General features: G+C 44.7%; 1 pseudogene; it reads left to right on the plus strand.

Annotated features, from left to right (window-relative positions):
* Window positions 1-18,825: 18,825 nt before the first annotated feature.
* Window positions 18,826-20,035, plus strand: LOC141078223 (transcription elongation regulator 1 pseudogene; annotated as a pseudogene).
* The last annotated feature ends 52,054 nt before the right edge of the window (window positions 20,036-72,089 follow it).

A 72,089-nucleotide genomic window follows, 5' to 3' on the forward strand; every position in this document is an offset into this window, starting at 1 on the left:
CATCCATTTTTGTGAGGATCCGCCATAATGTTGGTGTCCGTTAACATCCTCAAAGATTTCCAAACGGAGCTTGCAACGTTTTTTTGGCCGGCGGATCCTCCAGACACTAATTTAACCCGAAATTCTGTCTGGGTGCCGGACAAAAAAAATTCTCTCTCTCATTTTTTTATCATTAATGTACACTATGCACCCCTTCTTGACTGAAGAAAACTAGAAATGTTGAAATTTTTGCAAATTTATTAAAAATGAAAAACTGAAATATCACAACTTCACAAGGTCATACGTATTCAGAACCTTTCCTCAGTATTCTGTAGAAGCACCCTTGTGAGCTAGTACATCCATGAGTCTTCTTAGGAATGATGCAACAAGTATTCACACCTGGATTTGGGGATCCTCTGCCATTCTTTCTTGCAGATCTTCTCCAGTTCCGTCAGGTTGAATGGTGAACGTTGGTAGACAGCCTCTGGCTGGGTCAGTTAAGAATGGTCACAGAGCTGTTTTGAAGCCACTCCTTTGTTATTTTAGCTGTGTGCGTAGAGTCACTGTCTTGTTGGAAGGTGAACCTTTGGCCAATTCTGAGGTCCAGAGCACTCTGCAAGAGGTTTTCATCCAGGCTATCTCTGTTCTTGGCTGCATTCATGTTTCCTTCAATTGCAATCAGTCGCTGTTGTGAGTTCATTTTTCCCTTCACCATTGAGGTCTGATGAACTCCCTCCTCTGGTGAAGGAAGGTAGTGAGGCTGATTACCAAACACCTGGGCAGCTAGATGATGACTGGGTGGCTGGAATTGAGGACTGGATATAAGGCTGCCGACGCCCTTCTTCCTGGCTGGTGATTTTCCTGCTGGATTCTTGGAGACCAGTCTGATTCCTGCATCTCAAAGCTAAGTTTTTCTGCTCTGCTTTGTACTCTTCAGTTTTGTTTTTGTTTTGCCTTGTTTTTTAGGAGTTCTGCCATCCCCGGCCAGGGGTGAGCTGAATTCCATTTTTGTCTCTGGTCTGTTGATCTTTTGCTCTGTCTTCAGAATATACCTAAGGGCTGATATAGTCTTTTGAAGCCTAGTGACATCAGGGCCTGTTTTTCCTATCAGTCGGTTGGCTCATTTTGATAGGGTTTTTGCGGATGGCAGACAGCAGCTTTCCTATCCTGTCCTATGTAGTTAGCTTGGGCCCCATCATTTGCTCAACCTATCTTTCTATCTGTGTTAGTGTTTTCATCTTGCTTCACCGTCATTATATGTTGGGGGCTGCCTATTGCTTTGGGGTCTGCTCTGGGGCAGTTTAGTTTTTCCCCTTTCTGTCTTTAGGCTATGTAGTTCTCTGGCTGTGATCGAGGGGTCTAGGGCACCGTAGGAACCCCCCACGGCTACTGCTAGTTGTTGTGGACAGGTCCAGGGGTCTGCAATCCGATAGCTGCCAACCTCTCTGCTTTTTCTGGACTTAGCTGGTATTTTGTTTTTTCCTCCTTCGGTGACTCATCATAACAGAATCACCAGCCATACCGCAGATCCTAGGGTACTCAATAGCAGGAGAGAATTGTAAAAAGGAGAAAAAAAAGGGGAAAAAAAGGCGTTAAAAAAAGAAAAGTGTCAGAATTTTTTTTTTGTGTGTGCAGATTTTTTCCTCTATATCTCTGAGGCCGTAGGGGGAATTTTTCTCTCAATGGAGATGAAGCAATTGTCTGATCGTGTGGAGCAGCTCGCTGCTGAAGTGCGGGGAATTTCCGCCTATCTTGCTCATTCACATGCTGCTGAACGAAAGATTCCCGCTCCTGATGTGCTTTTTGGGGATCGGTCTAAATTCTTGAATTTCAAGAATAATTGTAAGTTATTTTTTGCCTTGAAGCCTAACTCGTCGGGGAACGCCGCGCAGCAGGATAAAATTGTCATCTCTTTGCTGCGCGGCGATCCCCAGGATTGGGCGTTTTCTTTGAAACCTGATGATCCTATTCTGAATAATGTGAATGCATTTTTTCAAGCCTTGGGGTTGTTGTATGATGAACCTAATGCTATTGATCAGGCTGAAAAGACCCTGTTGGCATTAAGCCAGGGTCGGGATTCGGCAGAGTTGTACTGTCAAAAATTCCGAAAGTGGGCGGTCCTTACTACCTGGAATGATGGTGCCTTGGCAGCCCTCTTTCGGAAGGGTTTGTCAGAAACTGTAAAAGATACTATGGTGGGATTTCCTGTTCCCTCTGGTCTTGACGATTCTATGTCATTATCCATTCAGGTGGATCGGCGTTTATGTGAACGCAAAACTACATGAGAGATGTTGCCACCTGTTGAACAAATGTCTGAACCTATGCAATGTGATAGAGTTTTGTCTAGGGCGCAACGTCAGGAGTTCAGAAGGTGTAATAAGCTGTATTTTTTTTGTGGAGATGCCTCGCATATTATTTCAGTCTGCCCTAAACGAGATAAACGTTGTGCACACACGTTTTCTGTGGGTGGTGTTCAAACTAAGTTTCTTCTGGCAATTATTCTGATCTGCTCCCTGTCCACATTTTCCGCCAAGGCTTTTGTGGATTCAGGAGCAGCTTTAACCTGATGGACTTGGATTTTGCTAAACGTTGTGGATTTCCTATGACACCTCTGCAGATGCCTATCCCTTTGAGGGGTATTGATGCTACTCCTTTGGCGAAGAATAAACTTCAGTTTTGAACCCAGGTGGTAATGCGGGTCGCCCCAGACCATCAAGAAAATTGCAGATTTTTGGTGTTGCATAATTTGCATGATACCATATTTCTGGGGTTTCCCTGGTTGCAAATCCATAATCCAGTTCTGGATTGGAAATCTTTGTCTGTGGTGAGTTGGGGTTGTCGGTGTGCCCTTAGTGATGCTCCTGTTTTCTCCACCTCTCCCCAGTCGCATGATGTTCCTGACTATTTGGCTGACTTTTATGATGTATTTAGTGAGAATGAGTCTGCGTCTTTGCCTCCTCATAGGAGTTATGACTGTGCAATTGAGCTGAACCCGGGGTGTAAATTCCCCAAGGGTCGGCTTTTCAATTTATCTGTACCCGAGCACGAGGCTATGCGATCCTATATTAAGGAGGCATTGGAGAAGGGTCATATTAGACCATCCTCTTCACCCTTAGGTGCTGTTTTTTTTTTTCGTGGCTAAAAAGGATGGTTCATTAAGGCCTTGTATTGACTATCGTGCCCTCAACAAAATTACTGTTAAATATCAGTATCCGTTACTCCTGATTTCTGATCTATTCTCCAGAGATAAAGGTGCTTGCTGGTTTACCAAGCTTGACCTCAGGGGGCGTATAATCTTATTCGCATTAAGCATGGGGATGAATGGAAGACGGTGTTTAATACTCCGGAGGGACATTTTGAGTACCTGGTGATGCCTTTTGGGCTCACTAATGCCCCTTCTGTCTTCCAGTGCTTCATGAACGATATATTCCGAGACTTTGTGGATACATTTTTGATTATCTATCTGGATGATATTTTGATCTTCTCCAAGAATTGGGACTCTCATGTGGAACATGTTCGGACTGTGTTCCGGATTTTGAGGGAGAATTCCCTGTATGTCAAGGGATCGAAATGCCTTTTTGGGGTACAGAGGATTTCATTTTTGGGATTTATTTTGTCTCCGTCAACTATTGAAATGGACCCGACCAAGGTACAGACCATTTATGATTGGGTTCAGCCCACTTCTTTGAAGGCCCTCCAGAAGTTTTTGGGTTTTGCTCATTTTTATCGGAAATTTATAGCTAATTTTTCTGGTATTGCCAAGCCATTGACGGATTTGACTAAAAAGGGTGCTGATGTGCTGAATTGGTCTACGGAGGCTGTTTCTTCCTTTCAGGAGCTGAAGCGAAGATTCACTTCTGCTCCGGTTTTGCGGCAACCTGATGTCTCACTCCCGTTTCAGGTGGAGGTGGACGCTTCTGAGATTGGTGCAGGAGCGGTGTTGTCCCAAAAAGATCCTGTGACATCTAAAATGAATCCTTGTGCTTTCTTTTCCCGAAAGTTCTCCCCATCCGAACGTAACTATGATGTGGGGAATCGGGAACTGTTGGCCATGAAATGGGCATTTGAGGAGTGGAGACATTGGTTGGAGGGAGCCAAACACCAAGTCATGGTCCTTACTGACCACAAGAATTTGATTTACCTGGAGTCGGCCAAGCGCTTGAATCCTAGACAGGCTAGGTGGGCCTTGTTTTTCACACGTTTTGATTTTGTGGTCTCTTTTCTTCCGGGCACTAAGAATGTCAAGGCAGACGCCCTCTCTAGGAGTTTCCTTGCTGATTCTCCTGTTGTGACTAAGCCTGCTACCATCTTAGGCGAGGGGGTAGTTCTTTCTGCCATCTCGCCAGATTTGAGACGTGCTCTGGAAGAGTTTCAGGAGGACAAACCTGAGCGTTGTCCCAGTGGAAAGTTGTATGTTCCTGACCAGTGGAGGAAGAGAGTGATGTCTGAAGTTCATTGCTCTGCATTGGCTGGTCATCCAGGTATTTTTGGTACTAGAGATCTGGTGAGTCGGTCTTTTTGGTGGCCCGCCTTGTCTCGTGATGTCAGGAATTTTGTGCAGTCCTGTGGTACTTGCTCCCGGTCTAAACCTTGTTCTCGCTCTAGTGGCTTGTTGATGCCTTTGCCGGTGCCCAGGAGGCCATGGACCCATATTTCAATGGATTTCATCTCTGATATGCCTGTCTCTCAGAGAATGACTGTTATTTGGGTGATTTGTGATAGATTCTCTAAGATGGTCCATCTTGTACCACTCCCTAAGTTGCCATCTTCCTCTGAGTTGGTGCCCTTGTTTTTGCAACAGGTGGTTCGCTTGCACGGGATTCCTGAGAACATTGTATCTGACAGAGGAGTTCAGTTTGTGTCTAGATTTTGGAGGACTTTCTGTTCCAAGCTGGGAATTCAGTTGTCCTTCTCCTCTGCGTTTCACCCTCAGACCAATGGGCAGACGGAGAGAGCAAACCAGACTTTGGAGTCGTATTTGAGATGTTTTATTTCTGCCGATCAGGATGAATGGGTTTCATTTTTGCCCTTGGCCGAATTTGCTTTAAATAATAGAGCTAGTTCTGCCACTTTGATGTCACCTTTTTTTTGTGACTTTGGTTTTCACCCTCGATTTTCTTCAGGGCAGGTAGAGCCTTCTGCCTGCCCAGGTGTTGACACTGTGGTGGAGAGAATGCACCAGATCTGGGACCAAGTAGTGGATAAGTTGTCTCTCTCCCAGGAAAAGGCCCAGCGGTTTTCCAACCAGCGTAGGACCGTTGGTCCCCAGTTTAAGGTGGGTGATATGGTTTGGTTGTCATCAAAAAATATCACTATGAAGGTGGCTTCTCCTAAGTTTAAGCCTAGATTTATTGGACCTTACAAGATTTTGGAGATTATTAATCCGGTCTCTTTTCGGTTGGCTCTTCCTGTCACATTTAAAATTCATAATGTGTTTCATAAGTCCTTGTTGAAGAGGTTTGTTGAACCAGTAGTTCCTGTGGTGGCACCTCCTGACCCTATATTGGTTGAAGGTACCATGGAATATGAGGTAGAGAAGATACTGGATTCGCGTCTGGCTAGACGGAGACTCCAGTATTTGGTGAAGTGGAAGGGTTATGGTCAGGAGGATAATTCCTGGGTCTCTGCCTCTGATATTCATGCCGAAAGATTGGTGCGTGCCTTTCATCGGGCTCACCCGGATCGCCCTGGTGGCATGGATGAGGGTTCGGTGACCCCTCCTCAAGGGGGAGGTACTGTTGTGAGTTTATTTTTCCCTTCACCATTGAGGTCTGATGAACTCCCTCCTCTGGTGAAGGAAGGTAGTGAGGCTGATTACCAAACACCTGGGCAGCTAGATGATGACTGGGTGGCTGGAATTGAGGACTGGATATAAGGCTGCCGACGCCCTTCTTCCTGGCTGGTGATTTTCCTGCTGGATTCTTGGAGACCAGATTCCTGCAACTCAAAGCTAAGTTTTTCTGCTCTGCTTTGTACTCTTCAGTTTTGTTTTTGTTTTGCCTTGTTTTTTGGGAGTTCTGCCATCCCCGGCCAGGGGTGAGCTGAATTCCATTTTTGTCTCTGGTCTGTTGATCTTTTGCTCTGTCTTCAGAATATACCTGAGCGCTGATATAGTCTTTTTAAGCCTAGTGACATCAGGGCCTGTTTTTCCTATCAGTCGGTTGGCTCATTTTGATAGGGTTTTTGCGGATGGCAGACAGCAGCTTTCCTATCCTGTCCTATGTAGTTAGCTTGGTCCCCATCATTTGCTCAACCTATCTTTCTATCTGTGTTAGTGTTTTCATCTTGCTTCACCGTCATTATATGTTGGGGGCTGCCTATTGCTTTGGGGTCTGCTCTGGGGCAGTTTAGTTTTTCCCCTTTCTGTCTTTAGGCTATGTAGTTCTCCGGCTGTGATCGAGGGGTCTAGGGCACCGTAGGAACCCCCCACGGCTACTGCTAGTTGTTGTGGATAGGTCCAGGGGTCTGCAATCCGATAGCTGCCAACCGCTCTGGTTTTTCTGGACTTAGCTGGTATTTTGTTTTTTCCTCCTTCGGTGACTCATCATAACAAGTCGCCCTGTCCCTGCTGCTGAAAAATGCCCCCATAGCATGATGCTGCCACCACCATGTTTCACTGTTGGGATTGTATTGGGAAGGTAATGAGCAGTGCCTGTTTTTCTCCACTCATAGAATTGTCACCAAAAATTTCTATCTTCGTCTCATCAGACCAGAGAATCTTATTTCTCATAGTCTGGGAGTCTTCCATGTGTTTTTTTTTAGCAAACTCTATACGGGCTTTCATATGTCAGGCACTGAGGAGAGGCTTCTGCAAAGCCACTCTGCCATAAAGGCCTGACTGGTAGATGATCACAATGATAGTTGACTTTGTGGAACTTTCTCCCATCTCCCTACTGCATCTGTGGAGCTCAGACACAGTGATCTTGGGGTTCTTCTTCAACTCTATCACCAAGGCTCTTCTCCCACGATTGCTGAGTTTGGCTGGACGGCCAGGTCTAGGAAGACTTCTGGTGGTTCAAAACTTCTTCCATTTAAGGATTATGGAGGCCACTGTGATCTTAAGAACCTTGAGTACTGCAGAAATTCTTTTGTTACCTTAGCCAGATGTGAGTCTTGCCACAATTCTGTATCTGAGCTCCTTGGCCAGTTCCTTTAACCTCATGATTCTCATTTGGGCTGACATGCCCTGTGACCTGTGAGGTCTTATATAGACAGATATGTACCTTTACAAATCAAGTCCTATCAGTTTAATGAAACACAGCTGGACTCCAATGAAGGAGTAGGATCATCTCAAGGAGGATCACAAGGAAATGGACAGCATGTGACTAAAGGGCATGTCACACTAAGAAATATCGCTAGCAATATCGCTATAACTTGTGACGTTATAGCGATATTGCTAGCGATATCGCTGTGTGTGATACTTACCTACAACCCGCTCCCCCACTGGTTATCGCTGATTGTGCGAGAACGTCCAGGACTGTTTCTCGTCGTCAGCTTCCTGCGGCGCTTCCTGCTGTGACGACGAGCGACGCGTGGAGCCGGGCGGAAGGATGCAGGATCGCCTGGTGTGACAGGTAAGTAGCGACCCCCGTCCCCAGCGATGTCGCTAGTGAGATCTGCCTGTGTGGCAGCTCACTAGCGACCACTTAGCCATGCACCAGCGATCCTGACCGTGTCATATCGCTGGTCAGGATCACTGGTGCATTGCTAAGTGTGACAGTACCCTTAAATATGAGTGTCTGAGCAAAGGGTCTGAATACTTATGACCATGTGATATTTCAGTTTTCCTTTTTTAATAACCTTGCAAAAATTTTCTACATTTCTGTTTTTTTTTCCAGTCAAGATGTGGTGCAGAGTGTACATTAATGAGAACAAAAATGAACTTCTTTGAATTTACCAAATGGCTGCAATGAAACAGAGTGAAAAATTTAAAGGGGTCTGAATACATTCCGTACCCACTGTGTATATATATATATATATATACAGTGGGGAAAAAAAGTATTTAGTCAGTCAGCAATAGTGCATGTTCCACCACTTAAAAAGATGAGAGGCATCTGTAATTTACATCATAGGTAGACCTCAACTATGGGAGACAAACTGAGAAAAAAAAATCCAGAAAATCACATTGTCTGTTTTTTTTTCATTTTATTTGCATATTATGGTGGAAAATAAGTATTTGGTCAGAAACAAGCAATCAAGATTTCTGGCTCTCACAGACATGTAACGTCTTCTTTAAGAGTCTCCTCTTTCCTCCACTCATTACCTGTAGTAATGGCACCTGTTTAAACTTGTTATCAGCATAAAAAGACACCTGTGCACACCCTCAAACAGTCTGACTCCAAACTCCACTATGGTGAAGACCAAAGAGCTGTCAAAGGACACCAGAAACAAAATTGTAGCCCTGCACCAGGCTGGGAAGACTGAATCTGCAATAGCCAACCAGCTTGGAGTGAAGAAATCAACAGGGAGCAATAATTAGAAAATGGAAGACATACAAGACCACTGATAATCTCCCTCGATCTGGTGCTCCACGCAAAATCCCACCCCGTGGGGTCAGAATGATCACAAGAACGGTGAGCAAAAATCCCAGAACCACGCGGGGGGACCTAGTGAATGAACTGCAGAGAGCTGGGACCAATGTAACAAGGCCTACCATAAGTAACACACTACGCCACCATGGACTCAGATCCTGCAGTGCCAGACGTGTCCCACTGCTTAAGCCTGTACATGTCCGGGCCCATCTGAAGTTTGCTAGAGAGCATTTGGATGATCCAGAGGAGTTTTGGGAGAATGTCCTATGGTCTGATGAAACCAAACTGGAACTGTTTGGTAGAAACACAGCTTGTCGTGTTTGGAGGAAAAAGAATACTGAGTTGCATCCATCAAACACCATACCTACTGTAAAGCATGGTGGTGGAAACATCATGCTTTGGGGCTGTTTCTCTGCAAAGGGGCCAGGACGACTGATCCGGGTACATGAAAGAATGAATGGGGCCATGTATCGTGAGATTTTGAGTGCAAACCTCCATCCATCAGCAAGGGCATTGAAGATGAAACGTGGCTGGGTCTTTCAACATGACAATGATCCAAAGCACACCGCCAGGGCAACGAAGGAGTGGCTTCGTAAGAAGCATTTCAAGGTCCTGGAGTGGCCTAGCCAGTCTCCAGGTCTCAACCCTATAGAAAACCTTTGGAGGGAGTTGAAAGTCTGTGTTGCCAAGCGAAAAGCCAAAAACATCACTGCTCTAGAGGAGATCTGCATGGAGGAATGGGCCAACATACCAACAACAGTGTGTGGCAACCTTGTGAAGACTTGCAGAAAACGTTTGACCTCTGTCATTGCCAACAAAGGATATATCACAAAGTATTGAGATGAAATTTTGTTTCTGAACAAATACTTATTTTCCACCATAATATGCAAATAAAATGAAAAAAAACCAGACAATGTGATTTTCTGGATTTTTTTTTCTCAGTTTGTCTCCCATAGTTGAGGTCTACCTATGATGTAAATTACAGACGCCTCTCATCTTTTTAAGTGGTGGAACTTGCACTATTGCTGACTGACTAAATACTTTTTTTCCCCACTGTATATATATATATATATGTATATAAAGCTCAAGTGTGTGTATGTATGTATGTATGTATGTATGTTTGTGTGTATGTCCGGGATTGGCATCCGCACTGTCGCAGCTACAGCCACAAAATTTGGCACAGTCACACGTCTGGACCCCGAGAGTGTCCTAGGCTATGTTGTGAGGCGAAATTTTAACCCCGCACGTTCCAATTCACCAAACAGTTTTGCCCCTATCTACATAATGGGGAAAAAGTGTGTGTGTGTCAAGCCCCGCCCCTCATTATGATGTCACAATGGTTGCCATGGCGACGCTGATGTCATCATAGGTTGCAAGCCCCGCCGCTCATTATGATGTCATAATGGTTGACTATGGGATGGAGGATGTGTGATGGGTATATGGGCACTGGACTATGGGATGGAGGATATGTATGACGGGTATATGGGCACGGGACTACGGGATGGAGGATGTGTGATGGCTATATGGGCACTGGACTAAGGGATGGAGGATATGTATGACGGGTATATGGGCATGGGACTATGGGATGGCGGATGTGTATGATGGGTATATGGGCATGGGACTATGGGATGGAGGATATGTATGATGGGTATATGGGCACGGGCCTATGGGATCGTGGATATGTATTATGGGTATATGGGCATGGGACTATGGGATGGAGGATAATTATAATTTGCTAAAACTAACCACAGTTAGTTACTATGCCCGGGCAGCCCTGGGCTCTTCAGCTAGTATATATATATATATACTAGCTGAAGAGCCCGGGGCTGCCCGGGCATAGTAACTAACTGTGGTTAGTTATAGAAAATTATAATTATCCTCCATCCCATAGTCCCGTGCCCATATACCCATCATGCATATCCACGATCCCATAGGCCCGTGCCCATATACCCGTCATACATATCCTCCATCCCATAGTCAAGTGCCCATATACCCATCACACATCCTTCATCTCATAGTCCCATGCCCATAAACCCATCAAACATATCCTCCATCCCATAGTCCCATGCCCATATACCCATCATACATATCCTCCATCTCATAGTCCCGTGCCCATATACCTGTCATACATATCCTCCATCCTATAGTCCAGTGCCCATATACCCATCACACATCCTCCATCCCATAGTCCCGTGCCCATATACATATCCGCCATCCCATAGTCCCGTGCCCATATACCTGTCAAACATATCCTCCATCCCATAGTCCAGTGCCCATATACATATCCGCCATCCCATAGTCCCGTGCCCATATACCCGTCATACATATCCTCCATCACATAGTCCAGTGCCCATATACCCATCACACATCCTCCATCCCATAGTCCCGTTCCCATATACCCATCATACATATCCTCCATCCCATAGTCCGGTGCCCATATACTCATCACACATCCTCCATTCCATAGTCAACCATTATGACATCATAATGAGTGGCGGCAGGGCTTGCAACCTATGATGACATCAGCTTCGCCATGGCAACCATTGTGACATCATAATGAAGGGCGGGGCTTGATACGCACACACTGCTTCCCCAGTATGCAAATAGGGGCATTGTGACATCACAATGAGGGGCGGGGCTTGACGCGCACACACTTTTTCCCCCAGTATGTAGATAGGGGCAAAACTGTTTGGTGAATTGGAATGCGCGGGGTTAAAATTTCGCCTCACAGCGTAGCTTAGGACGCTCTCGGGGTCCAGACGTGTGACTGTGCCAAATTTTGTGGCTGTAGCTGCGACGGTGCGGATGCCTATCCCGGACATACACACACATACACACACACACACACACATACATACACACACACTTTGAGCTTTATATATTAGATATATATATATATATATATATACATACACACATAAAGTTCAAAGGAAATGTGCCATCTTTGACGTTAGCCCTTTTTGAGATCATTTCATCCTCATCTTGCATTGCTGTTCACAGTAACAGTAATTTTGACCAGGGGTGCCCAAACTTTTATATTGCCACTGTATAATAGCTGTATATAATATTGTATATTATGCTTTAAAAGCATCATAAATAACACTATTTTTTAAATAACTTGAATGGAATGTCACTAAAAGATGTGTATTTGTCTTAAAACAGTTCAAGTGTGCACTAGGACTGATTTCATGACTTCATATACAGTAATACTGTCCTTTACAGTGTAACCCTCCATGGATTTGGGGTGAACGGTTGCACTAGCTTTACAGAAGATGACTGCATTCATTCATCATTCTGTATCTGTATTTTTGTCTGTGCAATATTTCATAGGCAAGCAAGGAAAGGAAAGTTCAGGAAAATTAATTAGCTTTTCATAAAACCCAGCATATTGGGCTGCTTGTAACTATATACTCAAATTGACATAATAAAGGATATATGAAACTGAGATACGGCAGTAACTAATTAAATTTCCTAACATTACATGTTTGTGTGGGTTTTCAATTTCTGGATCATGTCCAAGATGGTTTTCATACAGAAGCATAAATCCCTTTACACTTAACAAAGGTAATTTATCATTGTCCTAATTTACCTAAACCAATTGACACTTTTCCTTTATCTAATTTACTTATGCCAAGCCACTTATTGGATTTACTTTGCAGTAGGTTTCAGTTCTTTTTATCCACAAATACCTCAGAAAGTATCGGTCTCTTTTTTACACTGTAATACATAGAATGCAAGTGCAATCTTCAGTAAATCAGTAACTGTAAACCACCGTGCAGAAAAGCAATCCAATATGGATGGTAATATTAAACATGTGTTAGTTAAAGGAGTTTGTCAATTACTTTTATTAGTGCAGGTTTCCTCACAAACTACCCAACACTTTTTTCCATAAAATCATTGCTGGTGGAGGAACATGTGACCAGACCTGTAAATCAGTTTCATCCAATTGTAAAACAGCCCAAATGTGAAAGATGATTTTCTATTGGAGGAGGCTACCTCTGTAAGTAGCAATTTTATAGTTTGTGTGGCCAACTCCTAACCCCTTAACCCCAGGAACTTTTTTCGGTTTTGCGTCTTCGTTTTTTGCTCCCCTTCTTCCCAGAGCCATAACTTTTTTATTTTTCCGTCAATATGGCCATATGACGGAGAAAGATGTACTTTTTGCAGGACAAGTTGGACTTTTGAACGACACCATTGGTTTTACCATGCCATGTACTAGAAAATGGAAAAAAATTCCAAGCGTGGTGAAATTGAAAAAAAAAGTGCAATCCCACACTTGTTTTTTGTTTGGCTTTTTTGCAAGGTTCAATAAATGCTAAAACTGACCTGCTATTATGATGCTCCAGGTCATTACAAGTTCATAGACACCAAACATGTCTAGGTTCTTTTTTATCTAAGCGGTGAAAAGAAATTCCAAATTTTGTAAAGAAAAAAAAAGTTGCCATTTTCCAAGACTCCATTTTTCTGGATCTGGGACTTGGTGAGGGCTTACTTTTTTTGCGCACCAATCTGACGTTCTTATTACTGCAGATATGATCTTTTGATCGCCCGTTATTGCATATTATTATTTTGCAATGTTGCAGCAACCAAAAAATCCATAATTCTGGCGTTTCAACTTTTTTTTTTAATATGACATGGTGAAACCAATGGTGTTGTTCAAAGTACAAATCGTCCTGCAAAAAACAAGCAATCACATGGCCATATTGACCTAAAAATAAAAAGGTTATGGCTCTAGGAAGAAAGGGAGCAAAAAATTAAAATGCAAAACCAAAAATACCCCTGGTCATTAAGTATTTAAACAGTCATTTCAGCTCTATTCACCATCACATCTGGAGGAAAGCAGTCCCGATAGCATGTCTACAGATACCGGCAAGACAAATGCTCCTAAGGCCCCTTTACATTTAGCAATGCACCAGCAATCCTGACCACATTATGACCTGGTCAGGATCGCACTAGCGATGCAGCGATGCAGCAGCGGTCGTTACTTACCTTTCAGACGCGGCAACCATGACGTCCTCCATCCGCGTCCACGTGTCGTTCGTCGGCGCCAGCAGGAAGCCCAGCAGGAAGCGCCCGACGAGAAATGAACCTGCACGATCTCGCGTGATCAGTGACAGACAGCGGGGTAGCCGGTCAGAGGTAAGTTTCACACATAACGATATCGCTAGCAATATCACTGCTGCGTCACAAAATCGGTGACGCTTTAGCGATATTGCTAGCGATATCTCTATGTGTAAAACCCCCTTTAGGCAAGTCTCATGCACTTGTTTTATTCATGTGAGGTATTTTTGAAGTCTCCTTGGAGAACTGTTTCGGAGTGAGGTGATAAATTTGTCACATCATTAAACATGTCTGGAAATGTTACATTTTTATGCAACCTATCTACTGGAGTGAGATGGCGTTTAGAGAGTACTGGGAGTATATGCATCAGGGGTTTGGGACCTAAAAGCCTCAATATAGTCCCTGGAGGCTATATACCTATATATGTATAAATTGTAAGACTCTGTTATTCCTGGCTGCTTATTTTGTAGTGATTTCTATTCTGTAAATAGTATACAGTATAATTAACGAACAAAAGTTACTGTAGATTTTAATAAAAACAAATACCATAAGTGAGTGCCAAGCTTATATGTCGTCTTGCAAAACTCCTGGGCTTTGTTCACCAGAATAAAAAATACATAAGGTCTTCATAATATTTACAATCAATTGATACATTTCTTTTGTACACGAGTACCATCATGAAAAAAGGAAAATTGAATTTGCTTGAGATTTTATTAGAAAAAAACATCATCGTTTATACAGCAAACCTTTTTTTTTTTACTGTGCAGGGCTTACCCCGCTTCCGTTTCTATAAGATTTTTTTTGACAGATTGCACAATATAAAATATTGCTCATGCATCTTGAATACTGGTAATCAGGGTATTGTTTTAACAGTGATTACACAAAGAATTCGAAGCACTGGGACATATGAATGCAAACAGATCTCTAAATTAATGCAAGCTGGCAGCAGTACGATAAATTAAATTGGATGTGAAATCAGCCGTTATAGGGTCTGAGAGCCAAGAGGTTCAGCCGAGTCGATTTAATGTAATTAGCTTTTCTTTGCCCTACTTGTGTTGTAACATTACTAAAACAATGAATTTGTTAAGGGTTTCTGTAAGTGAATTCTCCAGTGGTTGACACAGAACTATACATACCCCTATGAATGAAGAAAATGTGTAGTCAGGAAAGTTTGAGATCATAGAGGTTAACATATGATAATATTAGAGCGAAAATATACACTAAAGGAAGATTTCTATTCATAATTCAAACACATATCCAAGCTAAAATGCTTACATAATATATGTCCCCATTGTTCTAATCCAATTGATTATTTGATTATGATGATTCTGAGCAGCGGGAGGACAAGCTGCCCTTATACCATACTTTGAAGGTAAAAATTCTACCACAACTTATAAAATATACTGAACAATTAGTATGTGCACAGTTGTAAAAGCTGTAATAATCAACATGCCTTTAACGATTAACGATTTTCTGTAAAACTTTACTATACAATATTTAAAAGAAAATTTCAAATATTAAACTATCTTACACGTATTGATTACACTATATTGTATTCATTACTTACATTATATTCTCAGCAAAATGCAAATGATATAGCAGTGATGATATGGCTTCAGAAACTTTGAATTAAAAGTGTTGTATATTTCAGAAACAACGTCTTTTAAAGGTACTGTCACACTTAGCGATGTACCAGCGATCCCGACCAGCGATATGACGCGGTCAGGATCGCTGGTGCATCGCTAAGTGGTCGCTAGTGAGCTGCCACACAGGAAGATCTCACCAGCGAAATCGCAGGGGTCGGGGGTTGCTACTTACCTGTCAGACGAGGCGATCCTGACGTCCTCCCGCCCGCGTCCACGCATCGCTCGTCTCCACAGCAGGAAGCCCAGCAGGAAGCTGATGATGAGAAATGGCCCAGGATGTTCTCGCACGATCAGCGATAACCAGCAGGGGAGCGGTCGGAGGTAAGTATTACACATAGCGATATCACTAGCAATATCGCTGCTACATCACAAAAACCAGTGACGTTAAAGCGATATTGCTAGCAATCAACCCTTTAACGAGTGTTGTAATATGACTTAGGATAAAAGCATATTACAAGACTAGTTAAAGGGTTGATTGTGACTTGTAGGATCGCTACTACCAACAGGTGGCGCTATAGAGTTCAAGTAATCTTTTTCTCTGAAGAGGCAATTTGCATATTCCTTTCTAACTGAGCATTCCTCCCATCAGCCTAAGGCATTTTTAATTAAAGCTGGATACTGCCTGCCCTTAAATTTGCAGGCTTTCAGCCCAGGAGAGGAATATAAGATTAGGGTCCAATCAAAGGGCTACATCCTGTCACTGTTAACAGGTGTGCGGATGCAAAATCACAGACTATTTATTTGACTAACATTAGTAACTATATATACAAAGGCACACAGTTATGGGTAACAATAAACAATAATAGTGTTACGAATTTTGACACACGGCAATGCAGCAAAGCAGGATATCTATACAACATTATATATATGCATTGTGTTATATATATATATATATATATATATATATATATATATATATTCATTATATAGTGGAATGTGTAGAGAACAATGAAACATTAAAATTATCAATGTAATTAAAAAATAATATCCCATGGAGGTCTGGATTTGACATGATAATCAAACTCAAATTGGAAAATCAAATTACAGGCTAATCCAACTTCAGTGGAAATGCCTCAAAACAGGGAAATGATGCTCATTAGTGTGTGTCCTCCACATGCCTGTATGACATCCCTACAATGCCTGGGCATGGTCCTGATGAGGTGGCTGATGTTCTCCTGAGGGATCTCCTCCCAGACCTGGATAAATCATCACTCAATGCCTGGAAAGTCTGTGGTGCAACGTGGCATTGATGTTTGGAATGATATATGATGTACCAAGTGTGCCCGATTGGATTTAGGTCTGCGAAATTGGCAGGCCAGTATATAGCTTCAATGCCTTCATCATGCAGGAACTGCTGACACAATTCAGCTCCATGAAGCTTAGCATTGTCATGCATCAGAAGGAACTCTGGGGCCAGTGCACCTTCAGAAAGTATCACAATGGGTCTGAGGATCTCATACCTGTACCTAATGGAAGGCAGGGTACCTCTGGTTAGCATATGGAGCTCTGTGCACCCCTCAAATGAAATGCCTCTCACACCATTTCGAACCCACTGCCAAAGCAGTCATGCTGGAGGATGTTGCAGGCAGTAGAACGTTCTCCATGGCACCTGCAGACTCTGACAATTCTGTCACATGTTGTCAATGTAAACCTGCTTTCATCCATGAAGAGCACAGGGCATAAATGTTGAATCTGCCAATCTTGGTGTTCTCTGGCAAATGCCAATCATGCTATATGGTGTTGGGCTGTAAGCCCAACACCCACTTGTGGGTGTCAAGCTCCCATACCACCCTCATAGAGTCTAATTCTGACAGTTTGAGCAGACCCATGGATGTTAGTAGCCCACTGGAGGTCATTTTGCAGGGCTCTGGCACTGCTCCTCCTGTTCCTTCTTGCACAAAGGAGGAGGTACTAGTCCTGCTGCTGGGTTTTGCCCTCCTATGGCCCCCTCCACATCTCCTTGTGTACTGGCCTGTCTCCTGGTATCTGCTCCATGCTCTGGACACTGTGCTGACAGACACAGCTACCCTTCTTACCACTGCTTGCATTGATGTGCCATCTGGATGAGCTGCACTATCTGAGTAACTTCTCTGGGTTGTAGACACCGCTTCATGCTTCTGTACTTACCTCTAGGGGTGAGAGCAAAGACAAAATGCAAAAGTGACCAAATTATCAGCCAAAAAGGATGAGAACAGAAAAAATAGTCTGCGGTCACCACCAGCAAAACCACTCCTTTATAGGGGTTGTCTTGCTAATTGCTTATAATTTCTAACTGTTGTCTGTTCCATTTGCACAACAGCAGGAGAAATTGATTCAGAATCTGTGTTGCTTCATAACTGGACAGGTTGATTTCACAGAAGTGTGATTTACATGGAGATACATTGTGTTATTTAAGTGTTCCATTTATTTTTGAGCAGTGTATATACACTGTCCTCTATTTCTTATAGTTAAAGGACTGTTTATCGGTAATGCCTAGTTCTAATGCCCCAGCCAGTGTCACTCTCACTACTGGGCCCGTCACCATTGTTTTTCTCTAGATGGCTCAAAATGTCACACATGCCCTAAGGGGGTCACCGGTATTTACTGATAAGTCACAAGTCCTGGATGGATGAGTTACTTGATACACAGTGTGCTTGTCACACTGGCTGTCTGTTCCCTGCCACACAGCCCCAGTCCACACTGTGTACCATACATTTACGCTTGAAGTAACATTTCGTGTGAACTTCCCTCTCTGTGGCCTGGCCTGGCTCAGCTCACTTGATTCAGATCTCTCAGCCCTGGTATCTGGTCACCTGGATTTCTTTTTAGATACTTTTTCCAGAAGTTTGTATTTGGTCTTCCACTTGTGACTAGTTACTCATAATGGTGGTGGTAAGCCAACTCCACTGCGACGCACATCCATTCTGAGGGTCAGTCATCAACTCCTCACCTTCACTGGCCTCCTGGGCCTTTTATGATTACAAACTGTGCTACAGGTGCTACCTGACCTGATGTCTGTTCCAATCTCTTCCCCAAGGGAACATGCACTTCATTCTTGGGTGCCTAAAAATGCAATTCTTTCTGTTTTCACTTTCTCTATCATTTCTGGTCAGCAGATGATAATGTTTTCTTGGAGATACTCAGCATCTCTTTAATCCATCATCATATTGCTTTGCAACTTTTTACATTTTTATAGCAGCAATGCAGTTCCAATTTCATATACTGTATTCAATGTTTGCATTTGCAATGATAGAATTTCACAGTGCTGCAGTATATTCTTCGTTATATTCAATAGTTGTGATGCCTTGCAACTGTTCACAATTGCTTTATTCTGTCTGAATTTACTGGTAATTTTTTAAAATTTTCTTTTCATATATATGGTTTTGGCAGTTGATTTTGAGACAGATTTTCTTTAACTTTATATTTTATATCATGAATTTATATTATGCTCAGCATTATTTTGTGCTAGTTTGTAATTGGCAATACTGCTCAAATATTTAATATTTTATTTCAAAATATAAAAATACATCTTTAATTGCATAATATATATCTACACTATTTAATAGGTGTATGCCAGTCAGGTGGTTTGTCTCAATGTGGGTGGAGCAGCTGTGAGCTTGTTGGTGGTTCCTGTAATGGCGGGACGCGGGGACTCCGATGTCGAGTGCTATAATAATGACATTAGAATGGTGCAGAAACAGCTTGCTTTGCGGTTTTGTGGCCCTGCTGCAGTTTTGAGGGGCCCTCCTCCTCTTTTACATCCTCCACCTCCTTTTGGCATGATGCAAGGGCCTCCACCGCCTCCATGTCCCCCGTTTGGAAGACCTCCTTTTGACCCAAAGATGCCACCAATCCCACCACCAAGTGGTGTTCCTCCTCCAATGGGTCCTCCACATCTTCAGTGACCTCCCTTTATGCCCCCACATATTGGAAGTATGCCACCTCCTGGAATGCTTTTTCTACCTGGCATGCCACCGGTATCTTCACCTGCCACCATCGCTACTCCCAGTTCAAACAATGCTCCATCACAAGCACCAACTCTGCCTCTAAATGAGGAGATCTGGGTGGAGAACAAGACTCCAGACGGAAAGGCTTATTTCTACAATGCTCGTACCCGTGAATCTGCATGGACTAAGCCCGATGGTGTAAAAGTTATCCAGCAAGCTGAATTGACTCCACTTATGGCACCTCCAGTCCAGGTGCAAGCTCAAGTGCAGACTCAAGCTCAAGTAGACCAGGCACAAGTGGTTCAGGGGCAAGCAGCGCAGATTCAGGGACCAGGCCAAGTGTAAGTTCATGGACCAGGCCAAGTGCAGGCACAGGTTACTCATGCCCAGGCTGTCTCAGGTGCCTCTCCAACTACAAGCAGTCCATCATTAATGGTGTCTTCATCTGCCGCTTTATCTAGTCAGTCTTCTACAAGTACTAGCACATCCACTTCTCTGTCACAAGTTGTGCCTAGTTCATCTGCTCCTGATCAATCTCACAGTATTTCTGTGACAGCCACATGTTCAGTCAGTGTTGCCATTTCTATGCCCACAGTCTCTTCAATACAGTCTCTTCCTCAGCAACTGTCCCAGTCATTGCCACCCACTATTCCTCATGCTTTGCCACAACCCACTGCAGCAATTCCAGTTTTTCCTCCTGTTATGGTACCCCCATTTCGTGTTCCCCTTCCTGGCATGCCCATACCACTACCAGGTGTAGCAATGATGCAAATAGTAAGCTGCCCGTATTTAAAGACCGTGGCTACTACCAAAACCGGTGTCTTGCCAGGTATTGCTTCTCCAATTGTTCCAACTATTTAAATTTGCATTCATCTCTTTTAACACAAAGCTTATTAAAGAATGACGTCACAGTAATTTAAAGATGATAAATTGCTGAATATAAGAATGACAATTCCACTGGCATTCCACTCATGCTCTCACCAGAACTTTAATGGCTGACCTCTAATTACTGCTTTTGCCCTTTAAATTCTAGAGGTATATACCTGATAGCATTACTCTCTCTTTAATTTGAGAACTGTAACCTTAGTTTTGAGAAATGTACAGTTACAGGAACACATGCACGTTAAAAGAATTCTCCTTTGGTTTTTATGATTAGTAAAGTCTTGCTGCTACATTAACCTATCACATTATAGTCAATATGTATTCACCAGACTGAAATTATTTATGAATTGCTATTAAAATATACTGTATATGGAATGTATTTATGTTCTTAAATTGAAAGTAAATGGCACATAAAAACTCATGCTTTGCCTATGCACAACATAAATCTCAATAGTACTAAGGAAATTACAATTAATGAATAAAATCCATCTTTAATATTTAAACATTTTCAGGTCACCTCAACACAAAAGACCAGCTAAGCATTAATTTCCTCTGAGTAATGATTAATACTCATTAGGGTAAAGTTTTCAGATTCATTAAAAAACTAAAACTCAACATTGTTTGCAATCATGTTGCATTATTACAAAAATGGAAAAATGCCTTTAACCCATTGATAACGAAATTATAACAAAGGTTGCCAAAAGGAATCACAACCTTTTTTCTTAGAATTATCCTGGTCTTGTCTATATGACATACGGTTCTAGAGAATTGGTTGAGTTTACTGTCTTTGTCAACAACACATTATCAACAGGTCGTGTAGCACCAAGTCAATAGGCATTGTGCCATTATTCTCTATTATTGATAGTAATGGAGTTCTCTATAAGCACACTATCAGTGACAAGTTATTTGATCTTACGGTATGAAAAAAACCTAATACAAAATATTTGATTGTCTATTGTAGAAGCATCATACAGTGTGTCCGTAAAGTCATGGTGCACTTTTGACCAGTCAAAGGAAAGTATACAAGTATACCATGATCACTGGATCTGATGCCCTTAGACTTTTACTTTTGGGGTTATGTGAAGCAACATGGGTACATTGATGATATCAATGACATTAATCACTTAAAACAGAGAATCACAGATGTTATTCACTCTGTTACACCAGACGTACTTACCCGTGTGTGGCAAGAACTTCACTATCGTTTGGATGTGTGTAGGGCAACAAATGGAGCTCACATCAAACTGCACTGAATAACTGGGAGAGATTTTCTTTTATTTGGAGCAGATTTCTCATTTCTATAGTTTTTATTGCTTTCCAGTGACTGTTAAAAAGTGCACCATGACTTTACTGACATACTGTATTCTGTATCATTTTCATTAGTCATAAAAGGACATATCATAGGGATTAAAGAAATTATCCATCATTCCACTTATGAAAATAATCCTTTTGGATCACATATACATTTGAGAAAAATTAACTGAATTTATTGATGGTAGGAATGACCATCTACACTAAGGTCCAGAAATACTTGGACAATGACCAAATCTTTGTACTTTGGGCTCTGCGTGCCACTGTTTATTATTTACAATGAAACAACTGGCATGCAATCGAAGTGTAGACTTTCAATTTAATTAAAGAGGTTGAACAAAAATATCCCGTGAAACGTATAGGAATTGTAAACATTTTTCTACCAAACCTCCTCATTTCAGGGGCTCAAAAGTAATTGGACAAATTAACTTTGCCATAAATAAAATGTTCATTTTAAAATCTTTATAGAGAATCATTTACATTAAGCAGCAATGGAGATTTTGTTACTCAATGGCAATACCAAATAGATTAGAGAAAGCAGCAAGGGTACAGTACATATAATAATGAAACACAAAACTTTTAATCTAGATAATATTAACCCCTTTCCAACATTAGACATACTATTCCGTCCATGTGACCTGGGACTTAAGTCCCAAGGACGGAATAGTACGTCATAGCGATCAGGGGCATCCCCCGTGGGGAGCGCTGCTGATCGCGGCCGAGTGTCAGTTTCTTATCACAGCTGACACCCGGCACTATGTGTCAGGGATGGTCATAGACCGCCCCCGGCCAGCTAAACCCTGGCACACCGCGATCAAACATGATCGCAGTGTACCGGGGGCATAGGAGAGAAGCGCACAGGGAGGGGGCTCCCTCCGTGCTTCCCTGTGACCCCCTGAGCAGCACGATGTGCAGCGCTGCTGTGGGGGCCTAATTTCCTGCAGGTCCCCGGATCCAATATGGCAGCGGGGACCTTCAGAGGCCTGCAGGGAGCCAGCTTCCTCACTGCCTGCAGAGCGCAGGCATGAGGAAGCCTGTGCAGTGCCTGTGTCAGACCGCTGATCTGTCACAGCGATCTTTGATGAGTCAGATCAGCGATCTGTCACATGATAGTGATGTCCCGCCTGGGACAGTGTAATAAAGTTTAAAAAAAAGTGTAAAAATAATTTGTAAAAAAATCGCTAAATAAATTTAAAAAAAATATTCCCTAATAAATTCATTTTTTGAAAATAAATAAAAAAACAATAAAAGTACACATATGTGGTATTGTGCATCTGTAACGACCCACCCTATAAAACTGTCCCACTAGTTAACCCCTTTATTGAACCCCTTAAAAAATAAAAATAAAAAACGAAGCAAAAAACAATGCTTTATCATCATACTGCCGAATAAAAAGTGCAATAGTGCGCGATTAAAAGGACGGATGTAAATAACCATGGTACCACTGAAAACATCATCTTGTCCTGCAAAAAACAAGCCACCACACAGCATAATCAGCGAAAAAATAAAAAAGATATAGCTCGCAGAATAAAGCTATGCAAAATTAATTATTTTTTATATGAAATTATTTTCATTGCATAAAAGCGCCAAAACATAAAAAATGACATAAACGAGGTATCGCTGTAACCGTACTGACCCAAAGAATAAAATTGTCTTATCAATTTTACCACACGCGGAATGGTGTAAATGCACCCACCAAAAGAAATTCATGAAATGCTGGTTTTTGCTCATTCTGCATCCCAAAAATCGGAATAAAAAGCGATAAAAAGAGTCACTTGCCCGAAAATGATACCAATAGAAACGTCAACTCGTCCCGCAAAAAATAAGACCTCACATGACTCGGTGGGTCAAAATATGGAAAAATGATAGCTCTCAAAATGTGGTGATTAGTGTTGAGCGATACCACCCGATACTGAAAAATATCGGATCGGATTGGATCGGCCGATCTAAAAAAATATCGGTATCGGGTATCGCCGATTCCGATCCCGGAAGTCCCATTCAAGTCAATGGAACAGAAATATCAAAATTAAAAAAACCCTTTCTTTCCTTGCAGGTTAATTCTACATGAAGAAAAACAACTAAGAATAATGTAGAATGTATTGTGGGAGGTGTAGGAGACATTAAAGCCATAGAGCTTTAGCCAAATCAAATGGAATAGCAGTAATAATTTTTTTATTTTAAAGACGTTTGGAGTTACAAAGATATTGACTATGTTAAACTCTTTTATATTTTGTCAAATATGTATGTTTCACTACTTTCATGCTCTTCACCTTCTTTTTTACTCCTCCCACACTTTCTCCTTCATCATCCTCAGCAGCAGCAGCATCTTTTTCATCAACTTCTTCTTCACCTTATTCATCTTCTTCTTCTTCTTCTTCACCTTCTTCCTATTATTCTTTTTTTAAATTCTTCATATTCTTCTTATTCAACTATTATTCTTCTTCGTATTCTACTTCTTCATCTTCTTCCTATTCTTCTTCTTCTTCATCATATTCTTTGTGACAGGCATTCCTGTAGTTGTTATCTATAAAAGTTTGAAGATTACACCTTCCGTTCTGCCTGTCACAAAAGATTTACAACAGGATTTGTCCGCGTTCAGTTTGGCCTGCAGAAGCAGGCATTTTCCAGGGGCACCACGAGGAGGAACGGACTCACCCCCATACACTGCTTAGTCTTCTTCTGCTTATAATTTAGATAATATAATTTGCTCTTATTTTTAGTCTTATGCTTAATGTTCTTCTGCTTTTGGTTTTTCTGCTTCTTGGTCTTCTGTCTCTTGTTGTTCTGCATCTTGGTGGTGTCTTCATGTGCTTTGTCCTCTTGGTCATCTTCTCGAGGGTCATCTTTTTGGTCTTCTTCGGTGTGGTCTTCAGGGTCGTCGTCTTCAGGGTCATCGTCAGGGAGATCCAGAGTGAGAATCAAAAAACAATTCCACAAGCTTGAACTTGGAAAAGTAGCAGAAGGTACAAGAAGGCTGAGGAACTGCCGAGAACCAGCTGACGGTACTAGAACCCGGATGGGTAGCAGAAGGAACAATAGAAAATGGAACTAGCGAGGACCAGCTGACGGTGCTGGAACCCGGAGGTGCAGCAGAAGGAACAAGAGCCAATGGCACAACCGTGGACCAGCTGACGGTTCTGGAACATGGTTACTAAGCAGGAGATACCTGTGTTCCAAAGCACTACCAAGGACCTGAAGACTTTGCTGGAACTCGGATACCGAGAAGGAGGCACCTAGGGCAAAGGCACTGCCGAGAATCAGGTGACGGTGCTGGAACCTGGATGGGTAGCAGAAGCTGCAAGAGCAAATGAAACTAGCAAGGACCAGCTGATGGTGCTGGAACCCGGAGGGGCAGCGAAAGGAACAAGAGCCAATGGCACAACCGTGGACCAGCTGACGTTGCTGGAAAACCGTTACTAAGCAGGAGGTACCTGTGCTACAAAGCACTACCAAGGACCAGCAGACGTTGCTGGAACTCGCATACCGAGAAGGAGGCACCTAGGCCAAAGGCTCTGCCAAGAACCAGTTGACAGTGCTGGAACCCGGATGGGTAGCAGAAGCTGCAAGAGCAAATGAAACTAGCGAGGACCAGCTGATGGTGCTGGAACCCGGAGGGGCAGCAGAAGGAACAAGAGCCAATGGCACAACCGTGGACCAGCTGACGGTGCTGGAACACGGTTACTAAGCAGGAGGTACCTGTGCTACAAAGCACTACCAAGGACAAGCAGAAGTTGCTGGAGCTCAGATACCGAGAAGGAGGCACCTAGGCCAAAGGCTCTGCCGAGAACCAGCTGATGGTGCTGGAACCCGGATGGTTAGCAGAAGCTGCAAGAGCAAATGAAACTAGCGAGGACCAGCTGATGGTGCTGGAACCCGGAGGGGCAGCAGAAGGAACTAGAGCCAATGGCACAACCGTGGACCAGCTGACGGTGCTGGAACATGGTTACTAAGCAGGAGGTACCTGTGCTACAAAGCACTACCAAGGACCAGCAGACGTTGCTGGAACTCGGATACCGAGAAGGAGGCACCTAGGCCAAAGGCTCTGCTGAGAACCAGCTGACGGTGCTGGAACCCGGATGGGTAGCAGAAGCTGCAAGAGCAAATGAAACTAGCGAGGACCAGCTGATGGTGTTGGAACTCGGATACCAAGAAGAAGGCACCTAGGCCAAAGGCACTGCGGAGAACCAGCTGACGGTTCTGGAACCCGGATGGGTAGCAGAAGGTACCCATGAAAAAGACAAAGTTGCAAGGCCGTGAGCCGGCCGCAGTTACCGAAACCCACAGTCCTACAGGGGGTGCTTGTCCTATTGGCACTACGGAACCAGCCTTTATTACCAGAACCCACAGCCCACATAGGAAGCACCAAAACTGCAGGCACCATAGACTCAGCTAACCCGACCGCAACACGACAGGACAACGTATTGGTGGCAAAGTGACGTTGACACTACCCGGTAACAGCAGGCATGCTGGAAGCAGGCTGGCCAGAAGGGAGTGCCTGTGCCAAAGACACTTCCGAGAACCAGCTGACGGTGCTGGAACCCAGAGTGGCAGCAGAAGGAACAACAGCCAATGGCACAAACGTGGACCAGCTGACGGTGCTGGATCACGGTTACTAAGCAGGAGGTACCTGTGCTACAAAGCACTACCAAGGACAAGCAGACGTTGCTGGAACTCGGATACTGAGAAGGAGGCACCTAGGCCAAAGGCTCTGCCGAGAACCAGCTGACGGTGCTGGAACCCATATGGGTAGCACAAGGTACCCATAATCAACAAAGTTGCAAGGCCGCGAGCAGGATGCAGTTACCGAAACCCACAGTCCAACAGGGGATGCTTGTCCTATTGGCACTACGGAACCAGCCATTATTACCAGAACCCACAGCCCACATAGAAAGCACCAAAACTGCAGGCACCATAGACTCGGCTAACCCGACCGCAACACGACAGGACAACGTATTGGTGGCAAAGTGACGTTGACACTACCCGGAAACAGCAGGCGTGCTGGAACCAGGCTGGGCAGGAGGGAGTGCCCATGCCAAAGACACTTCCGAGAACCAGCAGTTACTGAAACCCACAGTCCAACAGGGGGTGCTTGTCCTATTGGCACTACGGAACCAACCTTTATTACCAGAACCCACAGCCCACATAGAAAGCACCTAAACTGCGGGCACCATAGGCTCGGCTAACCCGACGGCAACACGACAGGACAACGTATTGGTGGCAAAGTGACGTTGACAACACCCGGAAAAAGCAGGCGCGCTGGAACCAGGCTGGGCAGTAGGGAGTACCCATGCCAAAGACACTTCTGAGCAGCAACTGGCGATGTTGGAGCCCAGGATCAATCACGGAGCAGGCTGAGGCCTACTTGGAGCAAGTTTTAGATCGGATGTACACTACTATTGATTGTAACCGTGCTCCAATTAGGCCTCTGGCTCTACTGTCTCTAGTATTTCCCCTGGCCTCCAACCCCGCCAGTTGCTGCTCTGAAGTGTCGTCTGCACAATCCACACTTGTTCCTGGGTTACAGAGGCTCTGTCACGTCAGTGGATCCCCTGATGTGTGTCCGGCAAGGTCTCCTGCTCTGTCCACATTCCCACTACTAGTAATGGGAATGTGGACAGAGCTAGAGACATTGCCGGACACACATCAGGGGATCCACTGACGTGACAGAGCCCCTGTAACCCAGGAACAAGTGTGGATCGTGCAGACGCCACTTCAGAGCAGCAACTGGCGGGGATGGAGGCCAGGGGAAAATACTAGAGACAGTGGAGCCAGAGGCATAAGTGGAGCATGGTAAAAAATCAGTAGTAGTGTGACTGTGTAGGCAGCAGGAGAATTTGCCATCCACACAGCAGGGGAGCAGCTGGCGTTACTGAACCCCACTGACACAGGAGCTAGTGTGCTTCTCTCTGTGAAGATGGCACTTCTGAACACCCACTGGCGTTGTTGGAGCCCAGGATGAAGCATGGAGCAGGTTGAGGCCTGATGTTTTTGGCATGTGGAGGCAGCAGGAGACATTGCTGTCTACACAGCAGGGGAACAGCAGACATTACTGAACCCCACTAACACAGGAGCTAGTGTGTTTTTCTCTGTGAAGACGGCACTTCTGAACACCCACTGGCGTTGTTGGAGCCCAGGATGAAGCATGGAGCAGGCTGAGGCCTGATGTTTTTGGCATGTGGAGGCAGCAGGAGACATTGCCGTCTACACAGCAAGGGAACAGCAGACGTTACTGAACCCCACTAACACAGGAGCTAGTGTGTTTTTCTCTGTGAAGATGGCACTTCTGAACACCAACTGGCGTTCTGGAGCCCAGGATGAAGCATGGAGTAGGCTGAGGCCTGATGTTTTTGGTATGTGGAGGCAGCAGGAGACATTGCCGTCTACACTGCAGGAGAACAGCAGACATTACTGAAGCCCACTAACACAGGAGCTAGTGTGTTTTTCTCTGTGAAGACGGCACTTCTGAACACCAACTGGCATTGTTGGAGCCCAGGATGAAGCATGGAGCAGGCTGAGGCCTGATGTTTTTGGCATTTGGAGGCAGCAGGAGACATTGCGGTCTACACAGCAGGGGAACAGCTGACGTTACTGAACCCCACTAACACAGGAGCTAGTGTGTTTTTCTCTGTGAAGACGGCACTTCTGAACATCAACTGGCATTGTTGGAGCCCAGGATGAAGCATGGAGCAGGCTGAGGCCTGATGTTTTTGGCATGTGGAGGCAGCAGGAGACATTGCCGTTCACACAGCAGGGGAACAGCAGACGTTACTGAACCCCACTAACACAGGAGCTAGTGTGTTTTTCTCTGTGAAGATGGCACTTTTGAACACCAACTGGCGATGTTGGAGCACAGGATCAATCATGCAGCAGGCGGAGGTGAACTTGCAGCAGATTTTATATAGGTTGTAGACTACTACTGATTGTAACCGTGCTCCACTATGGCTTCTAGCTCCACTGTCTCTAGTATTTCCCCTGGCCTCCAACTCCACCAGGTACAACTCTGAAGTAGCGTCTGCACAATCCACACTTGTTCCTGTGTAACTGGGGCTCAGTCACGTCAGTTGATCCCCTGATATGTGTCTGGCAAGGTCTCCTGCTCTGTCCTCATTCACACTACTAGTAATGGGAATGTGGACAGAGCAGGAGACATTGCTGGACACACATCAGGGGATCCAGTGATGTGACAGAGCCCCTGTAACCCTGGAACAAGAGTGGATTGTGCAGACGCCACTTTAGAGCAGCAACTGGTGGGGTTGGAGGCCAGGGGAAAAACTAGAGACAGTGGAGCCACAGGCCTAAGTGGAGCACGGTTAAAAATCAGTAGTAGTTTGAATGTGGATGGAGCAGGAGACTTTGCCGTCCACACAGCAGGGGAGCAGCTGGTGTTACTGAACCCCACTAACACAGGAGCTAGTGTTTTTCTCTGTGCAGACGACAACTGGCTGTGTTGAAGCCCAGGGATTATAGTTCAGGTGGTAGAAACATGAACACAACAGGAGACCTGGATACTGTTCCAACCAATTATTTATTCTGGAAGAGGACTGGCAAATTCTGGCGAGATCCAGGCCTTGTTTATTTTCAGAAAAGTAAGCCGGTCAACGTTATCGGAAGATAGTCGAGTGCGACGGTCTGTTAGTACACCACCTGCGGCACTAAAGACGCATTCCGATAATACACTGGCAGCAGGGCAAGCCAGCACCTCCAATGCATACTGGCTAAGCTCTGGCCATGTATCCAGCTTAGAGACCCAAAACTTGAAGGGGGAAGAGCGATCGGGAGTACACTGACAGGGCAAGACATGTAGTCTGTCACCATCTGACGGAAATGTTGCCTCCTGCTGACTGGAGCCATCTTTGATGGTGTAGACAATTGTGGCGGAAACACTACACTTTGCCACATTTGAGCCATAGTGGTCTTGCCTTGTGCTGAGGCGCCGCCTCTGCTCCCTCTTTGTGCCGAGTTTCCTCCACTGCCTCGATGCACAGAGCTCCTTTGTAAAGCACTAGCACCACTGCTGTCGGGTGGAATGGAAAACATGATGGACTGCACCAGTGTGTCTTGGTACTCCCGCAGTTTACGCTCCCGGGTCAGCGGTGGTATGAGGCTTTGTAAGTTGTCCCGGTAGTGAGGATCTAGGAGGGTGTACACCCAATAATCAGTCGTGTTGATAATGTGGGCGATGCGGCGGTAGATTCTCAGGCACTGCAGCATGAAATCAACCATGTGCTGCAGACTCCCAACTGCCAAAGAAATGCTGTCCCCTGCTTGATGCGTCATCTCTGCCTGCCCTGCATCACCCCACCCTCGCTGTACATACTGACTAGAGGATTGTGTACCTCCCTCCTCTGTACAGATGTCTTCCTCCTCCATCGACTCCTCCTCATCCTCCTCACAAAGTGTCCCCTGCCTAGGCCTTTGTGAGGAACCACGTAGCGCAGAATGTCCAGAAGCAGATGGCATTTGGGACTCCTCATCCTCCACCTCTTCCAAAACCTCCTCCCTTAGTGCTTGCAGTGTTTTTTGAAGCAGGCAGATAAGAGGGACAGTCATGCTGACTAGTGCAACATCTGCACTCGCCATCCGCGTGGAATCATCGAAGGCACGCAAAACGAGGCAGATGTCCTTCATAGAGGCCCACTCAGTGGTGCTGAAGTGTGACTGGTGCACAGTGCGACTTGTTTGCGCCTGATGCAGCTGGTACTCCATGACTGCTACCTGCTGCTCACACAACCGCTCCAACATATGTAACGTTGAATTCCACCTGGTGGGTAGGTCACATATGATGCGATGTTCCGGAAGGCGTAATCGGCGCTGCAGAGCAGCAAGGCGCGATCTTGCCGTGCTGGAACGTCGCAAGTGAGCGCACTCTATGCGGACCTTGTGCAGCAGTGCATCAAGATCCGGATAGTCCCTCAGAAAGCTCTGCACGACCAAGTTCAGCACATGTGCCAGACATGGGATGTGAGTGAGGTTGCCTAGGCCAAGAGCTGCCACCAGATTTCGGCCATTGTCACACACTATCAAGCCCGGCTGGAGATTCGCTGGCAGAAACCACACGTCACTCTCCTGCTTGATGGCATTCCAGAGCTCCTGCGCTGTGTGGCTTCGATTCCCCAAAGAAATTAATTTGAGTACGGCCTTTTGATGTTTGGCTACAGCTGTGCTCATATCGATCGTAACAGGCTCCTGCTGCGCTGTTTCAGAGGAACTTGAGTAGGAGGAGGAGTCAATGTGTACAGACTGGATTCCTGCAATCCGTGGAGTTGGCAGAACACGTACAGCGCCACTCTCCAGATCTGTACCCAGCTCCACAACATTGATCCAATGGGCAGTGAGGGAAAGGTATCGTCCCTGTCCATGGTTACTGGTCCATGCATCGGTGGTCAGGTGGACCTTGCTACTGACGGCATTTAGTAACGCATGTTGTATTTTTCCCTCCACATGTTTTTGCAGGGCAGGGACGGCTCGCTTGCTGAAATAAAAGCGGATCGGCACGGTGTATTGTGGGACTGCCAATGCTATCAAGTCCCGGAAGGTGTCAGTCTCCACCAGCCTGAATGAGAGCATTTCAAGTGCCAGTAGTTTGGCAATGCCAGCATTCAGAGCCTGTGCTCTGGGATGGTTTGCCGAGTATGGCCGCCTTTTATCCCGTGCCTGTGCTACCAATGGCTGTAGAGTGGCCTGGGAGTGTGAGGAGGACTGGGAACGTGGTGCTGTGGGTGGAAGTTCACTGGGTCTCCGGACAACATTGCCAGAGGTTCTTCCTTGGCGATCCTGTGAGGAAGCCGAACCAGCTGTGTGTGAGCTGGAGGAAGAGGCCCCAACACGAGCTGAAGAGGTGGTAGGTGGTGCTGTATGTTGGCCTACGTCTTCAGTGTGTCTGTGTAACTCCACCTCGTGCTTGGTCCGCACATGTTTCCACATATTTGTGGTATTGAGGTTGCTGACATTTTTCCCTCTTTTGACTTTCTGATGACACAGCTTGCATTTCACAAAGCAAATGTCATCTGCAACTGTGTCAAAAAAGGACCACGCACTGCAAGTCTTGGGAGCGCCCGTTTTGCCTTTTGAAAGAGGAATACTCCTACCTGGTGCCGAAGTGGAGGCTACAGGCAACCAAGTCTGCCCCCTCCATCTCCCTCCTGTTTTGGCCGTTCGGGGAATCTCTTCCTCAGAGCTGCTCCCACCACCTTCCTGTTCCTCATGCCATGATGGGTCAAGGACTTCATCAGCTACACTCCCTCTTCAAACACCTGCTTCTCCTGGGTTGTCTTGCCAGCACCGTACACACCAGAAAGTGGTAACTAAGTCACGTCATCATCTGATGCGTACTGAGGTATGCTGACCATAGGCACTGGCCCCCCGCCTCTTCAGATTCCGAGGGATAAAGAAGTTGCGCATCACTGCATACTCCCTCTTCTTCACATTCTTGAATGCTGCTTGGCTGGCCCCCTCTTTCCAAGCCAACAGATTCAGAGAACAGAAGTAGAGACTGTGATGGCTCCTGTCCAGGGCTCTCTGAATGCCTAGGCACTTTGGCAGGTGGTGAAGAGACAGATGGTTGCTCTACGGTGCTCTGACCCTGAGAGGACGTGGAAGTCATTGAAGTCGATGCGTTAGCTGCCATCCATCCAACAACGGCTTCAATTTGTTCCTCCCGCAGCAGTGGGATACGGCGAGGTCCTACAAAGCTGTGCATAAAGGACTGTAGCCTGGTAAAACTGGGGGATGCTGACTCACTGGTGCCAGTAGCAGGAACAGAATCCCCACGTCCTCTCCCTGCAGAATCCCCACGTCCTCTCCCTGCTGAAACTCCACGCCCACGCCCACGTGCCTTACTCCCTGCCCTCTTCATCTTGCTAGACTGATAAAGATAAGCAGAAAAGTACAAAGGGGGGCTTAGTGTGCTTATTCCTGAACAGCTGGTAACAGGTATAAGAAACACTAATTTTATGAAGTGTGTGTGTGGACTACACTTTAATAGGAGCTAATGTGGCCTACACAACTGTCAAATGTAGTGTTTGTTGAACTTTATTTTGTTTTTGTTTTTTAAAAAAACTGAAAGGATGTGACCAAAGAATTCAAAGTGATAGTATTACAAACTTTTTGGAGCTATTCCAATGCAGGCAGGTAACCTACAATGCAAAAGATGAGGCTCCAAAAAAATTGTGTAATACTAATCTGGCTGCAGCTGAAGGGCACAAGCCAGAAAAATGGCTCCTCTATCTACTCCTATAAAGTGTTTGCAACCAACCAATGTAGATGTATACGGATGGAGGCACACTAATAGGAGAAAAAAAAGGAGCTGCAATAAAAGAAAAATGTGTGAGGCAGTGATGCACGCTGAGCGGCCTACAACCAGACGTAGCTGCAGGACACACTACTCAGCGTGAGCTGCACTCACACACAGTCAGAGACCTCTCAGACAGCCGTGAACAGTGCAGAGAAATGGGCACTAGCACTGAAAGGCTGCAGAAAGGCTCAGCTGTCTACTCCTATAGCGTTTGCAACCACCGTATATGGATACGGATGGATGCACACTAATAGGAGAATAAAAAATGAGCTGCTATGAAAGAAAAATATATGTGAGGCAGTGACGCACGCTGAGCGGCCTACAACCAAACGTAGCTGCAGGACACACTACTCAGCATGAGCTGCACTCACACACAGTCAGAGACCTCTCAGACAGCCGTGAGCAGTGCAGAAAAGTGGGCACTAGCACTGAAAGGCTGCAGAAAGGCTCCGCTGTCTACTACTAGTGTTTCCAACCAAGGTATATGGATACGGATGGAAGCACACTAGATAGAATTTATGAAAAATAAGCAGCTAAAAAAGAAAAATATGTATGAAGCACGCTGGGCGGCCTACATCCAGATGTGGCTGAAGGACCCACTACACAGCATGAGCTGCACTCACACAGCCCTTGCAGACAGCTGTGAACACTGCTGCTAGGCAAAACAAAGCTACAGTGGTGGTTTATGTAGCCTGGGTAAAGCACAATTTTTTTTGAGAATCGCTATTTTTAACTGTCCCTCACAGTCTTCAACAGCAGCCTGTCCCTAACTGAATTCACAGCAGAGTGAACAGAAATGGCGGCGGCGGTGGCTTTTATAGTGCATCATGACATCATTTCAGCAGCCAATCACAGCCATGCCAATAGTTAACATGCCTACATGCCTAACAGGATGTTCCCACACTTCTCAGGATTCCCATTGGCTGCATCAAATCGAGCGGGCTCATATCATTATGGGAACTTCCGATTCCGGTATTCGATATGAAAAAAGTATCGGAACTAAGTATCGGAATTCCGATACAGCGAATATCGGCTGATACCCGATACTTGTGGTATCGGAATGCTCAACACTAGTGGTGATGCATAAACTATTTTTACAACAAAAAGTGTCTTTTAGTGTGCAACAGCTGCCAAATATAAAAACCCGCTATAAATGGTAAATCAAACCCCCCTTTATCACCCCCTTAGTTAGGGAAAAATAATAAAATAAAAAAAAGTATTTATTTCCATATTTCCATTAGAGTTAAGTTAGGGCTAGGGTTAGTGTTAGGGCTAGGGTTTTGGTTAGGGCTAGGGTTAGGGCTGAGATTAGGGTTAGGGGTGCATTGGGGTTATGGTTGGAGTTAGAATTGGGGGGTTTCCACTGTTTTGGCACATTAGGGGCATTCCAAACGCAACATGGCGTCCGATCTCAATTCCAGCCAAAAAAGTCAAATGGTGCTGCTTCCCTTCCAAGCTCTGCCATGCGCCCAAATAGTGGTTTACCCCCCACATATGGGGTATCAGCGTACTCAGGACAAATTGCACAATAACTTTTGGGGTCCTTCTACCCTTGGGAAAATAAAAATTGGGGATGAAAAGATCATTCTTGTGGAAAAAATATAATTTTTTAATTGTATGGCTGTACGTTATAAACTTCTGTGAAGCCCTTGGGGGTTCAAAGTGCTCACCACATATCAAGATAAGTTCCATGGGGGGTCTAGTTTCCAAAATGGGGCCACTTGTGGGGGGTTTCCACTGTTTAGGCACATCAGGAGCTCTCCAAATGTGGCATGGCATTCGATCTGAATTCCAGCCAATTTTGCAGTGAAAAAGTCAAACGGCGCTCCTACCCTTCTGAGCTCTGCCTTGCGCCCAAACAGTGGTTCCTCCCACATATCAGGTACCAGTGAACTCAGGACAAATTACACAATAACTATTCCAGTCTAATTTCTCCTGTTACCCTTGGTAAAATAAAAAAATTGAGCCTGAAGTAATTATTTTTGTGAAAAAAAGTTAACTGTTCATTTTTTTTAAACATTCAAAAAATTCCTGTGAAGCACCTGAAGGGTTAATAAACTTCTTGAATCTTGTTTTGAGCACCTTGAGGGGTGCAGTTTTTAGAATGGTGTCAATTTTGGGTATTTTCTATCATATAGACCCCTCAATGTGACTTCAAATGTGATGTGGTCCCTAAAAATAAAATGGTGTTGTAAAAATGAGAAATCGCTGGTCAACTTTTAACCATTATAACTTCCTAACGAAAAAAAAAAATTTTGGCTCCCAAACTGTGCTGATGTAAAGTAAACATGTGGGAAACGTTATTTATTAAGTTTTTTGAGTGCCATAGCTCTGTGATTTAAGAGCATAAAAATTAAAAGTTGGAAAATTGTGAAATTTTCAAAATTTTCACCAAATTTTCATTTTTTTCACAAATAAACGCAAGTTATATGAATGAAATTTTACCACTAACATGAAGTACAATATGTCACGAAAAAAATTTGTCACAATCAGTGGGATCCATGGAAGCGTTCCAGAGTTATTACCTCATAAATGGACAGTGGTCAGAATTGTAAAAATTGGCCTGGGCATTAACATGCAAACCACCCTTGGGAGTAATGGGGTTAAAATACAATAACACAATAATTAGTAAAAAAAAATACAAATAGGGCAAAAGTGCATGAGTATCTCCACATGATATATGTTTGTAAATGGAGATGAATAGTGCACTGTTCTCCATAATGGGACAGGTAAACTGCCAAGCGCGATCACTGGATTGTTACAGTTTATGATCAAATGGTCACCTGTCTCAGTGTCCAATAGCTCAGTTCAATTGGACATAGGTAAAGTACTGATAGAACCCATAGAACACCTATAAAGGTTAAGACAGTAACTAAAATTGATCTCAGAGTTGGGTACTAAGGAATATGAGTCAATGTATAATATGTGCATAATTGTTAATGGACTTAAGGTGCACTATTGACTCAATCAATCATACTAAAATTGTCCACAGTGATGTGTTTATGATTTATACATGCAATTATTATAAAAATAGAACACTTTCACGCATTGATAGTAAATTGGTGGCAATATGAGCATCTCAGGTAGTGTCTTGCAGATGTCCAGGGAAAGGCATATGATTCTGCCCCAAGGATTCCTTATATGGTCTGTACTAACCTGAATTCCCTTTTGCTCCTGCCCTATCAAGGGCAGTCTACAGCTGGTTACTTTAACAATTGGCCCTGCACTCTCTGTTTATGCTTTTAGTGTGTCCCATGGTAGCCATGATGGTCCAGGTGCGATCCAATCAACTGCAAATCACTCATCAGTGAATTCAGCATGTGGCAAAGCATGCTATCCATGCGGTAAGATGCAAACAAGAAACTGGGAATGAAAAGAAGCAAAATAGGGTCTTAATCGGTGAACAATGGTGGCAAGGAAAGGAATCCACTCACCATGTATGGTTGCTACAAAAGCAACATGTAAAAGGCATGAAATATATATCAGCTGCTGAAAGGACATCAGTCACTTGACGCACCAAACAGTGCGAAACAATCGGGAAGGAAATGTCAATCATGCTCTGCTGAAGATGAATCCACAATGGTTTCAAACGGATAAAAGCTATAAAATTTATTGTATAGGTTTACAGGGTCAATGCGTTTTGAGGTCACACAGGCCTCCTTCATCCGGACAGAAACCTGATTTCTGACTGCAAGACCACAAGCACTCTATCATCAATGGGTGAGAACTTTCCATTTTTATATTAACTTCATGTGCAATTATCATAAATCCACCACTATTGTCAATTTTATTACAATTGTTTTAGTCAATAGTGCACCTTAAGTCCATTAACAATTGTGCACATATTATACATAGGCTCATATTTCTTTATGCCTAACACCGGGATAATGGTGTATGAAACAAAATTGTTGAAGAATTGATACAGTATATATCATTTTTTCAATTAAAATAAAAATAATTTCACATAAATAATAAATAAATAATAAAATTGTGAAAAAAGGGCATTAATAAAAAAGTTAACAAAAAATAAAAGAATATGTGAACATGTTATATAGAAATTTGTAAAGATAACAATTTAGGATTTCTTACTTTTGCAAAGTAACATACAATTAGATTAGGATTAAAAATAAGATTTAAAACCATGTTCTTTTTCCTTTTTTCCTGATTGAATTCAACTGGAGATGGATCTGTTCTTGTGCAATGGCAGTTAATGGGCTATTAATATCCATCATTAGGCAAAGGACCATACCATAAATTGTGATTTGAAGAATTATGTGCATGAAATGGCTGTTTAAATGAAAGTAGTTAATTTTATCTGCTATACAAGCTCTGTTGGAAAAACCATAAAATCTACACACAAGCTCATGTAACATACACAATTACACATTTTTTTTAGAAAGATGACTTTGCAAAATGTTAATAAGGTTGAATATGCACCAAAAGTCATTTATCTGAAAAGACAGGAGCAAATAAGTACATTATGTACAGAGACTTTATTTCCAGCAACGTATCACTTAGTGATGCAGTTGTAACACAATCATTTAGAGTTCTTAGATGTAGCATATAGCAGAGAAAAGCTAACCCCACCCACAGCACAGATTTCCATATATACTGTCAATTGACAGTGAGCTGCTTATCAGAGGAGAGGGCGTGGTGGGACCAGGGCGCACATATGCTGTGGTCAAGGAAATGTTAATCTTCTAGGGATAAAGCCTTCAGTGTTAAGGCCCCGTCACACACAGCGTGATCGCTAGCGAGATCACTGATTTTGTGATGCAACAGCGATTTCGACAGCGATAGCGCTGTGTGTGGCAAGTATCAGCGACCGCCCACCCACCAGGTATCGCTGATCGTGCAGGAATGTCCTGGGCCGTTTTCTGATTGTGTCCCGCTGGCCAGTATGCGTCGCGTGTGGCAGCGGGAGAGCAACGATCAGCGAGCTCCCAGCGCTGTAAGCAGAAGCTGGGAGCTGGTATCCAAGGTAAATATCGAGTAACTAAGCGCATGTGTTACATAGTTACCCGCTGTGTACCTTGGATACCTGCGTGCTGGCGCTGGGAGCTGGTATCCAAGTTACACGGCGAGTAACTAAGTGCCGCGCGCGCTTAGTTACCTGATATTTACCTTGGATACCAGCGTCCATCGCGAGCACACAGGTATCCAAAGTACACAGCGGGTAACAAAGCAACGCGCGCGCTTAGTTACCCGATATTTACCTTGGATACCAGTGTCCTCACTGATCCTGATCGCTGGTGAAATCTGCCTGTTTGGCAGCTCACCAGTGATCATGTAGCGAGGCACCAGCGATCCTGACAAGGTCGTATCATTGTCGGGATCGCTGTGGTGCATCATTATGTATGACGGGGCCTTAAGTAAACAACAACATGCAGCCTAATAAATGACACATGGTTGAATTCAGTATCTCAGCTGAGACCGCATGCTGTCCTAATATTACAAAGCAAAAATCTGCTGACAGGTCCCCTTTAACTTTCAACCCTGCTCATGTCACATTTCTAAAAAGTGAGTGGAGTTTTGTAAAGGTTGATTGTCCACCCACATCCTAACAATTTTATTATGATTAATAGCTTGCATAAATTTTACTTTTTGTCATATGCGATGTGTCGAATTTATTAAATGGCATAGAACTCTTAATAAATCTGGCACTTTTAACACCAGCGAGGATTTTATTGTGCCAGTGTAAAATATGTCAGTCTTCACTGATAAACATGGATTTTTGTGAGTACTCACCGTAAAATCCTTTTCTCCGAGACGTTCATTGGGGGACACAGAGACTGTGGGTGTGTGCTTCTGCCGTCGGGAGGCTGACACTAAGTATACAAAAAAAAGAGTTAGCTCCTCCTCCGCCGCATACACCCTCGCCCCCAGACCGGGCGTAACTCAGTTTAGTGCATAAGCAGTAGGAGAACGCGCCTTAAACTCAGGCAAGAAATTATACGTCTGGAAAAGGGACCACCCTGATCCTTACATAAGGATTTGTATAACTCAAAAATAAGCAAAAGCCAACTGGCTAGTAGGGTGGGTGCTGTGTCCCCCAATGAGCGTCTCGGAGAAAAGGATTTTACGGTGAGTACTCACAAAAATCCATGTTTCTCCTTCGTCTCATTGGGGGACACAGAGACTGTGGGACGTTCTAAAGCAGTCCCTGGGCGGGATCTTAGCTCACCCAATCCATGCTATTTTGCGCCCCTGATTAGAGGTGCGCAACTGCTGCCTGGAGAATCTTTCTTCCCAGGCTTGCATCCGTGGATGCCTGGGTATGTACGTTATAATGTTTGACAAACGTATGCAAACTGGACCAGGTAGCTGCTTTGCACACCTGCTCCGCTGAAGCCTGGTGTCGCAGTGCCCATGAGGCACCCACTGCTCGAGCCGAGTGTGCCTTGATCCCTGCCGGAACCGGCGTGCCACTGATTTGATAAGATTCTTGGACCGTCAGGCGAACCCATCTGGCCAAAGTCGCTCTGGAGGCAGCGAGCCCCTTCCGCCGCCCTTCTGGAATCACGAATAGAGAGTCTGTCTGGCGGAAAGGCGCTGTCCTTGTCACATACCTCCTAAGGGCTCTTACCAGATCCAGGGTGTGCAATGCCTTTTCTACCCTGTGCACTGGTGCCGGGCAAAACGAGGGTAAGACAATGTCTTCGTTGATATGGAATGCCGAGACAACCTTCGGCAAGAAGGGAGGAGCTGGCCTTAAAACTACCTTATCCTTATAAAAAGTCAGGAACGGCGGTTTACAAGATAGAGCCGCCAATTCCGAAACCCGCCTAATAGACGTTATAGCAACCAGAAAAACGACCTTTCTGGACAAGTAAGGTAAGGAGACTTCTTGCAATGGTTCGAAAGGAGCCTCCTGAAGGGCCCTGAGCACCAAGTTCAGGTCCCATGATTCCGTCGGCGCCTTATAGGGGGGTACTAAATGTGCGACCCCCTGCATAAACGTCCTAACCTGCCAGACCGAAGCGACCTTTCGTTGGAACAGCACCGACAGGGCCGAGATTTGCGTTCTGAGCGAACTCGGAGCCAATCCTGCGTCCAGCCCTGCCTGCAGAAAAGCCAGTACGTTGGGGATCGAAAAAACCAGAGGAGCCACTCCGCGATCTCTACACCAACGGAAAAAAACTTCCCAAGTCCGATGATATACTCTCGCCGAGGAAGGCTTTCGGGCACTCACCATCGTGGCCACCACATCGTGCCTGAATCCTGCCTGTGTTAACAGCCAAGATTCAATGGCCACGCCGTCAAACACAGGGCCCCTAAATTCGGATGGTAGATCGGCCCCTGGGACAGCAAGTCCGGCCGATCTGGGAGATGCCAGGGTACGTCCACCACTAGTTGAACCAGATCTGCATACCAGGCCCGCCGAGGCCAGTCTGGGGCCAGCAGAATTGCTGGAACCTTCTCTCTCCTTATCTTTCTGTTGACTCTTGGAAGCAGAGGTAGCGGGGGGAACAAGTACGGGAGACGAAACTGGCTCCACGGGAGCACCAGAGCGTCTGCTGCGATTGCCTGCGGGTCGAGGGATCGAGCGACGAACCTTTGTACTTTGGCGTTCTCTCTGGATGCCATAAGGTCCACGTCTGGTGTCCCCCACCGTTGGCAGATCTGTTGAAAAACCTCGGGGTGCAGGGACCATTCCCCTGCCGCGACCCCCTGTCGGCTGAGAAAATCTGCCGCCCAGTTTTCGACTCCCGGAATGTGCACCGCTGAAATTACCACGTGGTTTTTCTCGGCCCAACGCAGTACCAGCCCAACCTCGCGCATGGCTGCTTGGCTGCGCGTGCCCCCTTGATGGTTCACATACGCTACTGCTGTAGCATTGTCCGACTGAATGCGCACCGGCCGGTGTCTCAGCAAACGCTGAAAATGTTGCAGGGCCAATCGTATCGCTCGTATCTCCAGAATGTTGATCGGGAGAATTACCTCCCGAATGGACCACCGCCCCTGGGCTGTGTGACTCTGGAAAACTGCTCCCCAGCCCTGCAGGCTTGCATCGGTCGTCACCACCAACCACTGTTCCGGGGTTCCAGGGTTTCCCCTGGACCAGAGACGAGTCGCGAGTCCACCATCGGAGTGATCGTCGGACCGGCGGAGACAAATTGCACCGATGACTGAGAGATAGCAGCCTTCGGTCCCATGCTGACAAGAGCACATGCTGAAGTGGACGGAGATGGAACTGGGCAAACGGGATTGCCTCCATCGCCGCCACCATTCTGCCCAACACACTCATGCCGTACCGGATGGATCTGGAGCCCGGCTGTAGAAGGTTCCGTACCCCCTGTTTGATCCTTCGCGCCTTGTCCTGAGGGAGGATCACCAGCCCCTGGGAGGTGTTGAAAACCATGCCTAGGAATACGATTCTCTGGGCTGGAACCAAGGACGACTTGTTCCGATTGATCAACCAGCCTAGACGGGCCAGGGTATCCAGCGTGATACTGACATTCTCTTGGCACGCCTGAAACGACGGCCCCTTTACCAAAAGGTCGTCCAGGTAAGGTAGTACCGTTATGCCCCGAGCATGCAGGATGGCCATAACCACCGCCATTATCTTTGTAAAGACTCTGGGGGCAGTGGCCAGACCGAAGGGCAGAGCAACAAATTGGAAATGTCGCCCTCCAATCGCAAAACGCAGGAACCTCTGGTGTGGAGGAAAAATCGGAATGTGTAGATATGCATCCTGCACATCGATCGAGGCTAGGAACTCCCCTGGATCCATGGCTGCAATGACCGAGCGGAGGGATTCCATCCGGAACCGTCTGACCCTGATGAATTTGTTCAGGATCTTTAGATCCAGAACTGGCCTTACTGTCCCGTCCTTTTTGGGGACCGAAAACAGGTTGGAGTAAAAACCTTGCGTCTCTTTGCTTTCCGGCACTGGGACAATGACCCCGTTGCGCTGTAGCGTCATTATGGCCTGTAACAAACCTTCCGCCTGCGATTCTGTTCCGGAAAGCCGGGAACGGAAGAATCGTCGTGGCGGGAGTCCGACAAACTCTATCTTGTACCCGGACGATATCAATTCTGCCACCCAAGCGTCGCGTGCCACTGCGACCCAAACGTGGCTGAACCTTAGTAGGCGTCCGCCCACTCTGTCGTCCGTAGGTACGAAGCGCCTCGAGTCATTTTGCTGGAGGCTTTTGGGATCTGGTCCCCCTCGTTCTGGGCAAACGGCCTCGGCCTCTACCCAGCGGATTGGCCCTGTAAGAAGATTGCCTTTCCTTAATCTGACCATCGTTCGCGGAGGTGGATGCCCTGGCCGAAGTCCCCCTCCAGGGGCTACGAAAGGGCTGAAAACGCCTATGCGTCGGCCTGAATGCTGGCCAAGTCCTCTGCTGCGGGAGGAAACTACTCCTCCCCCCTGTGGCTTCTGAGATAAGCTTATCAAGCTTCTCACCGAACAACCGATTGCCTTGAAAAGGCAATGAGGTCAAGGATTTTTTAGAGATAGAATCCGCTTTCCACAATCTCAGCCATAATGCTCGCCTAACGGCGATCGCATTTGCTGCTGCCACAGCAGAACACTCGGCCGTGTCCAGAGAGGCGCTGATGAGATAATCACTTGCCCCTGATATCTGATTTGTCACCTCCAAGACCTCCGCGGGCAGATCCCTGTCTTGGAGGGCCTTATGCAGAGCGTCTGCCCATGAAACCATGGCCTTAGCCACCCAAGTAGCCGCAAAGGAGGGGGCCAGAGCTGACCCTGCTGCCTCATACACCGAGCGGGCAAGCCCCTCTATGAGGCGATCAGTTGGGTCCTTGATAGAAGAACCGCTGGGTATCGACAATAGCGATCTTGATGCTAAACGTGATACCGGTGGGTCCAATACTGGCGACTCCACCCATCCTTTATGGAGTTCAGGAGGAAACGGATACTTTGCTTGCAGCGCTTTTTGCATTGCAAAACGCTTATCCGGGTGTTCCCTATGTTTCTGGACTAGATCCTCGAACTCCGGATGCATGGCAAACTTTCTATGCGGTCGCCTGGTCTTCTTGAAGGAGACCTTGTGACCTGAGGCCGTGGACACATCGTCCTCGATCTCTAATGTATGGTTGACTGCCTCAATGAGGCTGTCCACCGAGTCTTGATATCCCAGGCTATCTGGATTCCAGGCCTCCTCCTCGCCCTCATCCTGCTCACTTCCTGAGCTCGGCGACGGGGAACGAGATACCCTAATACCCGCCGCCGAAGCCCCAGAGGGCCCGGCCGACGGGGAACGAGCTCTCTTGCCATGAGCTTGTCTGGTGCTGGAGCGTCCCCTAACGGACGGAGGGTCCTGAGACGTGGACGAGCTGTCTTCCGCTGGCAGACCACCATCCTTGTCCCTGCCCGGGCCTCGAAGAGACTCAATTGCCCTTGTAAGGGACATCATAGAGTGTGATAAAGACACCGCCCATTCTGGGGGGTCCTGACCCCTGGGCTCTGCAACAATGGGGGGCTCCTAGGCTCGCTCCGACTCGCAGGCTTCACAAAATTTACCCGGCTGCGCCTTAGGCAGCCTGACCCCACAGGAAACGCAAACAGCGTATAGGAAAGAGTGAGCTTTCCCTTTGCCAGACATATTGCAAGGTAGGGTAGGAGGAGGAGGGTAACCCCTTCCTTGACTACCAGTGCGGCATTCGAAACGGGGTTGCACTCACCCACCGGTAACGTCCCACCTTGCGTCTCTTCCACGGGGCGTGTGGCGTTACTCGCCGGGGACACTTGCAGTGCACTCTGGGAGAGAGGCGGCGGGGCTTCCGGCCGCACTCCGGCGAGGAAATGCAAGGAGGGGGAGGGGGCGGGAGCTCTCCGGTAACTGTGCGCGCCCACCGTTCTCCGCCCCCCGTACCGGAAGTTAGTGGGCGGGGCTTCTGGCTACCCCCGAAGTCGGCGGGCGGGGCCTCGCGCGGAACTCATGGACCTCCCCATACAGTGGGGGCCGCGGCCGCCCACGGGGCTTCTGGCCGCACTCCGTGTGCGGCGTTACCCGCCGGGGGCAGCGCCGGGTGAGAGGCGGACTACCTGGTCCCGGTCTTCCTATTAACAAAGGTGAGCCGGGCCGCCGTGGGGGCTCTCTTGAGGTGCTCTCAACCCCATCCCTGGCAGGGAGGGGGAGGCTACTGGTACCGGGACGCTTCGATCCCTTGGCTCACCTGCACCTCCAACTCCACCCCTGGTCTCACTACCTAGGGGTGGTAGGGGCATTAATGAATTCCCACGCTGCAGGAGAGGAACAACGTGGAGGATCGCTCACACGTGCTCGCCCGTTGGGGTTTATGGGGAAACCGAATCCTCTTATCAGGATGCGTTGCCGCCTCTTTAAAAAATAACAAAGAAAAATGGTTGTCTGGGGAAAAGTCCCAGATGTGTCCCTCGGTGCGGGAGAGGAAACACGTGGAGGGCTACTCACACGTGGTCGCCCGTTGATGATTTGGGGAGATCGGACCCTCTCTATAGGATCCGTCGCCCCTATCTTATCTTCATAGAAAGAAAAAAAAAAAAAAATCTAGTCTGGAGCTCCAGACTGCGTGTGCCTCCATCAGACACTAAGCAAAAAACTGAGTTACGCCCGGTCTGGGGGCGAGGGTGTATGCGGCGGAGGAGGAGCTAACTCTTTTTTTGTATACTTAGTGTCAGCCTCCAGACGGCAGAAGCACACACCCACAGTCTCTGTGTCCCCCAATGAGACGAAGGAGAAAAATGGTTAGGATCCAAGTAGCTCTACATTGTAAACTGAACTTATAGGTATATTTGATGTTATCATTGGAACAATTCCACCTTTCTGTGTGTTTGGATGAAGTGAATTACTGTCTGCTGTCCAATCTAGAGCAGGGGCATCCTGAGCTGTCAGTACTTGATGGAAAGCATAGCCGCCCAATTGGATGCTGAGGCGTGCTGAGCTGTCAGTGTCTTGAATGACAGTTTAGCTGTCAATTCAAAGTTAGGGTGTTGCCAAAGTTTCATTCATGTGTCTTCTGTTTGGATAATTTCCTGAAAACTTAACCAGCTATCTGCCTCAGACTAGTGCCAATGGCAGCTTCGTTCTCAATGATATATGTTTGCCTTGCTGCTCTGTGCCCTGATCTACTGCAGTCTGACCATGGACCACGTTCTAACCATCTATTTGTTTTGAACCTTAACTTTATCAGTTATCTTTCTGGTATTTTGACCCATGGACTATGACCTGACTATGCTTCTATATCACTCTTCTGTCTATGATGTTCCCTCCTGGCTACTGGCCTTGGACCATTTGATTACCCAGCCTCTCGCCTTGTTCATCAAGAAGCTGTCCATGCAGAGTTTTATTCACGTTGATTTAAGAGCAGATTTCACCTTCTATTATGTTTAATGAGTTACTCAGTCAGCCATTTATGTGATGTGGCTTTAAAAACTGCTTTCTCAAACAACAAATCCCATATTGAGCAGTATATCTATATGAAAACAGCAGCAGGTGGTCCCATATTGATTAGCTCCATTAAATGTTCCCCATCAAAAGCATCTGTCTGAAAATAATTAATGGGATTTTGTAGCCCCAAGGTTCATCAGCTAATCAGATCTGGTCCTGCTTCAGGCACCCTAAGAAAACATCTTTTTCAGGGGGTCCCTGCTGCCAAATGAATGTAGTATTAAATAGATAAAAGGGTGGTGCACCCATGAAACACAAGGGTAGCTTACGTCCACAATTGCTCCTCAATCATGAGTCGAGTTTTGTGCCAGGTATTATACAGGCACCTCTGTTTTAGGTGGCAATGCCAAGCATTATTAAGACACTTGTTATGGGCACATTGTCTTTTATTTTCAGTACGTCACTCTAAAACATTATGTACTATCCTTATAGATTTACCTTTTTTTATTTGAGCAGGTGCTACTGTACATCAAAAATGTGTTTGCATTCTGATAATTCGATGTATCCACAGTGTGTAAGTTGAAATAACAAGCTGAATTAAATTAAATTAAACACATTTACTATTATTGTTTTAGTAAATTATCAACTAAATATAATTCTAGCTAGCCAATAATGTAGTTCTACTATGTAGATTTTATTGACTAAAGTACTCTAGATCCAGATGGCACCAAAAAAAGATCAATGAACATGCATTGGATGATGTAGTGTGTGTGTAAGGGACATTAGATTTTGGAGTCCTAGGGCTGTCACTGATGAAATGTCTCATTATAATGCAATACAGCACAGGGCATAGGGTAAAATAGCAGTGTGCAAAGACAGAAGTCCATTTAGCAATGACATTGGCAAGTCGCAGCTGCAAGAACACATTTATTAAAAGCTGCAAATATTAGTATCATCAGTTTACTACAAGGCAAACATAATGGTCAGATAAATTATTACATATATTAGGCTTTACTTCTATACATTTAGACAAGGACATGAATCTGATTCCATTTTCTATGAAATATGTGATGTCTAAAATCTGTTTTGCCATATTATTTATTCACTGTTTATGTTTATACTGTAGCTAATGTATATGAACAAATTCATACAATACAATCAAACATATACTTAAAGGGAACCTGTCACCCTCCCAGGGCGTTTTTAAGTAAAAGAGCCACCTTCAGCAGCACTAAGGCTGCACTCTGTGAAGGTGGCTTTTATGTTTCTGACCCCTAGTAATGCTGAAATATTGACTTTTATAAATAGGTCCCCATACCTGTATTGCATCCCAGAGGTATGTTGTGTCCCCCTGTATCAGGCGTCTCCCAGCCATCCATGATGCCCCTGTCCTGCGTCTGTGCGCCACCTCCAAGCCATCCATCATGACCGTGTCTTGCCACTGCCTCACAGCAGTCCATCATGCCCCTGTCTTGCATCAGGGCACCGCCTGAGAACTGTTGTCACAGGGCAGGCACTGGCACACAACACAGGAGGAGGAGGCGGCGCACAGGGGCATGATGGATGGTTGGGACGCAATACTGGTATGGGATCTATTTATAAAAGTCAATATTTCGGCGTTACTAGGGGTCAGAAACATAAGAGCCACCTTCACAGAATGCAGCCTTAGTGCTGCTGAAGGTTGCTCTTTTACTTAAAAACACCCTGGGGGGGGGAGACAGGTCCCCTTTAACCCCTTCACTACCAAGGGTGGTTTGCACGTTAACTCCCGGGCCAATTTTTACAATTCTGACCACTGTCCCTTTATGATGTAATAACTCTGAAACGCTTCCATGGATCCCGGTGATTCTGACAGTGTTTTCTTGTGACATATTGTACTTCATGGTAGTGATAAAATTTCATTCAAATAACTTGTGTTTGTTTGTGAAAAAAACGGAAATTTGGCGAAAATTTTTAAAATTTTGCAATTTTCCAACTTTGAATTTTTATGCTCTTAAATCACAGAGATACGCACACAAAAAACATAATAAGTAACATTTCCCACATGTTTACTTTACATCAGCACAATTTTGAAGCCAAAATTTTTTTTGTTAGGAAGTTATAAGGGTTAAAAGTTGACCAGCGATTTCTAATTTTTGCAACACCATTTTATTTTTACGGACCACATCACATTTGAAGCCACTTTGAGGGGTCTATATGATAGAAAATACCCAAAAGTGACACCATTCTAAAAACTGCACCCTTAAGGTGCTCAAAACCACATTCAAGAAGTTTATTAACCCTACAGGTGCGTCACAGGAATTTTTTTGAATATTTAAAAAAAAATGAACATTTAACTTTTTTTCACAAAAAAAATATTTTAGGTTCAATTTTTTTATTTTACCAAGGGTAACAGGAGAAATTGTAATATAACAAAAGTTATTGTGCAGTTTGTCCTGAGTGCGCTGTTACCTGACATGTGCGGGGGAACCACTGTTTCGGCGCATGGCAGAGCTCAGAAGGGAAGGAGCGCAATTTGACTTTTTCAATGCAAAATTGGCTGGAATTCAGATCGGACGCCATGTCACGTTTGGAGAGCCCCTGATGTACCTAAACAGTGGAAACCCCCCCTAAGTGACCCCATTCTGGAAACTAGACCCCCCAAACAACTTATCTAGATGTGTGGTGAGAACTTTGAACCCACAAGAGCTTCACAGAAGTTTATAATGTACAGCGGTACAATTAAAAAATCATGTTTTTTCCACAAAAATGACCTTTTCACCCTCAATTCTTATTTTTCCAAGGGTAACAGGACCCTAAAAGTTATTGTGCAATTTGTCCAGAGTACGCTGATACCCCATATGTGGGGGTAAACCACTACCAAAACAGTGAAAACCCCCCAACAAATGACACCATTTTGGAAACTAGACCCCCCCCAAGGAACTTATCTAGATGTGAGATGAGCACTTTGAACCCCCAAGTGCTTCACAGAAGTTTATTACCCCCGGGCGTGAAAATAAAAAAATCGTATTTGTTCCACAAACATGATCTTTTAGTCACCAATTTTTTTATTTTCCCAAGGGTAACAGGTAGAGTTGAGCGATACCGTCCGATACTTCAAAGTATCGGATCGGAATGGATCGGCCGATCTTAAAAAAAAGTATCGGTATCGCCGATTCCGATACCGGAAGTCCCATTCAAGTCTATGGGACTTCCGGTATCGGAATAAGAAAAATCCTGTTTTTCCCTTGTACAGCCTCTCTGGGGTCTGTACGGGCCTTTCGGGGGGCTGTGCCGGCCTGCCAGGGGGTCTGTGCAGGCTCCGGTGGTCTGTGCCGGCCTGCCGGGGGGCTGTGCCGGCCTGCCGGGGGGCTGTGCAGGCTTCGGGGGTCTGTGCAGGCATCGTCCGATGGGACTACAAGTCCCATCGGGCGATGCCTGCTACCATGACAGTGATTGACACATTAGCCAATGATGGGACAGTAGTAGTCCCATCATCCGGCTAATGTGTTGAATGTAAAAAAAAAAAAATATTACATGCTACATACATACAACATGCATACTACATACATGCTACATTCATACTACATACTACATACATGCTACATTCATACTACATATATACTACATGCAACATACATACTACATATATACTACATGCAACATACATACTACATATATACTACATGCATGCAACATGCATACTACATATATACTACATGCATGCAACATGCATACTACATATATACTACATGCTACATACATACTACATATATGCTACATACATACTACATATATACTACATGCATGCTACATACATACTACATACATACTACATATATGCTACATACATACTACATATATACTACATGCATGCTACATACATACTGCATGCTACATACATACTACATGCTACATACATACCACATATATACTACATACATACTACATGCATGCTACATGCTACATACATACCACATACATACTACATACATACTACATACATACTACATATATACTACATGCATGCTACATACATACTGCATGCTACATGCATGCTACATACATACTACATACATACTACATACATACCACATATATACTACATACATACTACATACAATACATTCATACAATACATACATAGACATACAGTACATATAACATAGAGTAACATACTTACCAATACTTGTCACATTGTTCCCCGAAGCCATTGTCTTTTACGGAATAAATATTAACATAACAAACCACAAAAATACTCACCCACGATCCGAAGCAGTCCACGAGTGTGTCCCACGACGATCTTGGGTAGAGAACTGCAGCATCAGCTGTTGCTGCCGTTCTCTACGGGCTGCAGGAATCCAATGACGGAAGGTAGGTATCCTTCCGCACTGTATTCCTCCGCCACTTAAAAAAAAAAAAAGTCCCTAGTCTCACTTTATGCCATTGCTGTGTGGGAAATTCCCATACTGTCCCATCATTGGCTAATGTGTCAATCACTGTCATGGTAGCAGGCATCGCCAGATGGGACTTGTAGTCCCATCGGACGATGGTTGCACAGACCCCCGGACATCAGCACAGCCCCCCGGCAGGCCGGCACAGCCCTCCGGCAGGCCGGTACAGACCTCCACAGGGTGCACAGACCACCGGCAGGCCGGCACAGCCCCCCGGCAGGCCGGTACAGACCCCCACAGGGTGCACAGACCACCGGCAGGCCGGCACAGCCCCCCGGCAGGCCGGTACAGACCCCGGGCAGTCCACACAGCCCCCCGGCAGGCCGGCACAGCCCCCCGGCAGGCCGGCAGAGACCCCCAGATGGCCCGAAATGACGGCGCATCATGATGCGCACACACCGCGCATCATGATGACGTCAGGCTGTCAATCAACTTTGAACTTCCGATTCCGATGCCGACTTCCGATATTGAAAAAATATCGGAAGTCGGTATCGGAATTCTGATACAGCAAGTATCGGCCGATACCCGATACTTGCGGTATCGGAATGCTCAACACTAGTAACAGGAGAAATTGGACCCAAAAGTTGTTGTCCAATTTGTCCTGAGTACGCTGATACCCCATATGTGGGAGAAAACTACTGTATGGGCCCACGTCGGGGCTCAGAAGGGAAGTAGTGACGCTTTGGAATGCAGACTTTGATGGAATGGTCTGCGGGTGTCATGTTGCCTTTGGAGAGCCCCTAATGTACATAAACAGTGGAAACCCCCCACAAATGACCCCATTTTGGAAACTAGACCCCCTAAGGAACTTATCTAGATATGTGGTGAGCACTTTGAACCCCAAAGGGCTTCACAGAAGTTTATAATGCCCGGGCATGAAAATAAAAAAATCATTTTTTTTCCACAAAAATTATGTTTTTGCCCCCAATTTTTTATTTTCCTAAGGGTAACAGGAGAAATTGGACCCCAAAAATTGTTTTTCAATTTGTCCTGAGTAGGCTGATACCCCATATGTGGGGGTAAACCACTGTTTAGACGCATGGCAGAGCTTGGAAGGGAAGGAGCACCATTTGACTTTTTCAACGCAGAATTGGCTGGAATTGAGATCAGACGCCATGTTGCATTTGGAGAGCACCTGTTGTGCCCAATCAGTGAAAACCCCCCAATTATAAGGCCGGAGTCACACTGGCGAGGAATACGGGAGAGTGAGAGGTGCTAAAAGCACGCATTAGACACGGACAAATGATTCTCTATGGCGTCACTCGCACCAGGCGTATATTTCTCCTCCGTATCCTACGCTCCGTGCCACTCGCAGCATGCTGCGATTGTCAGCGTACTACACCCGTAGTACGCCAATGCAAGTCTATGGGTGCGCAAAAAATACGGATTACACACGGAACACACGTGTGACCTGCGAGCAATACGCAGGTCTTTTGGCTGGTGAACAGGAATGGGCCAATCCATCATCAGGAAGCCTAGACATGCAAATGAGCTCAAAAAGTGCTCCAGACATCCAGGAAGTCAGCCTCCACGGAGTACAGCAGCAGCATGGCGTCCACATATATTAATGTAGAGATGCTCATTGTGCTGGTGCAGGAGCTTCCAGAAATATGGGACCCACGCGACGCAAACTATGTGAACCACACAAGAAAGGAGGCGTCATGGAGGCGCATCTGTCACCAGATGTACCATGACTTTGGTGACAGACCACGTGATGAGCAGCATAAAATTCGTAAGTGCAACCATAAAAATATAATTAACCTTAGCGCGCGCTATAAAATGAATCTACAATCAGCACCCCCCCTTCCTGTGCATGTACTTTTATTAGCCTCATGAGGCCGTTACATTAGGATGTGACACGTGGCTTCATACAACCATAATTAGGGGTTAGGCCACAAGCTCCTCATCCTCCTAGCCAATAAAATTAGATTCAGTGGAGCTAATGAGACCCTGGGTATCGGCCCAATTACATATGCCACCATGGGTAGAACGCACACCCCAGAAGGCCCCATGCCTAGACTACTGTTTGAAAATGTGACCTCTCAAATATGTGATTTTGACAATCTTTCCTGTCACATTGCAGTGGAAGATGTGATGAAATGGTGGAGAAGCATCCGGGACCAGTACCGCCGGGAACGCCAGCAGCGGTCCAGGAGTGGGGATGCTGGCCATGTAAAGCGCAAATATATATACTATGACCGGCTGAACTTCCTCGCCCCAATTCTGGCTCTGAGACCGTAAGTACATACCTCACACCACATGACACAAAAACATTACACAAATACTCTGCAGGGACAAAAATATTGATGTATTTTTGCCTCTGTTCTATTTCATAACAGAACTCAATCCAACCTTACTGATCGAGGAACGGCCTCAGAGGTAGAGCCCATTATACATCCTGTAGGGGATGAGGTGGCTGGCCCATCTTCTCCCCCTACAAGAAGGATGGCTGAAGAGGAGGCATCACCAGAACACACAATGGCTGCCCTACACAACACACCACCAGGACGGTCTGCTGCTGCAACCTCACCCATCCTGGAAGAGCCGGGCAACTTGAGCAGCAGCCCAACTGTCCAGATCAGGCCCTCCCCACAGGCTGCGCTAGCATCACGGCGAATAAGAAGAAGGCGCCAGGTCACCATTCAAGAGAGCAGGACCAATGTGGACACAGGGGTGCTGAATTACTTGTCCAGAGTCACTACAGATGATGGTGAGGAGGCCTATGCACGTAGCCTCACCCTTTATCTCCGTGCCCTTACCCGTGAGGTCAGGCTCCGTATTAGGGGATGTATTCAGATCCTGCTTGATGCAAGCACCCCCCCAATACCCCATATGAGGTGTTTGAATTTCTGGAGAGGTTGCAGCTCTCACCAAGAAATTCAATGCGCATGAGACCATCCACACAGATGCTTGCTCAAGCAGGGTCTGAACAGCCCCTAATACGTGGGCCAACACCTCAAGCCCTTCCTCCCCCTACCCATCCTTCTATTCCGCAGCCCCAAATGTCTTCCTCAAGCCAACCACACCAATATGGCCACTTGTACCCACCCAGTGTTGGAGGCTGGTCCCCACCTGGTTGGGGACGATCTGGCTATCTTGGTGGGTATGAGCCACGGGCCTACCAGAGCAAACAAGAAGCCCCTCACCATCATTATTACTCTGGCCAGTATCACCAACAGGCCCAGGAGGCTGGACAACTACAGCATCAGGGGCAACAGTATGGCCCCACACAGGGCGATGTTGCCCACAATGTCCAGCAGCACCCACAGGCTGGTCCTCCACGTTCCCCTTCCCCTACATATGAGGATTTATGATTCAAAAGTTTGGAGATGTCTAGTGACATGTAACTGGTGCTTCTAATCTAGACAAAAAAACAGGTGTTCTCCTTCACCAACATTTTTAAACAATGTTTTCCAAACATATGTAACAATCCATCATGAAAGGCAACGCTACCTCACGCCTTTCACACAGATATTACATGTGTGTATAAAAGAGAATATTTAAATGCGTTATACTGTTACATGAAAGGATGAAAATACACTAGTCACTTGCTAACGCATAAGAAAGGCGTGCTTGCCTTTAGTTAAGTAGTCAACTTTGTTGTTAGCAATCTCTAGTAAAACAATTTGAGGCGACCAGCATTCAGAATATCACGCTCTCTCTTTGTCTTAACAAGTGAGTTTTGTATTTTCATCCTTTCCCGTATAGCATGCTTAAATATTGTCTGTTCTACAGACAGGTAATATCTGTGTGAAAGATGTGAGATAGCCTTGCCTGTAATGGTGGAATCTTTCTATGATTGGATAACATTATGAGGAAATGTGAGTGTTATCTTATTGACTTTATTTAGGTGATGGAGCTCACCCTTTGTTGCCTAATCAAGGTTAATGTAGGCATGCAGCAATGTTGTTATTGCAAAATGTTTGTTGCAGTTTTTTTCTGTAATGTTAATGTTACACCAAGTTAAAGAAGGCACAAAGGGTCATTTTGGCCATTGCCAAATTTGTGTTATGGCAAAATTATGTTTGCCTTTAAGCAAAACAAAAAAAAAAAAGGCAAAACTAAAAATTTGTCTACTCTAGTTAATGTCTCTGTGTGATTTTTCACAATCCGTCACAACATACTAACAGACACCAACCAATGCAATGAAACAGTCATCGAATCATAAAGGCTTGAGTAATATATATTTAGACACACTTTTAAAGAAACAAATTATAACATAGACACAGCATTCTCTTGCCAAGAAGTTGCCCCCTCAGGTGAGATAAAGTAATTCGTGAATATATCACGCACTTTGAGGCCAGAGAGCGGTCTACGTTGAGGGATGGTAGGTGGTCTCACCCTGCGCAAATTGTCCGGCCTACGCACAACACCATCAGAAGAGGAACAATCATGTATCCTGGTGAAGTTATGCAGAACAACACAGGCTTTGACAACTTCATTCACATTTTACTCACTCAACTGAATGGCAGACTGGAGTACCCGCCATTTGGCACAAAGAATCCCAAAGGAACACTCCACCAGTCGCCTAGCACGTGATAGGCGCAAGTTAAAAATTCTGCGCCTGTGGTCAAGGTTGCGCCGGGAATATGGCCTCATGACATTGCGTGATAACTGAAAGGCCTCATCTGCCACAAGGACATAAGGGACTGATTGTTCGGGGTAGCCTGGTAGCTGGCGTGGTGGTGGTAGATCCAACTGGTTGGTGTGTAGCCGCCGACCCATTATGGAAGTATTGAAGACTCTAGAGTCTCCCGTCCTTCCATAGGCCCCAAAGTCAACAATTATAAAATTGTATTGAGGGTCTACCAGAGCCAACAATACAACAGAAAAGTATTGTTTATAATTGAAGAATTGGGAGCCTGAGTTCGGCGGCTTACGCACCCTGATATGTTTGCCATCCAGGGCCCCAATACAATTTGCAAACTGGCAGTCCTCCTCAAAGTCCCTTGAAATCCTAAACCAGTCTTCCATCCTGGGCTCGGGTAGGACCACCTGATGGAGTCTTGTCCAGATTTGTGCACATGTAGACCTCACTATGCCTGAAATTGTTGACTTTCCAATGAGAAACTCATGGTGGAGGGCGGCATAAGACAGGCCAGTGGACAGAAAGCTGTAGAACAACAGAAATAGTACAGTATAGAATGGCTAAAGTAAAAAAAAATCAGTTACATGCCGACCAAACTTGTTAGGAAATGAGAGAGAACAACACACACATATTTGGTGGCACAATGACTAAGTGATATGCAGGACATATTAGATGTAATATTCTGCTGTGTCAGGTGAAACTTATTTTGAGTAACATGAGGGTATTAAACTTTGTCCTAGAAGGCCAAAAAACATAAATTAACACACACATTATGAACATAGAGAATGTGGTTGTGTAGTACATACCGTATTGTGAGTAGAAGTCGCTCCTCTGCAGATATGGCTTTGTGCATCATAGTGTCCTGAAAGGTGATCCCAGGGCGCACAGTCTCCAAGAGGCGATCAAATGTGGAAATGCTCATTCGACAGTACTGGTAAAATTTCTCCGGATGCTCCCGCAGAGACGAATAGAGGCGGTGAAAATGACCTCTTGTGAGTCGTTGCCTCAAAAGTGGATGTACCCACATGCGTCTCCTCCTCCGCGGATCCACTATCACAGGATATGGTTGGCCAAAGCACCGTGACAAAAGCCAGGTAAAGAGAACCTGCTCAGTTGTATTGAATGTCAGACCCTCTGCCATGCTGCACAAAGAACACCAACACACCTCGTGAAAGCAAGGTGACAAATGTACAGAATGTAGGCAGCCACCTGTTTCTGAGTGTCTAAATAGGGTGCAGGCTAATGATTTAAATTGTTTGTAGGCCTCAAAACCGTTAAATGTCCATTTTACAAGGCTGCGAGAAAATCTCGCCATACGGATTGCATACGGATTACATACGGATACACACATGCGCAAAATACGCAACCTCACCTTGCTTACGGATGACCTATGGACCACTATTTAGTGGTGATTCATCCGTATTACGCATGTAAAACACGGAGCGTATTTTGCGCAGGTTAGTGTGACTCCAGCCTAACTCCAACCCTAAGCCCAACACACCCCTAACCCTATTCTCAGCCCTAGCCCTAACCCTAGCCCTAACCCTAGCCCTAATGGGAAAATGGAAATAAATACATTTTCTTTTAATTTTATTATTTTTCCCTAACTAAGGGGGTGATAACGGGGGTTTGATTTACTATTTATGGCAGTTTTTATTTTTGGCAGCTGTCACACGCTAAAAGATGCTTTTTATTGTAAAAATAGTTTTTGCATCACCACATTTTGAGTGCTATAATTTTTTCATATTTTGACCCACCGATTCATGTGAGGTCTTATTTTTTGCGGGACAAGTTGACATTTTTATTGGTATCATGTTCGGGCACGTGACTTTTTTGATCGCTTTTTATTCTGATTTTTGGGACGCAGAATGAACAAAAACCAGCATTTCATGAATTTCTTTTGGGGGGTGCGTTTACACCGTTCCACCTGCGGTAAAATTGATAAAGCGGTTTTATTCTTTGGGTCAGTACGGTTACAGCGATACCTCATTTATGTCTTTTTTTATGTTTTGGTGCTTTTATGCAGTGAAAACTATTTTATATAAAAAATAATTATTTTTGAATCGCTTTATTCTGTGAGCTATAACTTTTTTATTTTTTCACTAATGATGCTGTATGGCAGCTCGTTTTTTGCGGGACAAGATGACGTTTTCAGCGGTTCCATGGATATTTATATGCGTCTTTTTGATCGCGCGTTATTGCACTTTTTGTTCGGCTGTAAGATAATAAATCATTATTTTTTGCTTCGTTTTTTATTTTTATTTTTTAAGGGGTTCACTAAAGGGGTTAACTAATGGGACAGTTTTATAGGGTGGATCGTTATGACACGGCAATACCAAATATGTGTACTTTTATTGTTTTGGTTTTTTTTTATTTCCAAAAAATGAATTTATTTGGGAATATTTTTTTTTTTAATTTATTTAGCGATTTTTTAAAAATTATTTTTACACTTATTTTTTTTCTTTATTACATTGTCACAGGTGGGACATCACAGATCACTGTGACAGATCAGCGATCTGTCACAGGCATAGATGCAGACTTCCTCATGCCTGCGCTTTGCAGCCACTGAGGAAGCCAGCTCCCTGCAGGCCCCTGAAGGTCCCCGTCGCCATATTGGATGGGGGACCTGCAGGGAAAGAGACCCCCGCAGCAGCGCTGCACATTGCGCTGCTGTGGGGGGCTCAGGGAAGCACGGAGGGAGCCCCCTCCCTGCCGATGCTTTCCTTTAACCCCCGTTTAGCCCCCGGGGTTAACGTGTCGGGGCGGTCCGTGACCGCCCCTGACACATTGTGCCGGGTGTCAGCTGTGATAATCAGCTGACACCTGGCCGCGATCAGCGGCGCTCACCACGTGGGCGCCGCTGATTGCGCTAGATGTAATATTCTGTCCATGGGACTTAGGGCCCAAGTCACATGGACTGAATATTACGTCCAATGTAGGAAAGGGCTTAAAGGACTTCTGAACACAATCTTCAAATTACATGGAGCTGTAATATTGTATCCATAGTATACAGCTCTATTGATCGTCACATTAACATGCTTCATCAGATAGTTAAAATTAGGCACATTACCTTAATAAGGCACCATATAGAAAATCATATGAAAAAAATTAAGGCCCTGGTTCATCAAGACCAGCGATGTTCACAATGTTCTTTATGAAGGGGCATGCTGGAGTCAGATACTTTTGAAACAGGAACGACTGACGAGTGGCAGGTACCCCCATGCGCCTAGCCACATGTCATAATCCAGTCACAGACTGAAGCAAGACTTCTGACAGAGAGAACACCAAAGCCTATCATGAATTAGGCGCTTTGTGGCACCAAGCCCAAGTGGCACTCGATTCCACCCCACCTTCACACATTTTAGTGGAGCGTGGCAAAACTGGCTCAAAAATGCCAAAAGTGGAAAATGTGTTGCACAAATCACAATTTGGGTCAAAACGTCTACAGCTTTGCACTTAACATACTGTAAATTAGTGGAGTCTGTCAGCCTTGTATATACAACCATATGCATGAGCCAGAAGACTGTTCTAGTGGGGAAGCCATAAATCCAACTGGACTTCCTTGTGCTTCTAATTTCAGCAGATGTGATTTCATTTCAATGGTTCCCACTTGTATAAACTTTTGTTCCCTTCTAGTTAGTATATTCTATTACAATATTTATAATGATGCAAAAATTTATAATGTAGACTATAAGAGGGTTTTTAAGATCTTATATGGACTCTAATTTCCAGATCTGTTTTTCTTATTTTATTCTGGCCCATAAAGTGATAAAATTATCATACATGCATCCACTACCAGGCCAATCTCAATGTATATAGAATCCAAAAATCTGAACACTGTGAACTACAAGTAAAAAATATAATTGTGCTAGTTAATAAAGTGTAAAGAGTTCAGATCACTTCCAATGATAGAACAAGAAGTGATGAAGTGCCCACTTTATGGTCATTTTACAATGCTATATCATATTGAATCTCTGCATTATGCAGTTGTTAAGTATCATTTTTAAAAAGTATGAAAAAGAAAATTCCATATTTTTAAAAACATTTAATAAGAGGATTTTCTAAACCAGTGTGCAGTCAGAAAAACATAAAAAAGGGTTAAAAAATATTTAGTGCTTTAGCATATAATAAAAGGCCAAAATCTCGATTAGTCACAAGTTAGCACATTTCATTTCCAATCCCACTACATATAGTTCCATAAGTCCTCAAACATTATAGATACTTAAAGTTCATAATATTTGAATAGTCATGGAACTGTCCAATATGTAGATTGTTAAAAAATGCACATTTAGGATTAAGAATTTGGGATCACAATTTCTATTTGATGATTATCTTGGATGTCAATGTAAAATTTTTAACAGGACTCCAAATTTTTTTTTTCATTGCAGAGGAGCCTTTGAATGTCCACAAACTTCAGGGTATGGGTGAGTCTGCTGTGTATGCACTCCCTATAGAAAAGTAGAAAAGATCCTTGATTCACATCCACATCTTTTTTTATCTTGGGACATGTTCTACTACACTGTATTAGGATCTATTTCAAGAACATTTTTGGATTTTCTCATTAACATTTCTGGAGTGTAAAGAAGCCCTCCAATTTGTATCCTCTTAATATATGGCAATCAGCATATTATATAGCATGGTTCACTTAAAGTACTGTCACACTTAGCTATGCACCAGCGATATGACATGGTCAGGATCGCTGTTGCATCGCTAAGTGGTCGCTAGTGAGCTGCCACACAGGCAGATCTCACCAGCGACATAGCAGGGGTCGGGGGTTGTTACTTACCTGTCAGACGAGGCGATCCTGACGTCCTCCCGCCCGCGTCCACGCGTCGCTCGTCGGCGCCACAGGAAGTCCAGCAGGAAGCTGACGACGAGAAACGGCCCAGGATGTTCTCGCGCGATCAGCGATACCCAGCGGGGGAGCCGGTCGGAGGTAAGTATCAGACATAGCGATATCGCTAGCAATATCGCTATAACGTCACAAAATCCAGTGACGTTATAGCGATATTGCTAGCGATATCGCTTAGTGTGACAGGCCCTTTACAGTTGGTCATTTGCCTTTCTACAGATCTAATTCTTCTTTTTTCTCTGCTCTATGTAGAAATAGGAAGTTTATTTTCCCTGCATGAATCCCCCCCATCTTCAACTTCTGACCAAGCCCTTCTCCCCTTACCTGTGACTTTTACAGTGATGACTCATGCAAGGAAAAGAGACTTTCTGTTTCTACATAGAGGTTATAAGGATATAGCTAGTCAAATTTTAGTCACATAATGTCATAAACCTAATGCAAAAGAGAAGAGTTAGCTGGGTAGAAGGGAAAAATTATCAATTGTAAATACACAGTGCTATATAATGTGATGATTGATGTGTGTGCTTTATTAATATTTCATTTCACATTGCTTTAGGGTTTGGACCATACACTATTGTTCATCTGCTCTACCATTGGAGCAGCAAAACTAAAGTGAATGGGAGTTGGAGTTGGTTGGTTGATAGTCACCAAAAATGCTCTATGGACCTTATTAAAACTGTAATTTTACAGTAAAAATGATGGCACACTGTGGTAGCTATGATGGAATATACAAGGAAGCTTTTGAAACAAGTGTGAGAAGGTCACTGGTAAAATACTGGAGAGAAGAAATGTGTCATTCAGGATGTTAGCCTCAGTGATATAAACCTGGAGACATGCTGCAGCATACTAAGCATTGAGAGGGGTTAATTGGCCATATTAAGGGCTCGGTATTTATGAATAGCTGAAGAGTGAGTAGGAGGCTGTTTACCATATCTCCACCCCAGGTTGTAGTCCAGAAGATAGATATGGAGCCTTTGGGATCATTCAGTGCTTTGTGTATTCTGGAGGGGAGATGACCTCTAGAGCTGGGCTCTTGGGAAACATAGCTGAAACCTATTTTTCCTGTATGGACAGATCATCATGTCTATTTATTTTGTTTGCACTGGTTTATGAAGCCTGCTTTAATAAACCAGTTGAACATTTAAATGGAAAGCATTCCTGTGACTACCTCATTAACCAGTCGAGGGAGCTGATTTACCACACAAGGCTTAAAAGTTAGAATTACAATCATATACTCTATGTTTAGACTTGTTTACAATGCTTTTTAACTAAAAAGAACACACACAAATTGAAAAATAAATTTATGAAGTTCAGCTAAACAGTATATTGTTTCATGAGTGTATGTTGCCTATTTTCATAATTATTATCACTTTTTAGTTGCTGTAAATAAAATGGATATTGCAAAGTTACCAAATAATTCAGCTACAGTAGCAGTGAAACAAAAACAGCTTTAATCAGCAAGAACATGCCAATGAACAGGTCATCAGTTCAAAAGGTTACAGTTCCTTTGTACAGTACAATCCAACAGTGCAAAGTTACAGCTGGGAAAGCAGCAGGTGACTATAAACTGCCAGCATTCTGGGTGATTAGCATACAAATTCTTTACAAAGATGTTTGACTTAGGCAGAAGAGAGGAAGGAGACACTGCATACTTACAAATCAGGTTGAAAATATAAATCTTGATGACATATTTCAATCTGGAACTAATCATCATGTATCCTTAAAGTAATATACGATTGGCTGAATTATGTAATAAGCATTAGCCTTCACATTTTAGACCTATAAGCATTAATCAGCAGATGGGGCCAACTTGTGCTACTCTATCACTATTAATTAGAAGACTATTATGAGCCACAGTGGAGTTTTGCAGATATATGCCAAAGGCAATACTGTACATGTCACAAAACTCTGGGGTCACTGCATATTTATAGAAAATGCTATATAATCCCTTATCATGTACCTCGATTTCAGAACCTTGTTTTCAAAAAGAAATATGTAGCTTCATATCAATCACTGTTAAAATGACATGAGTCATCCACTTATTAAAAAAAATCATCAGCTGAGATAAGAACGCCTGCATTAATTTCTTTTGTCAAGATAAAGTTACCTTCATTTTCATAAAAAGACTGATATGGAGATCCTTTCTACACTCACATAAAATATGGTTTGTAGCATCAGCAGTTTAAAGAATAACTGTCATTTTATTCTTTTTGTCCATAAATCAATAGTACCTATAAAAATAAGAACTTTCTAATATCTATGATAAGAGAAATCTGCTTCCTTTCTCCCGGACTGATATTTCATTCTAAATACTTTCAGGTCACAGATTCCATCTGTCCTCAGTGAATACAGACTTTTACATACAGTTCTATGGAGGTGGGAGCTTGGGAGAGAAGGAGCTAGAGGCAAATACTAGTGATGAGCAAGTGTGCAAGGCAATGTTCCATACTCAATCTCGCATCTGGGTACTCGGGTATGTTCGCTACTGGATCGAGTATCTTGGATGCTCGAGCGCAATGCTCTAGTCTCCGTCCAACATGTTTTGTGGCTGTTAGACATCCAATAAACTTGCGATAATTGTCCGCCATACCCGGTAATGCAGAAGTCATATTTGTCACTGGCATTACTGTGATTGGCCAACTGCATTTCTTAACCGCTTCCCGACATGCGTCATACATATACTGCTCTGTAGGAGATGCATTCTCACAAAGAGAAGTATATATACGGCGCGGCGATTGTGCGGGCTCACTCTGAGCACCACGGTGATTGGGTGCGGGTGTCAGCTCTATGTGAGAGCTGACACCCTGCAGCAATGTACACGATCAGTGCTCGCTCTAATCCCAGGTGTTTAACACCTCTGATGTCGCTATAGTGACAGCAACATTGAGGAGCATCACGCAGGGAGTGCGATCGCGTTGTACTGTTGGTCTCCATGGTAACCCCCTGGCATCAAGATGGCCGCGAGGTCTTTCAGGTTCCTGCAGGAAAGGTGGCTTGTGAGGGGCTGACACGCCTCCTCCCCTGACTGTCAGACACTGCTCTGATGATCAGCAATCTGTCACTATACAGTGATGTCCTTTCCTGGGACAATGTAAAAAAAGTAAAAAAAATATTACAAAGTGTAAAAATATTTTTAAAAAAACAAATAAAGAACAAAAAATAAAAAAAAATATTTGGTATTGCCGCATCCGGAACGACTAGACCTATTAAACTGTCCCACTAGTTAACCCTAAGGGTAAGCCATTGTGGAGCGGGGGCGCCATTCCGCTGACCAGTAGGATGCCAACCTCCGCTGACAGGAAGGTATTCAGATACAGGGGACAGATAGTGAGATACTGTAAATGCACTTGTCACTTTTTGTCTTGTCTTCTTCGCACTATTTTTGCACTTTTTCTATTGTTGCCTACTCAGCTACCTACTTGGCAACCCCTGTAAACTCCTTTTCTGAATAATTGATTGACTATTTGTGGCACATATTCAGCGCCATCTAGGAGTTTTAAGGTACAGCTGCTGTGGAACGGGGGCACCAATCTCGATTGTGTTTAGGGTGCCATCCTCCGTTGTTAGGTAGCTTTGATATCAAGTCCCCATAGTAGGGTACAATAGGTGACACGGTTGTTTGTATTTGTATTGGTGTGGTTGTATTGTCTATTATTTAGGCTTCATTAAAGGTAAGTTTTTATGCATATCAATATACATAAATTGTTGTAAGGGTCCCTGGTTTATAAGTGAACTTGTTTGACCTTACTGAGGTTAATTTGTTTTGAAAATTTATCATCATACTGCTGAACAAAAAATGCATTGAAATGCAATCAAAAAGACAAAAGTAATTAAAAGTGGTACAGCTGAAAACATTATCTTGTCCCACAAAACCAAGCACCACACAGCTCCATCAGCAGAAAAATAAAAAAGTTATAGCTCTCAGAATGAAGTGATGCAAAAATAATTATTTTTTCTGTTAAATAGTTATTGTCAGGCAAAAGCAATGAAATATAAAAAATGATATAATTATGAGATCACTGTAATTGTACTGACCTGAAGAATAAAGTTGCCTTATCAATTTTACCTCATGTGGAACAGTATGAAAAAAATCCCCCCCAAAAAATTCCTGAATTGCTGTTTTTTCTTTATTTTACCTCCCAATAATCGGAATAGAAAGGGATCAAAAAATACAGTGTGCTCAAAAATCGTACCAATAAAACGCCAACTCGTCCTGCAAAATAGAAGCCCTCACATAACTCTGTCTGATGAAATATGGAGAAATTGTAGCTGTTTAAAAATGGCAATGCAAAAACTAGTTTTTCCAATAAAAAGCATTTTTTAGTGTGACAGCTGCCAAACATAAAAACTCAATATAAATCTTGTAACATTGTAGTTGCACCGACCCGAAGAATAAAGTTGCCTAATCACTGATACCGAGGGTGGAATGTCATAAAAAATAAATTAAAAAATTCTTCTCCTGCTGCTGATTTGTTCATTCTACATCCCAAAGATCGTAGTAAGGTTCAGCGCATATTTATCCAGTGCTCTATGCTGAGCGCTTTCAGCGAGGTTTCTGTGTAATTCTCTGAAATACGGGATTCAGACGGAACCCATAAGAAAGATTTCCTATAATTAGACAGATGGAGGCACTGTAGATGCTGTCTGGCCTATAATCCAGCAGTACAAAAAAGAAAAGAGAAGCCAGCGTTGCCAAGGTCAGAACGCATAACATAAAGTGCATTTGCACATAACATCTAACTGTATTCAAAATGAGATATTTAGCAAAAAAATTGATCAATTCAATTGAGCCACCCCGCCACGCCAAGGCAATCTCATGTGGGGGGTCCTACTCTACGTTTTTAATAAACACTGTGCCATTACGGCCTCCTAGATACATTAAAAGCAAGACCACTTTAAATGCAATCCGTACCTGAGCATTTCTGGATCGCTCCCATGATGCCAGAAAAGGCAAGTGCGGATGAAGGCCAACCAGGTCTGAATGCAGACGTGTCAGGTTTTAGCCTCCACACATTGCCTGACCAGCAAGCATAGATGAAGGGCAATGCAGGTTCAGATACAGGTGCACAATTAAATAAAGCTTGGGGCAGGGTGGGGCTGCTGTGTATGTGCGCGCTGGGTTGTGTTCGCCATTTTTTCTGTGTTCACTGTGATGGATCTAGGCTGCTGTGCACACATACACAGCAGCCCCACCCTGCCCCAAGCTTTATTTAATTGTGCACCTGTATCTGAACCTGCATTGCCCTTCATCTATGCTTGCTGGTCAGGCAATGTGTGGAGGCTAAAACCTGACACATCTGTATTCAGACCTGGTTGGCCTTCATCCGCACTTGCCTTTTCTGGCATCATGGGAGCGATCCAGAAATGCTCAGGTACGGATTGCATTTAAAGTGGTCTTGCTTTTAATGTATCTAGGAGGCCGTAATGGCACAGTGTTTATTAAAAACGTAGAGTAGGACCCCCCACATGAGATTGCCTTGGCGCGGCGGGGTGGCTCAATTGAATTGATCAATTTTTTTGCTAAATATCTCATTTTGAATACAGTTAGATGTTATGTGCAAATGCACTTTATGTTATGCGTTCTGACCTTGGCAACGCTGGCTTCTCTTTTCTTTTTTTATAATCCAGCAGTATCCATCTTTTTAAGCAATCATAAAAGCGTGACCACAGTTTGTGCACCTCTGAAATGAAGGACAAGGCTAAACAGAGGCCAGATAGAGTCCAGCATAACTTTGCTGCCTCATTATAGTGAATGGATCCCTTGGGGGTTTCATCTGTAAGCGCTCAGCATAGAGCGCCGGAAAAATGTGATCCTAAGGCTATGTACCCACATTGCAGAAATGCTATGGAAATTTCTGCAACATTTCTGCACTCCTGCCACAGGTAAAACGCATGTGAATTCACATGCATTTTTCCTGCTAAAAACAAGTGTTTTGCAAGCGTTTTTCACTTGCGGAATGCTCACGCATTCCAAGTGATTAGCATCGCTTGGAAATGTGATAGATAGGATGTTAAAATAAATAAAATAAAAAATATTGTTATTCTCACCTTCCGACGGCCCCCGATCTGCTCTGCGGCGCTCCCGGCATCGTCCAGTCCCAGTAATGCTTTGCACGAAGGACCTGAGATGACGTCACACTCGCGAGAGCGAGACGTCATCAGCGGTCATTCGCGCAAAGCATTACTGGGACCGGAAGATGCCTGGAGTGTGGTGAGAGGCGGGAAGGACTTCGGGGGCCACCGGAGGGTAATTATATCTCTATTTTTTATTTTTATTCTATTTTTTACAGCATTATGGTACTCAGGACCTGGCATGCTGCAGATTTTTCCGCTTTGCGATTCTGCAGCGGAAAAATCCTCAGAATTAGCACAGCATTGCAAAATCCCATAGGATTGCATGGGATGTGTTTTCTTTGCATTTTTGTGGTGATTCTGCAGCAGAAAAACACCGCGAAAACGCAAAAAAAAATGCAACTTGTACACACTGCCTTAATGTTAAGCAAAATTTTCCCAATAAAAGCTTCAACTCAAGCTACAAAAAAGCAAGTCCCAACTCAGGTTTGCCATCTGTCAATGGAAATATATGGAGGTTTCATGTTACTGGTTGTACAAAAGCTCAGGAAACGCAAAATGACATTCACTCTCAAAAGAATACGCCCAAATCTAAATGCCCCATTCCTTCTTAGTCCCAGTGTGTCTAAATCACATTTAGCGCCCACATGTTTGGCATTTCTGTAGTGATGATAACTTGCCTAGTTTGCTGGTGCATGTGTACAGAAGCATGTATTGGTCATAATGTACTGGTCACTACAACATACTGGGCAGTATAACGTACTGGTCACTATAATGGCAGTTTGCAATTTACACTCACCAACATTCACTACAGTTTTTTTCTGGAAAACACCCATAGAGTCAAAATTGTAACTGCACCTGTAGATAAATTCCCAAATGAGTATAATTTCTAAAATGGGGTCACTTGAGCGAGAATTCTGCTATTATCTAGTAGTTAGGGGCCCTGTATATAGAGTCTGCAAACTAATCTAGGAAAATCTGCACTACGGGAGGTAAATAGAACTCATTTTCTCCCGAGTCTCGCCATATGGCTAAGCAATAATTTACAGCCTTATGCAGGGAATTTCTACATTCAGCAGAAATAGTGAGACAAATTTTGGTGCCATTTTACCCACTTCCCAGTATGAAAATTTAAAATTTGAGGCTGACACACAATCTTGGTGGTAAAAATGGAGCTTATTTTTTTTCACAGGCCTGTGGTATAAAATTCTGTGACACACCTGTGGCGTAAAGATGACCACTGCACACCTAGATGAATTCATGGCATGGTGTAGTTTGCAAAATGGGATCGCTTATGTTGTTCTGGCACCTCGGAGGCTCTGCCAATGTGACATGGCACCCTCAAACCAGTGCAGCAAAATCTGCAATGTAATATAATGCTTTTTCCCTTCTGAGCTTCGCACTGTGCCTCAAAATTAGTTTCTGACCACATAGCAGATATCACTGAATTCAGCAAAAATTGTACAACACATTTTGCGGTCCATTATTTCCCTGTTAACCTTGTGAAGATACAAAATTTGGGGCTAAAATATTTTAGTGGGAAAAATGTGTTGTTATTTTATTTTCACGGCTCAACGTTATAAACTTCTGTGAAGCACCTGGGGTATCAAGATGCTCACCACACATCTAGATAAGTTCCCTGAGGGGTCTAGTTTCCAAAATGGTGTCACTTGTGGTGTGTTTCCACTGTTTAGCCACATCAGGGGCTCTTCAAACACGACATGGCATCTGCTAATAATTCCAGCAAATTTTACATTCAAAAAGTCAAATGGCGCTCCTTCTCTTCCAAGCCCTGCCTTGCGCCCAAACATTGGCTTTCCCTCACATATGGGGTATCGGCATGCTCAGATGAAATTGCACAACAAATTGAATGGTGCAATTTCTCCTTTTACCATTATAAAATGCAAAATTTTGAGCTAAAAAAATATTATAAACTTCTGTGAAGCACCTGGAGATTCAATATGCTCAATACACATCTATACAAGTTCCCAGAGAGGTCTAGTTTCCAAAATAGTGTCACTTATGGTGTGGTTTACACTGTTTAGGAACGTCAGGGGATCTACAAATGTGACATGGCATCTGCTAATTATTCCAGCAAATTGTACATTCAAAAAGTCAAATGGCGCTCTTTCCCTTCAGAGCTTTGTCATGCCAAATTTCAGATTTTTCCACAGATAAATGTAAGTCATATCAAATAAGTGTTACCACTACTGTGAAGCACAATATGTCTTCAAAAATCCATCTCAGATTCAGTGGGATCCATTGAAGCATTCCAGAGTTATGACCTCATAAATTGACAGTGATCAGAATTAAAAAAAATTGGCCTGGACAGGAAGGCGAAAACATACTTCGGGGTCAAGGTATAAATGGGCTATTGTATGAGACCAAGTGACGCAATGCTTGGCACACTGTCCTCAGTAGTAGAGATGAGCTAAACTTTCATGGTTCAGTATGGCTCGGATTCGCCAAACGGCTCTCCGTTCACCAAACAGTTCAACAAACGTACCGGCAAAACCAAACACATAGACAACACCTTAAGGGATGATAAAAAGCTTCGCAAACAGCTAAAATTAGGGGCAGACACCAGGAAAAGTGGCATCAATTGACCCACAGAAATTTGCAAATGGCACAGCAGCAGTCAGTCATGGGCCATGCATGAGGTATCAGGCTCTGGCCCAGCATTAACAGCTTGGAATTGAAGTTTTTAATGAAACTGGTGGTTTAGGGATCTGTGTAAACCTTCTTAGCTGGAGGACCTCACAACTCTTGCAAAACCTCTATTTTTTGGTTTCAGCCACACCCAGATTGCACAAACTTCAGTTTTATAGACTACTATTGGTATAAAAATATAAGGAAAGTAACACAGGAAGGTGACTGAAAATAAGTGCAGGCCTGCATGTTTGGGAAACCTACTTACAGTTGCAACCCACAAGATGGAGACCGAACTTGGAGTTTGCACATTTAAAAAAATAATTGTCACAGAGCCTTAAAGTGGCATCGAGTTCCACAGAGTAGAAATATTATAAAAAGGCCTCTGACACACCTTCCACCACAGGAAACCCACCAGATGGAGACCCAACTTGTAGTGTCCTCATTAGAGTTGAGCGACTTTTGGTTTTTTAGGGTCGAGTTTCGTTTCGTGAAACCCGACTTTTCCAAAAGTCGAGTCGAGCAAGATCGGCCGATTATAGGGAAAAGTCGGGGTCGTCCCGAAACCCAATGTAAGTCAATGGGGAATAAAAGTCGGCAGTGAGAGGAGGACAGGAAACACACCTACAGTGCCCATTTGAATGCCAAAAGCATCAATTCTTATTACTTAAGCTTGTCAACCTTAATTTACTTCATAATACTAGTTACGCACTGAAAAATGGGGGTTATTTGGCTAAAGTTGTGGGGGGGTAGGACTGGCTCCAGATTTTCATGTGCCCTGTGCGAAAGAGCGCCCCTTTAACACATACCACAACTCATGATGCTCCGATACGGCAGAGAAATAGCGGTATAGTACAATGACAAATACTTCACTTTTTACATCTCATGACGAGGCCCATCTATTTCTCCATACAGAATCATTGGTCCCATATAATGTTTGAAACAGTATATGATGCGCTCCACATAACGCTACAGTATATGTTGGTCCCCATGGATGAAGCTCCACTGTCTTATGGGCCCAAATAATGCTCCAAACATAATGGGCCCCATTTCTAATGCTCTAGTGTATAATGGGCCCTGTAAATGCTGCTCCAGTGTCTGATGTCCACCTTTGGAATGTTCCAGTGTATGGTGGGCCCCATCTATCATTCTCCAGAGTATAGTGCTCCCCAAAAATTGCTGTCCCAACATTGAAAACAATCAAATAAGTCTCCTCGCTAGGGAATCCCTGTACTAGTCTGGACTCCTCGTCGTCCCCATCTTCCATCTCACTGCACAGTATTTCAACCTTGCAAGTGCTGTGATCCTGAGCAAGCAGGGGGGCCCACTCGTTGGTGACGGCACTGGCACAGGGCCCCTGATAGTACGGTGGTGTGTCTGATGGCGGGTGGGCCGAACCTGCACTTTCATCTGCAGCTTCCTCTTTGTCACCGTGTAAGATGGAACTGTATATGGGAAGGGTAACCTGAGTTTCATCAGGGTCAGATTCAGGCCGGGTAGCGTGCGAGGGGAATGTAGTGGTCTGGGTCAATGTACCAGCAGATTCATCGAGCAGTGGCAGGGCATCAGTGCACTTGTGTCGCCCCCAGGAGTATGGTCGCCACAGTGGCATTACCTTCCTCCTAGGGAGTGTGATGTCATGCTTGGGAGCAACGAAGGATCTCTCTAGCAGGTTAACTGATTGGGCGGTGTTATTCCCACGAGTCATGACCCTCCAAACAGCGTTCATGAAGGCAAAGTGTTTGTTTTACGTGGGCAGTATGGTTGCAAAGCTGAACCTTAAAGGAATGTCCAGAAGGGCACCACCAGGAGTGGAGCCTATGGTTAAATTCGACTCCACCTGGGAAACCTCAACCATGCCAGCTACAGAAAAGATGCACACATTGCAAGCTTAATTCCGTTAACGAACGAGACTCCGTCATGCCCGCGGTCCGAGTCCGGCTTACTAGAGGGACACGTGAGGCCCTGGCACATGAGATTGGCCAATAACTGGTGTGTCATGCCCTTACATGTCCGTGGCTGCATGTGCGCTACACTGAAAAGGCCAGCGTTTGTCGCTTACAGGTGCAGATAACCCGCTGAACAACGTTAGTGATGGGGATCTGTGATTACAATTATTACCCGCGAACGATGATTTCCCAGTAAGTGCAGGTCAACCGCAGTTCCGGAATTAGGCCTAACAGTCATTCCTGAAAAAATGAAAAACTTACGTGTGCAAACCACAGGTGCTGTAGCTTGCTTAACAGCTCGCCAGCCGTTCTCACGCCCAGTATGGATTACACGTGATTGCACAAAGGTGAGAAAGGGTACCGTATCCCCGGATAACATGTATTGATAGCATAGTGTACACATTCAAAATATATGTCTATACATCAGGAGGCTGGCTCAGACGGTGTTAGGCCCAGTATGGATTGCACGTGATTGCACAAAGGTTAGAAAGGGTACCGTATCCCCGGATAACATGTATGGATAGCGTACACATTCAAAATATATGTCTATACATCAGGAGGCAGGCTCAGACGGTGTTAGGCATAGTATGGATTGCACGTGATTGCACAAAGGTTAGAAAGGGTACCGTATCCCCGGATATCATGTATGGATAGCGTACACATTCAAAATATATGTCTATACATCAGGAGGCAGGCACAGATGGTGCTAGGCCCAGTATGGATTGCACGTGATTGCACAAAGGTTAGAAAGGGTACCGTATCCCCGGATAACATGTATGGATAGCGTACACATTCAAAATATATGTCTATACATCAGGAGGCAGGCACAGACGGTGCTAGGCCCAGTATGGATTGCACGTGATTGCACAAAGGTTAGAAAGGGTACCGTATCCCCGGATAACATGTATGGATAGCGTACACATTCAAAATATATGTCTATACATCAGGAGGCAGGCACAGACGGTGCTAGGCCCAGTATGGATTGCACGTGATTGCACAAAGGTTAGAAAGGGTACCGTATCCCCGGATAACATGTATGGATAGCGTACACATTCAAAATATATGTCTATACATCAGGAGGCAGGCACAGACGGTGCTAGGCCCAGTATGGATTGCACGTGATTGCACAAAGGTTAGAAAGGGTACCGTATCCCCGGATAACATGTATGGATAGCGTACACTTTCAAAATATATGTCTATACATCAGGAGGCAGGCACAGACGGTGCTAGGCCCAGTATGGATTGCACGTGATTGCACAAAGGTTAGAAAGGTACCGTATCCCCGGATAACATGTATGGATAGCGTACACATTCAAAATATATGTCTATACATCAGGAGGCAGGCTCAGACGGTGTTAGGCCCAGTATGGATTGCACGTGATTGCACAAAGGTTAGAAAGGGTACCGTATCCCCGGATAACATGTATGGATAGCGTACACATTCAAAATATATGTCTATACATCAGGAGGCAGGCACAGACGGTGCTAGGCCCAGTATGGATTGCACGTGATTGCACAAAGGTTAGAAAGGGTACCGTATCCCCGGATAACATGTATGGATAGCGTACACATTCAAAATATATGTCTATACATCAGGAGGCAGGCTCAGACGGTGTCAGGCACAGTATGGACTTGACGGCCCAGACTACACAGCGGAGGAGCAGGGAGAGGTAAAGATTGCAAATGCTGGGGCCCTGCCCAAGCAAGGGGGGCCCACTCTTGGGCGTCGGTACTAGCACTGGGCCCCTCATAGTACGGCGGTGTGTCTGACGGCGGGTGTGCACCACCACCGTCAGAGACACTTGATTGCACTATGAGGGACCCTGTGCCAGTGCCCGTGCCCAAGAGTCGGCCTACCCACCTGTCCAGGGCAACGGCACTCGCACGGTGTCGTGCGCTAGGTGGTGACCCCGGCCATGGGGGGGGAGGCAGCACAGTTTGGGAGTTTTAGAAAGTGGCATATGTTGATGTTGGACATTCAGCTGATGCAAAAGGTGAAATAGGTCAAGTCCCAGGAAGAGGTGGACCAAAGCAAGCCATTTTTCTGTCACCCTATGTGTCATCAGGGAAAGGTGGGACAAAATCCTTGGAAACCCATGCGTGGTTCATTTTAATGAAGGTTAGATCATCCACATTTTGGGTTGACAGACGGGTCCTTTTTTCTGTCAGGATTGATCCAGCTGCACTGAAGACTCTTTCCGATAGCACACTTGCAGCTGGGCAAGCGAGCTCCTGTAAGGCATATTGTGCCAATTCAGGCCAGGTGTCCAGTTTAGCGGCCCAATAGTCAAAGGGGAATGACCTGTGTGGTAGAACATCGATATGGGAGGAAAAGTAGTTTGTAACCATAGTTGATAACTGCTGTCTCCTGTCACTTTCCATCGATGCAGTATTACCAGTTGTGTGAGCGGTACTTGAAAAATCAGTCCACAACATTGTCATGAAACCCCTGTCTCCAACGCCACTTCTGCTGTGTGCACCACGAACACCTCTGCCAAGCTGCCCCCGGCCCGTACAGCTCGTGTGAGAACCATCACCGCTGCTGTGTGCTGGGAATGCCTCAAGCAACCGAT

The sequence above is a fragment of the Dendrobates tinctorius genome, unplaced genomic scaffold (genome assembly GCF_039654945.1).
Source record: "Dendrobates tinctorius isolate UK_male_01 unplaced genomic scaffold, ASM3965494v1 ptg000016l, whole genome shotgun sequence".
Lineage (NCBI taxonomy): Eukaryota > Metazoa > Chordata > Amphibia > Anura > Dendrobatidae > Dendrobates > Dendrobates tinctorius.